Source organism: Coenobita brevimanus, chromosome 7 (assembly GCF_032717465.1).
Source record: "Coenobita brevimanus isolate Jiangsu-jjx chromosome 7, ASM3271746v2, whole genome shotgun sequence".
Lineage (NCBI taxonomy): Eukaryota > Metazoa > Arthropoda > Malacostraca > Decapoda > Coenobitidae > Coenobita > Coenobita brevimanus.
The window spans coordinates 25,014,246-25,086,334 of NC_136960.1; the positions used below are offsets into that span (position 1 = coordinate 25,014,246).

Genomic DNA, 72,089 nt, shown 5'->3' on the forward strand with positions numbered 1-72,089 from the left:
TTATGAATAGTAAAACGTTTATGCAAGCTAGGAGCTATATGGGAAATAAGCTTAATTATGGAGAAATGAAACAAGATTTACTCTACATTAAGCTCAAGAAATAGAACTGTTAAATTTATTAATCACAAAAAATAAATTTAACATTACATTTCAAATCAAATCAATGAGACGCACTCGCTCACTCACACAGAAGCTAAATACTTACGCCTAGGAAAAACACCTTAACTAAGCTCTTAAAACTACAAAATACACAAAAGAAATACCAGTCGATGAATGCTATGTATCACCCGAGGAGTGGGTGGGAATACCGGGATTAACTGTACTAATGGAGCTTGGGGTGCTAGCTGACCTCTCCACTTCTGAGCACAGACCCTTTCTCCGTCACAGCAAACACACGACTGAATTCAAATACATTGAATGGGCAGGACGCAAGGCGTGGCTAACGGTTGAGGGAAGCAGAGGCAAACGATAAAGAAATAATTGTATCGCTCAGTAGCGCACTTAGTGACGTGCATTAAATCGGTCACTTTTTGAAAACGGTGACGAATTATTTGAAAAGTATACCCCGAAATGGAGAGAGAAACGGTTAACTGAGCGATACACAGTGAGTTTTCCACTATTAGTTCGTGGCTTCTCACAAAAAAGGAAATGTCGCGAATTGATTCGTGACATTACGCCCCATGAAAATTAAATCTTTCTTCCTTCAGAAGAAAGATTTCAATATACATACATATAAATCCTAACTCAGTCACACAAGATTCACACTGTGGTGTGTGTGCTATCCTGCTACAGGAGAAAGTCGCAGTCGTCAGTGAGCGAAAAAACCTCGTATTTACGTTAATAGAAGCAAGCTTGAGGGAAAAACTCCGTGACGACGGTGAAAATCCTGTACTCAGGTCAAACTGAGCGAAAATTCGCTACATTTACACTGACAACTAATTGTTGTGTAGCGTGGTGTATGTAATACACAGTGTAGGTGTGACAGTTGTAGTGTAACTGTACCTACGTGTAAAATGACACAGTAAATAATAATATGGCGACGACGAAGGCAGAGGAGAAGAGGCGGCAGCGTGCGGCAGACGATCAGCTGGTCCGCACAGCAAAACTGCTACACCCATTGCTGGACCTGCAAAACCAATTAAGGTGGAGCATCAAAAGTGTCAATGAGACAAAATTCTTATTATGTTACAATTACTCTCTCTGGCTAGCAGTCAGTGCTACGACGTACATTCGAGGTCGCCATTAATTATAGCACACAATTATGGTCGGCGAGTTGAGAATCCTTGTGCAAACTTGGGTCTTCCATAGCCTCAAACCGCACACGGGTCCTCAACCTGTGCCTTAACCTACAGTACTTATATTAATATCGGAGAGCTGAGAAACCTTGTGCAAACTTGGGTCTTCCATAGCCTCAAGTCGCCTCTGCAGAGTTCTCACTTCCCCCTTAACCTACAATACAATACTTATATTAGTACCGAGAAGCTGAGAATCCTTGTGCAAACTTGGGTCTTCCATAGCCTCAAGTCGCCTCTGCGGAGTTCTCTCTCAAACTTCCCCCTTAACCTACAATACAATACTTATATTAGTACTGGAAAGCTGAGAATCCTCGTGCAAACTTGGGTCTTCCATAGCCTCAAGTCGCCTCTGCGGAGTTCTCTCTCCCCCTTAACCTACAATACAATACTTATATTAGTACCGGAAAGCTGAGAATCCTTGTGCAAACTTGGGTCTTCCATAGCCTCAAGTCGCCTCTGCGGAGTTCTCACTTCCCCCTTAACCTACAATACAATACTTATATTAGTACCGGAAAGCTGAGAATCCTTGTGCAAACTTGGGTCTTCCACAGCCTCAAGTCGCCTCTGCGGAGTTCTCTCTCGAACTTCCCCCTTAACCTACAATACTTATATTAGTATCGGGAAGCTGAGAATCCTTGTGCAAACTTGGGTCTTCCATAGCCTCAAGTCGCCACTGCGGAGTTCTCTCTCGAACTTCCCCCTTAACCTACAGTACTTCTATTAGTACCGGGAAGCTGAGAATCCTTGTGCAAACTTGGGTCTTCCATAGCCTCAAGTCGCCTCTGCGGAGTTCTCTCTCGAACTTCCCCCTTAACCTACAATACAATACTTATATTAGTACCGGGAAGCTGAGAATCCTTATGCAAACTTGGGTCTTCCATAGCCTCAAGTCGCCTCTCAACTTCCCCCTTAACTTACGGTACATAATATGTATGTACAGGCCCTGGACATAATGTGTCCTGTGGGGCCCATGGGCAAGACGTCAGGTCTGAACCCACTTCACCACTACCCTGTCTCTCAACTGACTCAGAGATTACAGGTGTAGTTACAAATGGCACAGGAAGGGCATGTCCCTGATTAGTGGTGATACTTTGGCACACACTGCAAGAACGGACAAAACTATCTATGTCCTGTCCCATCCCTGGCCAGAAAAAGTCAGCTCGGATACGGCCCTGGGTCTTCCTTTTGCCCATGTGACCTCCTGAGACTGAACAATGACCCCATTGTAACACTGCTAGGCGGTACTTGGCGGGAACGACAAACTGCAGTCGAACCTCGCCCTCGGGTGTTCGTGACTCACGGTAGAGCCGTCCTTGTTTGCGAAGGAACTTGGCTCGACCTCCCCGTGAATACTTAATCACTCGACCCTTTTGTTTGTTCCACACGGTAGCAAGTGTCGGGTCAGAATGTTGCTCTTGTACAACAAGTTGACTACACATCAGATCTTGCGGCGATTCAATGATCACTGGGGTGACACAGTCTGGAGCCTCAGTCATGGCTCGTGTTACCGCAGCAGCCGAAGTCTGAGTAGCGCCATCATCGGAGCAACTATCCTTGACTCCTTGAATATTGCCTACTATTAAGTCAAATAGAGGCTCTGGCATGACAACTGCAAGTGTCATACCAGTATAAAATGGAGATGCCACCTGGATACATGCCTCAGGGAACAATCTCACTGATCCATCAATAAGCTTTGCATGGATCTGTCGACCTGTATACTGCTCAGGCCGAACTAAACTCTGCTTAACAGAGCAACCTGAGGAACCATTGTCTCTCAGGACCTTCACAGGAATGTCTCCCACAAACCCTTGCTGAACAAGGAAGGTACTGTCACCTGTGGGAGGGCCTGTGGAGGAAGCAGCTAGCCACTCATGAGGCTGCTGAATTGATGTGGCAAACATTGTGCCTTGAGGGTTATATTGGGAAGATGGAACATTGGCCATCTGTGGAGGGGGGTTCACTGTCACTGTGGGACTAGTGAACTGTGGGGAAGTACCCACACTGGTAGGGACGTGACCACCAGGCTGCTGCTGAGGAATGAAGGCTGCATTCGCTTCCTGCCTCTTTTGAGTTGGTGGTGAAAAACTTTGTCCCGTCGGTCGGTTGCGTGGCTGATACTGCTGCTGGTTGGGGTGCTTGTTGTACCGCTTCCACTCAGGTTTCTGAGTGTTTTGCCCCTGGTCCTTCCACTGCGGTTTTGGACCTTGGCCATTATTCTGAGAACGGCCTTGGTGCTGGGATTCAGTCTGAGACGGCTTCCCAGACTTGGCAGTATCTTTTCTGCTCCAGGTGTTTTGCTTACGAGCTTGATACCCGTATGCAGTAAAGAATGCGTCAGCCTTCTCTGCCATTTGGCTGGCATCTTTCACCTGGCAGATCTTAAGCTGTGCTATGAGCTCAGCAGGCCACGACCCCTCTCTAGCTGTGTACGCAGCATAAGGTCAGTTATCCCCTCACGCGTGGAAGGAGTTTCATCTTTCTCCATCCACTCATTTAAGTAAGCTGTGAGACGATCAAGGAACTGAACAGCTGTCTCCTTGTCTTGGAGACGAGCTCGCATGAACTGAACTTTGGCGTCGTCTACTGTGAGACCATACGCCTTAATGAGTGCAGCTTTCATCATCTCATATGTGAGATTGTCTCCACGAATTCTGTGGAGAATATCGAGGGCAGGGCCCTCAAATAAACTAAGAAATTGGATCCGCTTAGCTGCCTCATCCAGTTGATACATGTCTGCCATGTCCTCAAAACGAGCTATGTACGGCTCGATTCGCTCGCTTTCCTTGTATGAAGGAAGCTTGATGCGTGGGGTCGCCAGGACATGTGCAGGAAGAACGCTCGTGGAGCTTGGACCAACTGCAGCAGACGTGTCTGAAGCCAAGGAATCTCGCTTGAGCTTCAGCACTTCAAGTTCATGTTTTTCGCGTGCCTCACGTTCGGCACGTTCGTGCTCTCGTTCTCTGTCTCGTTGTTCACGCTCGTATTCGCGCTGTTCTCGCTCGTACTCGCGCTGTTCTCGCTCGTACTCGCGCTGTTCTCGCTCGCATTCGCGCTGAATCTTACGCTCTTCACGGGCATCATTCTCGCGCTGCTGCTCCTGATTATGCCGTGAGAGTATATACTCTGTATTTTCTCTGGGTCTGTGAGACCAATATCTTTGGCTTCCTGTACATATACAGCTGTAGCCATGATGCTAGCTCAATTTACTAAGTAACCGAAATTGAGTACTGACTGCTTAGCGACGAATACTAATAAACACAAGTAAAGAATACAGACACAAGCTAGTGGTGACCAGTCTTATCTAGTTAACTGGCAAAGAATAAATCAAAAATGTAAATGACTGGGAAGACTCAATAATAAACACAATGGGTACGGCGACTTCCCAGGAGCGAATAAAATCGTCTGGCGTTACCAAGAATAAACTAGAGTTAAGTATTCTATTGATTAATAAAGCAAAATTCACTTGCTAAATTAAGGGTAAACACCAGTAAGCTTGTGCCTATAAACTTTAATGATAAATACCTAAATATGAATGAGTGAGCACTATCTCGTGAATAGCTTTAGAGCTAGGAGTTAATATCCTGGAATGAGGTCGCCAATTGTCACGGGGGTTTTTATAATATCACGGTAATTTTGATATAAATGGTTAAATATTATTTAATTTGATAATAATATTCAATAATATTGAAGAGCAAAGACAATGATTGTCTTGCTACATCAAGCAACGATTACTTTACGCTGACTTGCTAAGATTCTCAAGAACGAGAATTTATAAACTTTCTCAACAGTACACAGCAGAGACTAAATACTCACAATTGCTGAATTACTGTACTGTTAGCCTCTGGAGAAAGTTACATCACCCCTGACAATAAATAACTAATACTAATAATAATAACATCAGGTTCTTGCTGATGCATTAACTCCTGGCACAACGGATTTTAAATTAATACAAGACTGGTCTAAGTACCAGTTATGAATAGTAAAACGTTTATGCAAGCTAGGAGCTATATGGGAAATAAGCTTAATTATGGAGAAATGAAACAAGATTTACTCTACATTAAGCTCAAGAAATAGAACTGTTAAATTTATTAATCACAAAAAATAAATTTAACATTACATTTCAAATCAAATCAATGAGACGCACTCGCTCACTCACACAGAAGCTAAATACTTACGCCTAGGAAAAACACCTTAACTAAGCTCTTAAAACTACAAAATACACAAAAGAAATACCAGTCGATGAATGCTATGTATCACCCGAGGAGTGGGTGGGAATACCGGGATTAACTGTACTAATGGAGCTTGGGGTGCTAGCTGACCTCTCCACTTCTGAGCACAGACCCTTTCTCCGTCACAGCAAACACACGACTGAATTCAAATACATTGAATGGGCAGGACGCAAGGCGTGGCTAACGGTTGAGGGAAGCAGAGGCAAACGATAAAGAAATAATTGTATCGCTCAGTAGCGCACTTAGTGACGTGCATTAAATCGGTCACTTTTTGAAAACGGTGACGAATTATTTGAAAAGTATACCCCGAAATGGAGAGAGAAACGGTTAACTGAGCGATACACAGTGAGTTTTCCACTATTAGTTCGTGGCTTCTCACAAAAAGGAAATGTCGCGAATTGATTCGTGACATATATATATATATATATTCAGCCTCCCAGCTACATACCTAAAAAATATGTAGCAGCCTGCAAGAAGCAATGCAATTTGCCCAGTGATAATCAGTATTTAAGGACGCAAATTAATACCTTAACGCCGCCATTAATGAGCTTATTTGCCCACCTATCCAGATAATTACCTGATGAATACTGGCACTGAGCAAGGGTAACTTGGTTAGTTGGTTCACCCCCCTCCCCCCTCCTGGATCTACCACTGGGGGGAAATGTTGGCGGAGAGACAGATAGACAGACAGACAGGGAAGGGTGCCAGAGGATGATGAAGGTGAGTGAAGATGATGGAGAATGAGAATGATTATACAAAAAAGCTAATAATGAGAAGGGGAGATGGTATGGGAGAAAACGAGTGAGAATGGACTTGCATATGGAGAGCGAAAGAGGTGAAAAGGAAAAGTTACTGTGATGGAGAAATTAGAAAATGGCGTGTTGTGGGGGGAAGGAGCGAATAGAAGGAAGAGGGTATGAAGTAGAGGTAAATGAGACACAGTGAAGATGTACTACCTGAAAATGTAGAGATGCGAGAGAGTGTAATGAGAATAATTACTAGAGGGAAAGAGGTCATATGGTTAGCTCCCTCATTTGGATAACACATCAAGAGAGAGAGAGAGAGAGAGAGAGAGAGACAGAGACAGAGACAGAGAGAGACAGAGAGAGATGAACGTTGATTAAGGGTATGTGAGGGAGAAGCAAGTTAAAGGGAAAAGCTAGCAAAAGGTGAGAAGAATGGGAAGGAATAGGGGAATAGGATAAAGAGGTGAGGAGGAGAATTTCGGGAAACTCAGCGAGAAAGAAAGAATAAATAGGGAAAGGGCTGGAAGGCGATGATGTAGGCTGAGAGGGACAAACTACTGAGCCGAAAAAGCTAGTGTTGTTTGATGATGATTTGGCCGTTCTAGAGGTACTAGAGAAACATGCAGATAGATTTATTTACCTAGTGGTTGAAAGGTCACAGGCAATATATATAAATCAAGGAAAAAAAACGAATGATGAAGGCTAGAATTCATCTGATAAACAGTTCCTTGTTACGAAATGGTAAACTACAACATGTATAAGCAGTCCCACTGGAGCACCGCGGAAAACAGACTTGGCTTAACCATACCAGTCCATTTCGGTATTTTTATTATAGTTGATTTGAAATTGCTAAACATTAACACGACCCTGTTCCCTATTTATTCCTCGTTTTCGTTAGGCATGTGCAGTTGTTTTTCTTTCAGTATGACGGCAAACCAGAAAGTTTTTCCCTTCGACACGATCCTTTTCCAATATATCGAATAGCATCCTCCCAATTTTTCACCGTGACTGGGAATCGGCTTCGTTTATACATTAGCGCCATCTTTTATCCATTGCCTCCAGTGGAAGGGTTTCCCCGATATCAGATTTCATGCCGCTGTATTTATGTGAACGCATGAATTCCTCGCATCCCCCCCCCCCCAACCTTTCTCGCTCATGTACCCCCTAGCCTCCATCAGTCCCAGCACCAGCCACGTGCGCAGCATTCAGCCCAAATTTATCCACATCCTATCTGGCCCCCAAAGTCAGCCGACTTTATCTCAACGTATTTTTTTTTTTTTTTTTTTTTTTTTTTTTACCGGGATTGTCTGCTGCCCACCACCTTCAGCTTTTCCTTTTTTTTTTTCTTCTTGTTTTCCATTAGTTTTATTATCCTTGACGTTTTGTTAAAGCTGTTCCATTTTTCTGTGTATAATATCGTTTTTTCTTCGGTGCGTTTCGTTGATATTACACTTAAGCAGTTACTGTGTACTCAGCCCGCTGCTGAGTTGCTTTACGTTATGCAGTTCTATTTCCTTGACCAGTTTTTTTGTTGCTTTTGTTGAAATTGCTTTTCTCTCCCCCCCCCCCCGTTTTTTTCTTTTACCTTCCTCGGAGAAGTTTAAAAATATGATTTTTGGTCAATATTTGTAGTTACTATCCTCGATCTGTTTTTTTCTGGCATGTTCCTGGATGTGTGTGTGTGTGGGGGGGGGGGATGGGATGGGATGGATGTTTTATTTCATTCTTATTTTCTTGCTGATTCTCAACCATTCTTCATTCATATTTTACTTGTTTTGCTTGATCGTTATATGACGGATTTTTTTTTTTTTTTTTTTTACTAATTTCCGGACATCTCATCCCAGAGTTTCTCCTGCGATGGGTTAGCCAAAAAAAAAGAATATATATATATATATATATATATATATATATATATATATATATATATATATATATATATATATATATTCCCCCAAGCCACTCTATCGTAGTTCATCTGTGTGTGCCTGTGTGTGTGTCTGTGTGTGTGTGTGTGTGTGTGTGTGTGTGTGTGTGTGTGTGTGTGTGTGTGTGTGTGTCCATCTATCTACTGTATCTGTCTATCTACGTATCGATCTGACTGTTTGTCTGTCTGTGTATATATCTGTCTCTCTGCCTGTCTGTCAATCTAAATGTCTGTCTATCTATCAGTTCTATCTCTCTATCTGTCTGTCTGCCTGTCTGCCTGTCATTCTAAATGTCTATCTATCTGTCAATTCTGGCAATCTATCTATCTACCTGTGTCTTTTTTTTCAAGAAAGAAGGACTCAGAGGCTAGCAGCCAGTAAGAATACTCTTCCCCCCCCCCAAAAAAAAAATAATAATAATGAATTAATAACAAAATAACAAAGAGCCATGCAAGAGGGATGCAAGCAGATAGTTCAAAGGAGAGTGACTATTGACGTAGCAATAGAAAAGAGATAAAAATGAAATAGTGTGGCGAAGACACAGAGGTTGAGGGGAGCCAGCAAGAGGAGGAGAGATAATCAGACGAGAAGCCTTTCATTCCGCCTTCTTAAGAAGAGCTGAATGTGGTGACACTCCCCACACATGATGACGGAATTCAACACAGAGGTGTATAAATCCCTTGAATACAGTCAACAACTCTGTGAGAGCAAAGAATGCCCACACTTAAACTCTTGAAACTAGATTTTACAGGAGAGATAATATGATTTCTCCCAGATAAATCCCGAGAAAAAGAAACCTCATGTATGTTCAGAGAAGATGCAGGGTTGAATTGCGTACTATAAAAAAAATTAAAGGATACTCTTGTGGAAAATTTAGATGAGTCGAAAAATGTAAGAACAGAGTTTTTTTAATGCATTTATACCAGTAAGATTACTTTCACCCCAGTCAGAGATACGAACCAAGTCAGACATTAGGTGTGTCATATCCTCATCCCGTGTTTAGTGAACTATTTGATGATATGGATGCTGCAAGAAATGAATGGAAAAGAGATGCGTAGAGTTATCAGTTGATGAGTGGATACACTTGGATGTACAGGTTAAACGTCAGTGATGAATAGAAGGAAGAGAGCTAGTGATAGGGCAAAGCCCTGACGAACACAAGTATTGATAGCTCTAGCAGAAGAATGGTGGCTACCTACAACAGTAGCTACTGAATGACCACAAATGAAGTTAAAAATAAAGACAGATATAAGGATAGAAACCGTAAGAGGGAAGTTTGGTGTAGATTTATGCCAGACTCCATCGAAAGCCTCTCTGATGTCATGGTCAGTGAGAAAGCTTTCTGGATGCAGTGAAAGAGGATGACCAGGGGTCTGAAAGGAAGGTGAGAAGCTTGCTAGTGGAGTGTCTCTGGCAGAACCCAAGCTGGCAACTAGAATTAGGGTTGTGATAGGAAAGGTGCTTTTTTTCTTTAATAATACATCGAAAAAATTAGAAATACAGGATGTTAAACCGGCTGGGTGATAGCTACAGGTCTGGAATGGTCCCACTTCTTTGGAACAGGTTGAATGAGAAAAAACCTCGAGCAAGAAAGAATGGTTCAAGTCGACAGACAATGGTACAAGTGTTAACCTAGGCAGGATGTTAACAGAGAGGCCCAGTTCTTGAGGACAACAAGAGGGCCCCCGGCAGGCCCATGTACTGTACCTTGTTAGTACTGATACCAGAGCAGTGACCGTCTACAACAGCAGCTAGAAGACGACTAGAAAGGAAGCTAGAGAAAAGGCAGAGATTGAAGGATAGAAACCAAAAGAGGCCCATATACTGTACCTTGTTAGTACTGCGGCTATAATGGTTTTCCGTCTGCAACAGCAGCTATAGTACGACACAAGATGCAACAAACAAATAAGCCACTGTAGTGGTCTGCCAAGCTATGTTTCGAGCTCACGGATCACTCCATTTCTCATTCCAGTACTGACATTTGTCCCATCGCAGATGATAGCTTGGAACGAATCTGTTGAATCTGTTTCTGAAATGACAGACTTGACTTCCTTGGCAATATCTGCTGCTCTTCCACTTTCGAAACCGATGCAAACGATATCCTTCAAGTCATTTTTATGCCGTTACAATGTGACATCTCACCAGTATTTTCTCTGGCGGCGGAGTTTAGTGGGATCAACGTTATTTTCTTCACAAAGAATATTCATATCTTTCAGTGCTGCATTCACAGTGGAGCAGATGTCTCTATTGCTTACCTGACATTGATCAGCTACATGACTCACCTTAGGATAGATTACTCTGTTCTGACACTGTTGTGACTGTTTGCTTCCATCTACTTCCGCAGTATCATCATCAACATATTGATTATATTGTTCATCACAGGTATCACTTTTGTCAATACATGCTGTCATTATATATTTCAATATTTTGCTTAGTATCTCTAGTGTACTCTTCATAGAGCTTCCTTTTCATCACTCTATTTGCTGCACTTATTTTGTGCTGTCTTCTTCCTGTCTATTCCACCAAAATACACTTTTCTGCAACTGTTTTGGTCAGCCCAGAAAGGCCAGTCCTTAGGCGATATCTTATTTGCTCTAGTGCATTGACACTCAGACCTCTCACGTGCATTGAAGTTTTTGAAACATATGCAATGACTAATGTCAGATAAGTTGTCAAAGCTGGCGAGTTTCTCTGTGTAGATGCTGGAAGTACTTTTGCTCACTGGATATCTCCTAATCTCCTGTGCCTTTGCTATCAGGCATTTCACACGAATAACAACACTGGTGTAATCAATAGTTGAGATGAAAGCTCTCTTGTAAATTCCTGCTACTTCAAGTGCAACAGTTTCCGCATAGACTTGGGTGCTCAATGACGGATTTGTGGATATATGTTCCAAATATGCCCTAATGACATCACAGCTAGTAGGCAACTAATTTACCGGAAGACTGCATGATGAACCGATATCAGTATTTCGTACTTTCCCGTGTGCTGCAACTGGCCATGATTCCAGTAAAATACGCAAACTCATACAAAATTCAAAACTGTAAATCAGTACCAGTTCGTGTAGTTGATAACAGAATTGCACAACAATAGGTTATCATTATAGAGGTCCCAATCACTGGTAATCACTGAATGCTTGGAGCGTCACTGCCGTAAAAACTAAATTGAACGTTGCTGGAGTACCACTGACTCATTTGTAAAAATATAATTAGTTCATGTGACAACATACTATAGGTCATCAATATAGCCATATTTTGTCGAATTTTAATTTTTGACCCACCCTAAATATATATATATATATATATATATATATAAAGTGCTCATGGGCCCTTCAGGCCCCTCGCACTTACTCCTGCAGAGGGCTTTCGCGTTTATGTGCTGTTCTAGTGTAACGTTGTCACTTGGATTTTTTGCAGCTAACCAAGTGATCGTGTTATTTGCAGCATCGGGAATGGAACCCAAGTTGTCCAAACGCAAGTCCAAGGTACACACACAGACACATGGCTACTGCTACAGTTTATTTTAGTTCTACCTCTGGGCAAAAAATTCTATGGAGATCCTATGCTGGACACCAGGAGCAGCGTTTTTTGGTCAAAATGTGATCTCTCATTAAATATAGCAAAAGTTTTTCAATTGTGATGGGGCTAAGTTTTTTTACGTCAGTGATTTTTTTGCGATTTTTGTGCCAATTTTGGTGTAATTTGAATGTGTAGTTTCAGTTGCCCAAAATACACACACACACACACACACACACACACACACGGCTACTGCTATAGTATATTACAAGTGCTCGTGGGCCCTTCGGGCCCCTCCCACTTGCTCCTGCGGAGGGGTCTCGTGTTTATGTGCTGTTCTAGTGTAACGTTGCCACTTGGATTTTTTGCAGCTAATCAACTGATCGTGTTATTTGCAGCTTCGGGAATGGAACCCAAGTTGTCCAAACGCAAGTCCGAAATACTTTAGTTGTACCTGTGGGCAAATAATTCTACGGAGATCCTATGCCGGGTGCCAGGAGCGGCGTTTTTTTGGTCAAAATGTGATCGCTCATTAAATACAGTAAAAGTTTTTAAATTGTGATGGGACCAAGTATTTTCACATCAGCGAATCTTTTGCGATTTCTGTGCCAATTCGGTGCGATTTGAATGTGTAGTTTCGGCTGCCCAAAACACACACACACACACACACACACACACGCACACACACACACGCACACACACACACGCACACACACACGCACACACACACGGCTACTGCTATAGTATATTAGAAGCTAGGATGCTAGAGATGAAGGCACAGATTGAAGGAAGGAAATCAAAAGTGAGCAGTTTGGAAATTATAAATATAAACAAGACTCAATCGAAACCTTTGAGATTTGCAGTGAAATAGCAAAGCTTTCACCAAGAACTGAAATGAGGATGCCCAGAAATCTTAAAAGAAAGTAGGAAGATTACCAATGGGGCAATCGTAGCAGAACCAAGGCCAGGTATAGGAAAGTAGGTTGTGATGGAAATGGTGCATATTTTTTTGTTTGTTAAGAGTATCTTCAAAAACTTTAAAAAATACAGAATGTTAAAGCAATTGGACAGTAGTTAGATTGTAAGGAATGGTCCCCCTTTTTCGGTACAAGTTGAATGAGAGGAAACTTAAAAAAAAAAAAAAATGGTACAAGTTGACAAAGGTGAAAGAGTTTACCTAGATAATATGTAATCACCAGTATATAGTTCTTGAGGGCAATAGGAAGGACCCCATTAGGCCCATATGCGTTGTTAGTACTGAGGCCCACGAGTGCAGAAAGTACATCAAGTGAAGAAATTTCTATGTCAGTTATGAGGAAGTCAGAGGGGGTAGGGAAGAAATTGACGTACAGCACCGAAATAGTCAAAGGAGAAAACAGGAAGAGAAAGACTGAACAAAGAGTTCTACATTTTCTGTAGAAGAAACAGCTATGCAACCATCAGACAGGAAAAGGGGAGGGAAGGAGGATGTAGTAAAGTTATTAGAATGGTCTTTGGCAAGGTGCCAGAAGGAACAGGAAGAATTTAAGTCAGAGAGTTCAGATCACTTAGTACGAATGAAATTGTTAGCAGAACGAAGAACAGACTTAACACAAATCTGTACAAAGACATAATAGAGATGAGATACAGGGTGGCTGGCACCAGTACTTTTTGTAGGCCTTCTCCTTATTTTGGAGAGCATTAATACAAGCATGTACAAACCAATTTTTTTTTTTTTTTTGCTTTGATCACATGATAAGAGAAAGGAATGTTTGGTTCTATCCGATAATAAATAACTCCGTAATGTGTGAAGCACAAGCAGATTTTTTCAACCAGTAAAGCAATCATTCCTGGGAAAATCAAAAATTAAGGCCTGAAGACCTCCCAAATGGCAGCTTCAAAATGCCACAGCTGTCCATTCGTGGCTGGGTCCACACGCATTACTTGGATGATAAAATTAGTTAAGATGATAAGATAGTGCCTAGAGGATCCCAGCAGAGAGGAAAGATTAACAGAGTAAACAGTAGGCCTATAGATAAAAAATGAGATCAAGTACTTTATGACAGAACTCTCTCCTGGGTGGTCAGGGATATGGGTAATGTGCTGTACAAGCTGTCCAAGGTCATTAACCCCTTACCCGGGGGGATGGCTGGACCGCGCCCTGACACTCCTGTGGGGATAGCAGGAAATCTAGACAAAACACGATAAAGTAACTACTTCCAACTCAGTGGAAGTATCACTTAGCCTTTTCATTTTTTTTTTTATACATTTTTTAGTATGAGAATAGGTCATAAGGGATATTTTAATGGGTAATGAACAGGGAAAATTAGCGACCAAAAGCACGTGGGGTTTTGCCAGGTGATAAATTAGCTACTTCATGGCCAATGGCAGTATCAATTAACCTTTTCCCTTTTTTTTATATATTTTTTTGTATGAGAATAGGGCATAGGGCACATTTCAATGGAAAAAAAATGGCCGGGAGTTGCGTTTTCTTCCAAGCTGTAGCTAGGTCGGGCAGGGGGTAAGGGAGGGGTTGTGGGGAGGTGAGGCAAACACAGAAAAATGGCTAAATTGGTAACACTGAATGCAAGTACTAGCAGTATTAGCAGCACTGCCTATAGCTACACACTGGCAGTACTGATGGATGATACAAGACCGCACTTGAAAGCCCGGGCGATTTTAAATATCCCTGGATCACAGAAGTGATGCCCTGCGATATGGTGCTTATGTAACGAACGTCACGGTAATGACAGCCCATGGGTATGAGGTTAAGGATAGAAAAGATGTAAAATTGGTCATCAATTGGATCGGTGAAGTGAGAGGAGAGCCAAAGGTGGTGGTTGTATCGTGATTATCAGAAATCACGATATTTTTGTTCTACTATTCTATGGTGATTATTTAGATGCAATTTGTCTATCACAATTGTGGATGTATATGTGTAGGATTATTTATGTGTAAATACTGTATATACTGTATATTGTATGTATTAAGATTTCACTGATTGTTTATTGGAATAACGAGGAGTATGTTGATACCCTTGGGTGATTTGGTACTGTTAGTGATATAAGCTTAAGTTACATTTATGTATAATCATAGTGTACTGTTAATATTAGTTAATATCGGAATGTCTTGAAAATGTTGTATTTGCGAGGTTCAATGTTTTAACTGATACTTGTTTATGAATGGTTAAATTTAAGCTGTACGGTTAACGTGTGAAACAAGCCGAATGGCGGCAGTTTGTGATAAACTATTAGTAGCCTGTCACGTGGCCATATTTCAAGCCTGGCTCACAGCCGGACCGGGAGTCCTGGGGTCAGTTGGTACGAGGTTAAGGAGCTGAGCAGAGGGGCCCCGAGTTTAGGTCTGGCAGCTGTCCTGTGTGAAATTGTCTATACTGTATGTGGACTGATGTTATTCGGGTGGATGTTTGGAAGACAGTGCGGCCATGTTGTAAGTTTACTGCATTTTTTAAAGTTTCAAATTATGCTTAAGTTCATGAATAATTGTCCATTTTATTTTGCATATTTAGTATGGTCGGTCACATTGTATAGTGTGATATTATTATTTGATATCATACTAAGGTTCTTTGTAATTATATTTATGACGTGTGTTTGCGATTATTGCTGGGAAGTGAATCTGAGTTCATTCTTTTGTTGTTTATTATTTATGAAGCTGTATTTACCAGGTTGAATCATTAAACGGATCCGACACCGCAGAACTGCAGTGTTCATTCAAACCTGAATAACAATACAATTCAACAACTCGCAACCATGGATGAGCTCAAGAAAAACCGGACAGCAGCCAAGAGAAGGTTCACTAGGAAGGTCAACATCTTCAAGGAAGCCCACGGAAAGAAGTTATCATGTGAAGTGCTTCAACTAATGTATGAGGAGGTTAGTACGTGCTTCAAAGTGGTGGATGAAAGGAATGAGGAAATGATCGCTCTTTTAAAGGAATCTGAACCTTATGATGAGTATGAACAATACATAACTGAACTTGAAAATATAAAACATGAAGTTTATAATATTTTGATAACTGAGACTGGGAAGGTGAAACAGAAACCATCACTTGCCATAAAGAAACTGGAGCCTCCTAAATTTCGTGGTTCTGTCAGAGCATTTCCTACTTTTGTTAAGGATTATGAAAGGTTAGTTGTGTCTCAGCAAGGAATGGACCCGTACGTGCTGAGGAATTCCTTGGAAGGTGAACCTAGGAAATTAGTGGAAGATTTAGACGATTATAACCGAATGTGGGCTCGTCTGAAAGAGACTTATGGTGATCCAGCTAAAATGATAGATTCTATTTTTAGGAGATATCAGAGCAACTAAACCAGTGGTTGAAGGTGACAATAAAAGGCTTATTAACATGATTAATACTGTAGAGAAAGTGTGGTTGGATATTGATAATTTGGGTCAGTTACAGGAACTTGAAAACACTACTGTAATTACTCAAGTGGAGAGATTGTTGCCACCTACTTTGAAAAGAGAATGGGCAATAAAGGTACAGTCTATCGGTACTGACAGGTTTAAAAGCTTAGTAACATTCTTGACTGAACAGCGCAAAGTTATAGAGTATTTGCAAGATGAGTCAAGGATTGCAAGTGCTAGGGCGACAGTTCATGTGTGTGAAGAAGAGACTTCCAAGGACTCTGAACTTGCAGAGGCGATTAAGCAGTTAGCTACAGGTCAGGAAAAATTTCAAAATCAAATGTTCAAATGTTTATCTAACTTATCCTTTGCTAGTAATAAGTTTCAGGGAATGCCAAGCAGAAATGGGACAAATTTTGGACCAAAGGGAAATACCAAGAGATGTTGTGTGCATGAGTCTGATACTCATGATCTAAAAGATTGTGCAACCTTTAAACAGTGGCCTAAGGAGACAAAATTTGAATTTCTGAAATCTAAGGGTATATGTTATATGTGCTTGAAGGAAGGACATTTAGCAAGGAATTGCAGTCAAGGATATTCATGTAGAGTTCTGGTAGATGGGGAACGCTGTGGAAAATATCATCATTCTGCCCTTCATCCCATATTCATTAGCCATGGAAGTACTACTGTGGAAGCATCAAGTAGCCATGTGACAAGAGATGGAGTAATGCTCATGACGGGTTATGTGAACAGTGCTAATCAGGTAATACCCACCCTTTATGATCCAGGAAGTAATTTAAGTTTAATCACCAATAGGATGGCACGGAAACTGGGTCTTGTTGGGACTCCTGTGAGTTTAACTTTAACCAAGGTTGGTGCGCAAACAGAACAGGTAGAAAGTTACGTGTATAAAGTCTTGTTGAAAGATAAATTTGGGAGGGAAAAAATAATTGATGCCTGTGGTATAACTGAAATCACTGGTGTGTCAAGTGAGATAGACGTGACTCCATTTGCACATATGTTTGGGTTACAGGAATGGCAGTTAAAGAGACCCAGCGGACGTATTGAGTTATTGATTGGATCAGATTACTGTGCTCTTTTACCTCAAGTTGTAAAAACAGTGCACAGTGTTCAACTGTTGGCTAATGACTTTGGATTTTGCCTTAGAGGAAGTATAGATGGAGAAAGAAAGCAAAGCGTTAGCCTTAATGTTCAGGTGAATCATGTTGCATGTTCTAAGCCTGAAGAGTGGCTTCTTACATCTCGGCTAAACCCTTGTCAAGTAATTGAAGAATACTTTTTGACTGAAAGCTTAGGAACTTTGTGTACCCCAAGATGTGGGGGATGCAAGTGTGGAGGTTGTTCCATTAAAGGAAATTTAACTATAAAGGAAGAAAGGGAACTTAGACTTATTGAAGATGGATTGCACTATGATAGGGGAAATAAATGTTGGATTTCAGAATACCCTTGGATCTGTGACCCTTCTAAGTTACCTAATAACTTCCCCATGGCTTTGGCTCGATTAAGAGCTACAGAGAAAAGATTAAAAAAGATTGGAATGAAGTACTGTTTAAAGTATCAGGAACAAATTAATGACATGGTATCTAGAGGAGTTGCGCAGAAGTTGACCCAACAAGAATTGGAGAGTTATGAGGGCCCCACTTTTTACTTGCCACACCATGAAATCCATAAGCCAGAATCTCAGTCAACACCTCTAAGGATTGTGTTTAATTCAGCTGCATCATTCCAAGGAATGGCTCTAAATGATTTTCTTGCTAAAGGGCCTGATGTTCTAAATAATTTGTTGGGGATTCTTTTGCGTTTCAGACAAAATAGGATTGGCATAGTTGGCGATATCAAGAAAATGTACAACAGTGTTAAAATATCAGAGTTTGATATGCATACTCATAGATTTCTATGGAGAGATTTAGATGCAGAGAAAGTTCCTGATCATTATATACTGAAGACTGTGACATTTGGAGATAAACCAGGGGGGGCAATAGCTATGGTGGCATTGAGGAAGACTGCTCAAATGAATGAGGAATATCCTTTGGCTATAAAGACTATTATTGAAGATTCTTATGTGGATGATGTGTTAGGAAGCTTTGATAGTTCCGAAATAGCTGTTGAAAGGATGGGACAAGTGGAAGAAGTGTTGGAAGCAGGAGGATTTGTAATGAAACAGTGGATCATGTCTGGAGATGATGGATGCATCAGTGAGAAAGTTTTGGATACAAATCATGAAAAGGTTTTAGGTCTAGATTGGAAACCTAAGGAGGATATCTTTTTGTTCAAAGCCAAACTCAATTTTTCAAGGAAAACTCGTCAAGGAAGGTCTGAATCAGATGTTTTGTTAGGTGATCTAGAAAGGCGTTTGCCAAGCCAGTTGACGAAGCGCATGATTCTTAGTCAGATTGCAACCATGTATGATCCTCTTGGATTTATTACTCCATTTACCCTTAAAGCTAAGCTATTGATGAGAGATGTAGTTACAGACAGTGAGGGGGATCGACCAAGAGGGTGGGATGAACCAATTAATGAAATTTTGTATGAATAGGCAAAATCGCTGTTTGAGATGATGTTCATGTTAGAAGAGTTGGAATTTCCCAGATGTATAAAACCGATACCCACCGTAGGCCACCCAGAATTGGTTGTTTTCTCTGATGGTAGTAAGAAAGCATATGGGGCCGCTGCATATGTCAGATGGGAATTGTCTGATGGTTCAGTTAGATCATATCTATTGTGCTCCAAAAACAGAATTGCACCAACAAGACAGATCAGTATACCGAGATTAGAATTATGTGGTGCTGTTGTAGCTAGTCGTTTGAGATCTACAATTGAAAGGGAAATGCAGTTTAAGTTCCAAAGAGTTATTCATAACACAGACTCCTCTATAGTACGAGCTCAGATTCAAAAGGAATCCTTTAGATTTAATCCTTTTGTTGCAAATAGGGTGGCTGAAATCCAATCTAGGACAAAACCAACAGAATGGTATTGGGTGCCATCTGAAAATAATGCAGCAGACCTGACAACAAGGGAGTGTACCCCATCAGAATTAGGACCAGATTCTGTGTTGCAAAGAGGCCCAGAATTTCTCTACTTAGATCATGATCAATGGCCGGTGAAGCAGAGTTTTGAGGGAGATGTACCTGATACTGTGTTTGTGAAAGCAACTACCCATGCATGTGAGGCTAAGGAGGTAAAGACAGTGATAGATATTGGTAGGTTTAGCAGCTACAAGAAACTGCTTTCAGTCACAGCTCGGGTAATGCAAGTTGTCAAGGCAGAGTCATTGAAAGGATTGTGTGAAGAGCCTACCGCAGAATGCCTACAAGCAGCAGAGAATTACTGGATCAGACAAGTTCAAGTCACAATCCATCCAGATTGGAGGACTAGGTTCAAACGACTGGGGCCCACGCTAAATGATCAGAAAGTAGTAGTGGTAGGAACCAGAATATCGAAGTGGATGAAAGCTAATTGGAACCGTGATGAATTCATTCTTTTAACATCAGACCACCCATTCACAAAACTATACATTAGTCAGATACATCTGGAAAATCATGATGGTGTAGAGGCTTGTCTTGCTAAATTGCAGTTAAAATTTTGGGTGCCTGGTGCTAGAAGAGTTATTAAATCTGTGAAACGGCACTGTACCACCTGTCGTATGATTGACAAGAAAGTGACCTCTCAATGCATGGGCGAATTACCAAAAGAGAGACTTGAACCTTCACCACCATTTTTCAATGTATCACTTGATCTTTTTGGACCTTATTCTGTTTGTGATACTGTAAAACGAAGGGTGAAAAGGAAGGTATATGGAGTCATATTTAATTGTATGGCTACCAGAGCTGTGTATATAGATGTTGCAGAAGGCTATGATAATGGCAGCTTTCTTAAGGTATTTAAAAGATTCACATCTATTAGAGGTTTTCCAAGAAAGGTGTTCTCAGATAATGGTGCTCAGTTGGTGTCAGCAAACAAGGAGTTGAGAGACATGGTTTCTAAGTGGAATCTTAAGGAATTAACTGAATTTGGAAGATTTGAGGGTCTTTCTTGGGAGTTTAATAAGTCAGCAGATGCACCGTGGCAGAACGGATGCAGTGAGGCCTTGATTAGGTTGGTTAAGAGATCCCTGTGTAGAATAGTTGGGGACTGTGTCTTGTCATATGGCGAGTTACAAACAGTAATGTTTGAGGTAGCTAACCTTCTCAATGAAAGACCGATTGGATGTAACAAAGTATCTGATCTCGAAGATGTTTCTGTTGTTCGTCCTAATGATCTTCTTTTGGGTCGTTCTACAGTCACAGTGCCAAGTGGGATGTGGGATGAAAGTAGCAATTTTAGTAAGAGGCATGCATTCATGAACAAAATTATTGATTCATTCTGGAAGAAATGGATGCGAAACTACTTCCCTAGTCTGCTTATTAGGCAGAAATGGCATGTAGATGTACGGATTGTCCAGACTGGAGATAGTCTCGGTAAAGGATTCTAATGTATTGAAAGGGGAATGGAAAATGGCACAGGTCGTAAGTGCTCTCAGAAGTAAAGATGGAAAGGTCAGGGATGTGTCGCTCCGGTATAAAATTAATAAGCCAGGAGGCAAATATTCAGGCCAAACGGGATGTAAATGTAACCAGATCAGTTCATAGCTTAGTTGTACTTCTTCCGGTGGAGGAGCAGTAATCAAGATAGCTTAAATGTCAGGCGGGGAGTGTATCGTGATTATCAGAAATCACGATATTTTTGTACTACTATTCTATGGTGATTATTTAGATGCAATTTGTCTATCACAATTGTGGATGTATATGTGTAGGATTATTTATGTGTAAATACTGTATATACTGTATATTGTATGTATTAAGATTTCACTGATTGTTTATTGGAATAACGAGGAGTATGTTGATACCCTTGGGTGATTTGGTACTGTTAGTGATATAAGCTTAAGTTACATTTATGTATAATCATAGTGTACTGTTAATATTAGTTAATATCGGAATGTCTTGAAAATGTTGTATTTGCGAGGTTCAATGTTTTAACTGATACTTGTTTATGAATGGTTAAATTTAAGCTGTACGGTTAACGTGTGAAACAAGCCGAATGGCGGCAGTTTGTGATAAACTATTAGTAGCCAGTCACGTGGCCATATTTCAAGCCTGGCTCACAGCCGGACCGGGAGTCCTGGGGTCAGTTGGTACGAGGTTAAGGAGCTGAGCAGAGGGGCCCCGAGTTTAGGTCTGGCAGCTGTCCTGTGTGAAATTGTCTATACTGTATGTGGACTGATGTTATTCGGGTGGATGTTTGGAAGACAGTGCGGCCATGTTGTAAGTTTACTGCATTTTTTAAAGTTTCAAATTATGCTTAAGTTCATGAATAATTGTCCATTTTATTTTGCATATTTAGTATGGTCGGTCACATTGTATAGTGTGATATTATTATTTGATATCATACTAAGGTTCTTTGTAATTATATTTATGACGTGTGTTTGCGATTATTGCTGGGAAGTGAATCTGAGTTCATTCTTTTGTTGTTTATTTATGAAGCTGTATTTACCAGGTTGAATCATTAAACGGATCCGACACCGCAGAACTGCAGTGTTCATTCAAACCTGAATAACAATACAGTGGTGCACATGGAAAGTACCTACAATTGATATTTCAGAGGTAGAAGCTGTTCTGTTTTAGAAGTAAGAGCTGTTCTGTTTTAGAAGTAAGAGCTGTTCTGTTTTAAATGTAAGATAGTAAAAGAATTTTAAATAGTCTGTACAATATAAGGATAAGTTCACATTACATATATACTTAGTCAGAATATGACAGGATACCCTGTCACGAATCAAAGTCACGACATTTTCCTTTTGTGAGAAACCACTAACTATTAGTGGAAAACTCACTGTGTATCATTCAGTTAACTGATTCTCTCTCCATTTCGATGGTATACTTTTTTCAAAACATTCATCACTGTTTCAAAAGTGACCGTTCCAATGCACGTCATTAAGTGCTCTACTGAGCATTATTATTGTTTCTATATTGTTCGCCCCTGCTTGCCTCAACCGTTGGCCACGCCTTCTTCCGGCTGGCCTGGGCATCCTACCCCATACACCGTATTTGAATCAGTCCTTTATATGTCGCGACGGAGTGTGGTTCTGTGCTCCAGTAGTGAGAGTGAGAGAGGTCTTCTAGTACTCAGACTCCACTAGACTACAGTTCTCCAGACTCCCACCCTTCCTTGGTGATATGCTACATTGACCAGTATTTTCTTTTTGTTTTCCTAGACTTAAGAGTTTAGTTAAGTGTGCTGTTCCCTCACATGCTGGCCGGCTGTGCCGCATGTTGTTTTCCTTGGTTTAAGAATTTAGCTTTTGAGTGAGAGAGTGCGATCTCTTTATTTGAATTCACTTTGAAATGTAACGTTAAATTAATTCATTTGTAATCAATATTTTTAACAGTTCTTTTTCTTTGAGCTTAATGTAATGTAAACTCGTGTTTCATTTCTCCATAATTAAGCTTATTCTAGTTATAGCTCCTAGCTTGCATAAACGCATTGCTATTCATAACTGGTACTTGGGCCAGTCTTGTATTAAATTTAAAATCCATTGTGCCTTCTAGGAGTTAACGCATCAGCAAGAACCTGATCTCATTAATACTATTAGTTATTTATTGTCAGGGGTGAAGCCACTTTCTCCAGAGGCTTACAGTACCAATAAACAGCAATTGCGAGGAATTAGTCTCTGCTGTGTACTGTTGAGAAAGTTTATAAATTCTCGTTCTTAGAGAATCGAGCGAAGCAAGTCAGCATAAAGTAATCATTGCTTGATTTTAGCAAGACATTTCCTTGTCCCTGCTCTTCAGTATTATTGAGAATTATCCTTTAATATTGCATTTATTTTAAAAACCCCGTGACAATTGGCGACCTCATTCGAGGATATTAACTCCTAGCTCTAAAGCTATTCACGAGATAATACTCACTCGTTCATACTTAGGTATTTATCATTAAAGTCTTTAGGCACTACCTTACTGGTGATTATTGATTCATTTTTATTAATTTACATAATAGTTTGACAGTCAGTTGTTTGTTTAATTTTCTTTCTTTACCAGTTTGATTAGATAAAACTGGTCACCACTAACCTGTGCCTATATTCTTTATTTTTGATTATTGGCATTTTGCAAAAAAAAAAAAAAAAAAACGCAGTCAGTACTGAGTCGCTAGTTTATTAGATTGAGTTAGCATCATGTCGACCAGCGTCTATGTACAGGAAGCCAAAGATATGGGTCTTACGGACCCAACTGAAATTAAGGAGTTCGTCCTCCCTCGGTTTAATTACGAACAGCAGCACAAGTGTGATGCTCGTGAAGAGCGTTGAATTCAGGGTGAGGAACGCGAAAAGGAGCGCGAATACGAGCGAGAACAGCGCGAACACGAGCAGAAACAGCGCAAACACGAGCAGAAACAACGCGAACTCAAGTTAGAACAAGAGCGACAACAACGCGAACACGAGCAAAAACAACGCGAACTCGAGCTAGTACAAGAGCGAGAACAACGCGAATACGAGCGTGAATAGCGAGACAGAGAACGAGAACACGAACGTGCCGAGCGAGAAGCACACGAAAAACATGAACTTGAAGTGCTGAAGCTCAAGCGAGATTCCTTGGCTTCAGACACATCTGGTGCAGTTGGTCCAAGCTCCATGAGCGTTCTCCCTGCACATGTTATGGCGAACCCACGCATCAAGCTTCCTTCATGCAAGGAAGACGAGCGAATCGAGCCGTACATAGCTCATTTTGAGGACATGGCAGACATGTATCAACTGGATGAGGCAGCTAAGTGGCTCCAATTTCTTAGTTTATTTGAGGGCCCTGCCCTCGATATTCTCCACAGAATTCGTGGAGACAATCTCAGGTATGAGATGATGAAAGCTGCACTCATTAAGGCATATGGTCTCACAGTAGACGACGCCAAAGTTCAGTTCATGCGAGCTCGTCTCCAAGACAAGGAGACAGCTGTTCAGTTCCTCGACCATCTCACTGCTTACTTAAATGAGTGGATGGAGAAAAATGAAACTCCTTCCACGCGTGAGGGGATACTTGACCTTATGCTGCGTACACAGCTAGAGAGGTCGTGGCCTGCTGAGCTCATAGCATAGCTTAAGATCTGCCAGGTGAAAGATGCCAGCCAAATGGTGGAAAAGGCTGACACATATTTCACTGCTTACGGATACCAAACTCGTAAGCAAAACACCTGGAACAGCAGAAAAGATACTGCCAAGTCTGGGAAGCCGTCTCAGACTGAATCCCAGCACCAAGGCCGTTCTCAGAGTAATGGCCAAGGTCCAAAACCACAGAGGAAGGACCAAGGGCAAAACACTCAGAAACCTGAGTGGAAGCGGTACAACAAGTACCCTAACCAGCAGCAGTGTCAGCCACGCAACCGACCGACGGGACTGTCCTTTTCACCACCAGCTCAAGTGAATAGGAGGCAGGAAGCAAACACAGCCTTCATTCCTCAGCAGCAGCACGGTGGTCACGTCCCTACCAGTACGGGTACTCCCCCCACAGTTCACTAGTCACACAGTGACAGTGAACCCCCCTCCACAGATGGCCAATGTTCCATCTCCACAGGCAGTGAGTACGACCCCTCAAGTATCTAATTCTCAAGGCACCATGTTTGCTGCATCAATTATTCAGCAGCCTCATGAGTGGCTAGCTGCTTCCTCCACAGGCCCTCCCACAGGTGACAGTGCCTTCCTTATTCAGCCAGGGTTTGTGGGAGCCATCCCTGTGAAGGTCCTGAGAGATAATGGATCCTCAGGTTGCTCTGTCAAGCAGAGTTTAGTTCGGCCTGAGCAGTACACAGGTCGACAGATCCATGCAAACCTTATTGATGGATCAGTGAGATTGTTCCCTGAGGCATGTATCCAGGTGGCATCTCCATTTTATACTGGTACGACACTCGCAGTTGTCATGCCAGAACCTTTATTTGACCTTATTATAGGCAATATTCCCGGTGTCAAGGATGGTTGCACCGAAGATGACGCTACTCAGACTTCGGCTACAGTAACACGAGCCATGGTTGAGGCTCCAGACTGTGTCACCCCAGTGACCATTGAATCGCTGCAAGATCTGATGTGTAGCCAAATTGTTGTTCAAGAACAACATTCTGACCCGACACTTGCTGCTGTGTGAAAGAAACAAAAGGGTCGAGTGATTAAGTATTCACGGGGATGTCGAGCCAAGTTCCTTCGCAAACAAGGACTGCTCTACCGTGAGTCACGAACACCCGAGGGCGAGGTTCGACTGCAGTTTGTCGTTCCCGCCAAGTACTGCCTAGCAGTATTACAATGGGGTCATTGCTCAGCCTCAGGAGGTCACATGGGCAAAAGGAAGACCCAAGGCCGTATCCGAGCTGACTTTTTCTGGCCAGGGATGGGATGAGACATAGATAGTTTTGTGCATTCCTGCAATGTGTGTCCACGTAACACCATTCAGGGACATGTCCTTCCTGTGCTGTTTGAAACCACACCCGTAATCTCTGAGTCGGTTGAGAGACGGGGTAGTGGTGAAGTGGGTGCAGACCTGACGTCTCGCCCATTGGCCCCACAGGACACAGTATGTCCAGGGCCTGTACATACATGTATACCGTAGTTTAAAGGGAGCGTAGTAATGGAATCTGCAGGGAGTCTCATAGCACCCCTTTGCATGCACCTTTGTCATATTATAGTAACCTTGTGCAAAGAAAACTGTGTAAATTTTAAGGACCCTATGGTGTGTGTGATGGGAATTTTAATTTAATGATAAAAACATCGTGTAAACAAAAAGGAGCACATAATATTTCTATCGTTTTAAAAGACTTCACCACTTCTCCAGAGATGGTTAATTTACAAGACGAAAATGAACATGAGATACTGTATCCACTTCCATTATATTTTTTTCAGTATTTCTACCAAGCTGTTTATTAGATATGGTGCATGATACTTTTATAAATAGTTTGATTAGTTCGAGAAATGATTCCTACAGAAAAGAATGGCCGCGTACAACCTAAACAAACGTATCATGCACAGCCAATTACTTTGAAATACGAAGTCTCGTGTTTGAGTTTATTAAAATTTTACAAGTCCATATTATTTTGTTTTGGCTTGGCAGTATATTTATCTTGTGTATTTTGTGTAATTTGAACAACTTCGACCTTTATTTTCGGTGTTTTTGATCAGTTTTCACTTTCGGGGTTGTGGGTGGGAAAAATGGCTAAAACAAGCATTTGGAGCAGAAATACAATCAAAATCGGTGTGGCCAGCCAAGGTGTATTTGTACGGTTATAACAGACCGCATGAACCACTTTGAAGCTATATCTGTCACTGAAATTTCCCCATGGTACAGGTATGGTATACATACTCATACAGAGTATTCAAGAACAAATGCTAGTCTTTAATAATAACATAGGTAAGAATTGCTAACATTAAGAGCTTATATTGCATATGAACCTTAGAAACTCATTTTCTTTTCGGTATTTTAAATTTACAACTAATCAGTATTACCAACTGTTTGCTGTGCCTACCCACGTGAAGATGTGCACTCTCACTCTTTCAAGATTACCACTTACATTGAAGGTGTTAGCTTCTTTCTAGAGCCGGGTGTGAGAAGGGTAACCCTGGCCCTCAGCTTCAAGACTACGGGCGAAAGATATTTCGGACACCCTACTTCTCAACTACTCTGCCATACAAGAAAAATAACAAAACGTTAGTGAGACACTTCATGGTCCTAGAAGTTTTGTCTGACCTTAACCATATATGAATCCTTCTTTGGTGGCAGCTTGACTTTTTTTTTTTTTTTAAGTTAATACAAAAAAAAAAAAAAAAAAAAAAATTCGAGCAATATTCTCATAGGTGGAGATATGTAACTTTCTCTGAAAGTTAAGTCTCCTAGTTATTGTTATTAGTATTTTAGTTATTATTAATAGTAGTAGTAGTAGTACAGAGGAGGGCGCCCACCACCATTCACTTGATACGGGTGAATTTGCACCGAGTGACGAGGCACATCGTTTCTTGAAGTCCAGGAATCATTGCCACGTTGTGTGGTAGCCACTCAGCCAAATAAACCCATGATGATCTGGTGGATTAAGACGCCCCAGCCGGATGTGGTCTATAAAACTCTATAGAAATGGTTTGAATTTACTGCTCACTGCTACCCAGGGAGGAGCAACTATTAATTTTCCTCAGATGTCTAGACTAACTAGCCTCTTCCTGGGGCCCTATGCTCCTGTTAGTACAGTGCTTGGTGATTAAGAGTTAAATTTATAGATTAGTACAGAAATTGATTTGGAGAGTCTAATATGTATTTCCTTATCATAGCTATGGTTTTCATCATCGTTTCCTCGTTATAATAATGTTTTTACCATCATTTTGTCACTAGCATTAATATCAGCATAATTAGCATCACCATTCATCCTCATCTTCAACATCGTTGTCATTATTATCCTTACCTTTTATTCCATCAAATTAATTAGACGAATTCATACCATCATCATCATCATCATCATGACCATCGTCATCTTCATCATCATCATCTTCCCAGTTTTTCAAAAGAGGTGAACATAAACTCGAAAAGGGCAACTGAAAGCATCAATTTATACTTTAGCTACGAAGAGCGTGGGCACACAAATGTCGATGAGAATATAATGAAACGCAGGCGATTATAATTCTGAGCTTCATGAAGCATTTCTTAGTTAGCTCTATAATTTCTCTGCAGCTCGGCCCGTTAGCACATGGTTCACAACTTTTTTTTTTTTTAAGTAAATCGTGAATGTTTTCATTCTTTTAACTTTTTTTGTGTAAATGAGAAAAATATGCAGTTGATTTTGCAGAAAACACTGTACGGGAAAAAAAAAAAAAAAAAAAAAACGTACGGACAAACTGAAAGAACATCATAAGTCAATTGGGCATTAAAAAAAAGAAAAAGCCTGTATTATTGTCTTTCGGCACCTTTGATGCAAAATATGGGAGAAGCGGGAGTATAAATTAAAAACTACGCATAGGAGAGAGGAATGACATGTAAATTTATATAATAATAACAGCAATATCACTCGTTTTTTAATCAATTTTGTAAATAAGAAAAATGGAAGGACGTGCCGGTGTAATTTTCAAGTACAAACGTAGGATGTGCGAATTTGGTGAGGGAAAGGAAAAAGAAAGCAAAATATATGCCATGGATATGTTCTTCGACTGACTATTTTTTAATGTAGGAGAAAACCTGACAGTGTAAATTAAAAAGATAACTGAACACACGAAAAATAATCTGATGTCAGGTGTAAAAAAATGAATTGCTTCCACAAAAAAAAAAAAACAGAGTTTAGTGGATGAATTTCATAACTACAGAATTGCTAGGAGTCCTCCCAGCTTTAAAAAAATGTCTGAAACAGAATTAAATACCTAGGCGCGTCAGTCGTAGCGAAAAGCTTATTATAGATATGTATAGGATTCCTGGATTCTCTCAGCTAAATAAGGAATATGTACAGTTTCTTCCTGTGCATTCGAAGAAGACATGGAAATTGCATTTCCTGTGCTGCTATAGTTATGCCGATTTCATTAATATCCAGGTGCTGACTTTCCCCTGCTTCTGATTTTTTGGGGGGAGGGGAGGGGAGCTGACCTCTCCTAAGAATCGTTGGGTGGTCAACTACCCAAATCTGCATTACAGATGAAAATTCATTGTACAACATCAATGAAGGTATCAAAGTAATATTTTTCCTCTTTTCATTATTTCTAAGAATTATATAATTGGATAAACGGGCTGACCCCCAAAAAATCATAACTGGAAAATTGTATATAACAGATGAGTTTAAGAGTAACCAGGCGAACTCATCTGGGAAGTCTCATTCAAATCTTTCTCCTGTTTCTGATCATATTCATTCTTGGAAGGGGGTTGACCCGCCTCCATGAATCACTGGGTGGTTCATGCTCCCCAAATACTGTAATACGGATGAGAGTCCATTGCACAATGTGTACTAAGATATCTGGGCCGTATCTGTCCTCTATTTAACCGTATCTGAGAATTTTTAATTTGGTGACCGGGGCTGACCCCATTAAAATCATGCTTGAAAATGTGTATATACTGGAAGACCTTTCCCGTAACCACACGAACTCACGTGAAAGTTTTATTCAAATCCATCAAACAGCCTAGGAGGAGTTAGAGCACCCACAGATACACAGACATGGTTGTACCTCTCACAGAGGAATAGGGCGAAGTCCCGAAAATTATATTATCCTGCTTTGCAGGATTGACAATTACATTAATTAGAAAAAAAGCCATCTTGCAGTAATTTCCACAAAATAACACCTGGTTGGCGTTGAAAGAATTAAGGGATTGATCAAAGTGAATTTTTAAGTACTTGACTTTTTATATATATATATATATATATATATATATATATATATATATATATATATATATATATCAATGAGGTGATAAGATTAGCCTAACCAATGTTTTTTTCTTCTTCTTTTTTTTAAATTTGTCTGTTAGGTGTCCATTTAGATGAATGAAGTTGTCTTGCGTTATTAGATTAAGCAAAGGGGTTTTTAAGAAGTAGAAAGTGCCCCCAGCTAGCTCTTTCTGAACGATGTCATTCTTTTATCTTACAGCAACATTAGTTCATTTTGTCTAGGGGAGCTGTTTCCTAGTCACAACCCCTAAATCACAGGGTTGTTTTTGCTTGACTTGCGTGTCTCGCGGGCATTTTCGCGCTCCGACAGACTCTCTAAAAATATTTGCAAAAAATCAGTTATTAGTCCTAGAATACTGAAATTACATATGCATATGGCACATACCTTCAGCTTTCTCCTGGGATGTTTTTTGAGCCTTCGTCGAGTACGTAGGACTTTTGAAGACCTCTGAAGTTGGGTAACGAAGTCTCCACTGTACACTTCCCGACAACCCGTAATATGATTACCACAGCCTGATATTATCACTAGAAACACTATCCTATGATTCTCAAATAGTTTGGAATCCATACCCCCCCAAAAAAAAAAAAACACTGTGAAAGCAATGAAAATTACGAGAGCATATGTCCTTCCCACTTGTGCTTGTTCGCCGCTGGTGTTCTGTCATTTATTATAAAAAAAACAACACACGCTTTATATTTCTATTACTATATAACACTTACATATATCTACAATCTTTATCAATAAGTTTCCTTCAGTAATAGTAGTTTATTGTCATTGTAGGCATTCAATTTCTCTTTCAGTAAAATACATAGCATTCACTTTCTCGTCCTGTATACTAGCGTTGAGAGTGAATCTGTCACCTTCACTTCCACTTTCATAACTCATAGTATTCATACATGCTTGTGAAACTTTCACTGTCACTACTCCTAGTATATATACTCGTATTCTTATATTACTACTCATTTACATTTCTATTTACATTCTCCATTTTATTTACATTATTTACATTTCTATTTAATTACATTGCATTATGCACTGTCACTTGCAGTAACTTATAAAACTATTTTCCACTGTTCACTTATATTTACATTCATTGCTTTCACTTGCTGTTTACACATTATTTACACGTTATTTATATTTCCACTTGCACTGTTTTACTCACCAGAAAGATCATAGTCACTGTCTATCATTTTCATTGACAAATTAGCCAGTTGACGTTCCACAGCAGTCACTTAGCCCTTTACCCCTTTCCACACGAGGTTTAGTAGGGGGTAGAGGTCACAGGGCCCTTTGCATGGGGCTAAAAAGCAGCGGACTTGGACACAAGCGAATCCGACGTGGTTTCACCTTGAAAGATGACAGTAAACTGAATACAGTGTGGCGGTCTAGGGGGAGTGCAATGCTGCCAATGTCAGAGTGGTGACAGCTGCTAATATATACGCTATCAAATGATTGGCAGGAAATCTAAACAATACATAATAAATTAGGTAGCTCCAGGTGAATGTAAATATCACTTAGGCTTCTCCCTTCCTTTCTTATATATTTTTTTATTACGATAATAGATTATACGGCATATTTCAAGAGGAAATAAATAGCGAAAATTAGCGAACGAGTGCACGTGATATTTGTCAGGTGATAATTAGCCAATTCCAGTTTTATGGCACTATCACTTACTTTATTTCTTTTTTGTATATATTATTTGGTATAAGAATAGAGCATAGGGCTTATTTCAATGGATGAAATCAGTGGAAAATTCCAGGGAAGATTTACCTAGTGTAGCACGGCCGGGCAGGCAAGAGGAGAGGGTAATGAAAGGGAAATAGGGAGGGGAGTCAAGAACGGGGAGAAATGGTTATATTGTCAACAATGGATTGGAGTACAGATGAGATTAGGAGTGTTGACTAGTGTTGGACATTGGCAGTACTGATAGATGATACAAGCCACCACTTGAAAGCCCGGGCGAATTCAAAATAACACAGAATCACAAAAGTGACGCCCCGCGGTATGATCCCTTGCTCCCAAGCATCACGAAAGTGACGCCTCGCGGTTGAGAGGTTAAGGCCACTCGACTGTAACCAGTTCAGTTTAATACCACCTTTTAATATTTGGTACCGCCTAACTTGCAATAGGAGAGAAACTTTTCATATTCAAGAGGTTATCGTTTTCAACTCGAAAGGCTCCTAGGTCCCGCATTTCCTGAATAGTATCGCCTGCCGCCAATAAAAAATATATTAGAGCTGAGATCACTTGACAGAAGGGTTGCAGACTTAGATATTTCAATATGGTTTCTTTTTCACCGCCAATGGATCTTCATTCTTAAAAATAAAATGGAAGTGTATATCATGTCCTTGTCCCTTCCTCCTCCCCTAGCCCTACTCCCCTCCTCCTTCCATCATTTCTCTTCCCTCTTTATTATCTGTCCCCACTCCTCTGCCTCACCTACCGCTGCAAACTTCTATTCCTTCCTTCCCTCCCTTATTACTCTCACTTCTATTTTTTTCCGTCCCCACTCCCTCCTTTCCGTCATACCTCCCTCTTCATTTACTTGTCCTTTTTCTCAGTCTCTCCCCCATCCCCCCATATTTATCTCTCGCACTCCCATCCTTCTAGTCCTCCCCCCATATCCCATATTTCACCCTGCCACTAAGAAAGTATTAAATAAGAGATGTAAGTTTTCTGGAGATCTCCCACAATTCCCCGATCTCACTGGCACTGGGCAATACCTCAGTAAGGACGGCAAGAACAAGAAAATGGGGAGCAAGAAGGAAATAAGATCAAGAAGGAGAACGTGGAGTAGTAATAAGGCATAATTTGTCTCTCTTTCATCATCCCTTTTTCCCCTTTCTACCTTCCCTCCCACTACAGATACCAGCCACATTACAGATGGTGACAAAGAAATGCATATTATATGATCAGAGACGTCTTATCAGTGATTAAAAGTGAAAACACAGCCAAGAGCTCCTTCTGGCACCTTGCCAAAAACCTTCCTAACAACTTTACCTCATCATCCTTCCCCCATCTTTTCTTCTGTGATGGTTCTGTAGCTATTTCTTCTACTGATAAAGCAAATCTCTTCACTCAGACTTTCTCCTTCAATTCCACCTTAGTTGATTCCGGTGCTATTCCTTCATCACTTCCCCCCTCTGACTTCCTCATGGCTGACATTAAAATTTCTTCAGCTGATGTATTCTCTGCTATGACAGGCCTCAATAATAATAAGGCATATGGGCCTGATGGAGTCCCTCCTGTTATCCTCAGGAACTGTGCTTCTGTTCTTACACCCCACCTAGGTAAACTCTTATGCCTTCTTCTATCAACCTGTACCTTTCCATCTTGCCGGAAGTTTTCCCTCATTCAGCCAGTCCCAAAGAAGGGTGACCATTGCCAACCCTCTGACTATCGTCCAATTCCCTTAACATCCTGTGTCTCAAAAATTTTCTAGTCAATTCATAATAGAAAAATGTTAAAGCATCTTTCCTATCACAACCTTCTTTCTGATTGTCAGTATGGGTTCCGTCAGGGACGCCCCACTGGCGATCTTCTCACCTTCTTTTCAGACTCCTGGTCATCCTCCTTTCGGGAATTTGGCGAAAGCTTTGCCATTTCACTTGACATTTCAAAGACTTTCGATCGAGTCTGGCATAAATCTTTAATTTCCAAACTGCCCTCTTACGGTTTCTATCCTTCTATCTGTGTTTTCATCTATAGTTTCCTTTCGTTCTATAGCCCCTGTTGTAGACGGCCATCGTTCTCCTAGATCTATCAACAGTTGTGTTCCTCAGGGCTCTGTCCTATCACCAACTCTCTACCTTTTATTCATCAATGACCTAAGTTGTACAATTGGAGAAATTTCCGCGCGGGACGCTGTGTAGATGGCAGCAGCAGCGACATACAGAAATGATCTGATAACAGTGCTGGGGATGAAACAGGGGTGGGAGTTGCGGGGAAGGTGAGTGATGGGGGAGAGGAGGGATGGTGGTGGGGGTAGGTGAGTGTTAGGGAGAGGTTAAGTAGCCATTAATTGTGTCAATAAACTCTGCATAATCAATCCAATACGATTTTTCTATTAATAATAAAAGGTAGTGGCAACAAGCTGCTAATGATGGTTCAGTACCTAAGTAAACAGGTATCGCCAATTCGTAACATTATCCTACACCACCGTCATTCCGTCCCGTCATCGGAAAACTTTCTATTTTGGACAGAGAATTTACAAATCTTTAAACTGATTTCAGCTGCTTCTCATGCAAGTTGGCTAACAAAGATACTGTAACTTTCATAGCAACTTGTATTGAATACCGAATTTAATATCCTGTCATAGTTAATTTTATATTTGTATAAGTCAACTACTGTTATCTTAAGACCGAACACTGGCAGAATAAGGAAAATACATCCTTTAGACTGATGGCGTAATTTGGTATCCTTTCATAGTTGTATAAGCATTTACCCTGCCTACGGATGGATGAGCTATAGGCACTTACCCTGCTTACGGATGGATAAGCCTAGCCTTCATACCAGACTATAAATTTAAGCATTCTCCAGTCAACACTTTCTTCGGGCCAATCCCTCTTATCTTAATAAGCGTATATAACTTTATGCCTATGTGCATACGTGTGTGATTATACGAGTATTAATCGTGCATAATCTCTCTCTCTCTCTCTCTCTCTCTCTCTGATACACACAGTAGATTACTTTACACACAGTCACTCTGGTAAGTTTTCGGTTGGCAGGAATAAGATACAATCAGTCTATTTTTCAGTTGACATTTAAAGTGAATATGGACATAATGTCACCTTTAAAGATGGTGTTATATTTGACAAAATACACATGACACACAAAATTACCAGCACTAAGTAACACTTGTATTACTACAAACTCCGCATGCACCAAACGTTTTGCGAAATCTTCGCAGTGTAATATCTACAAATGTGTTGGCAGTCGCCCCATCCACACAGATGTTCTAACCAGCCTCCACACACACACACACACACACACACACACACACACACACACACACACACACACACACAAACTGGAACAGTGATAATGCTTTCGCCTGCCAGCTAGTAGGGTGGGGGTTCGCACTGGATAAGGTGCGAAAAGTTTCACGAAGTGGGAGGTTACTGTTCCTCTTGAGGGAGGAAATAGTTGTGTGCGTGTGTGAAGGTCACAGGGTTGCCCTAGATCGGACTATATGAGCTCTCAGCTCTCTTACTGGAGAGTAATGAGTTGACGATCACTCCAATCACGTTATGCTGACCGACCCGGTGAGTTACACACACTTAACCAAACGCATTAAATTTTGGCAGGCAGTTCTCCTCTCCGTTCACTCCTTCCACTCACATTAAGAGATAATTTTATATACTTATTGTCTCATACAACTCATAGTTGAGGAGAATATAGCTGAATAATAATTCTTTTCATGAATTAGGTCGAAGGAAGGACTTATTTGTCCCATTTAAACATGAAGTGTTTCTCAGCTATTCTATTCTACTGGGTTTCTGATAAACTTCATGCATCAGTCTAGTAGTATGCGTTCTAACATTTGTCTGGATAAACAAATATTAACTGAACCAAGAGCCAAAAAACGCCACTGATAGAATGTGTCAGTACCAATGACTATGTTGGGTTAGCTCTCGGTTGGCGATGTTCTTGTAAACCAGTACTTTCCAAACTGGGGAGCATGCCCCCCTTTGGGGCGTGTGAGGTAGATGGAGGAATGACCTGGAGCCATCTTCCAAAAATTGCTGTTATATTGCTGTATGCCACATAAGCCTGGGCGTTGATGAAGAATGAAGAGAAACAGCTGGAAAGGACAAACATGAGAATGCTGCAATGACTGATGGAAGTGTCACAGAGAAAGGAGGAGGAATGATGACATCAGGGCAGAGGCACGAGTTGTGTCAGTTGTGGAGAAGGCAAGAAGGGTACGTTTGAGGTGGTATGGGTATGTGACCAGGAAGGAGGAAGTTGATCCTGTGAAGGTGGCGTGGAGGAGTCATGTGGAAGGGACGAGAACGAAAGGAAGACAAAGGAATAGATGGAGAGATGGAACTGGGAAAGAAATGAGGCAGTTAGGCCTGGAGGAAGAGGATGCAGAGAACAGAAGTTTCTGATAACAACATATAAGAGCGGCCGACCCCACCAGGAACTAAGGCAACGATTTTATATATATATACCCCACAGTGCGGCCAGATTGTGTCCCCCTCGTGGTGGCGGGAAAACAATCTGGCCGCAATATGGGGTGGTACTACTACTATGCAGCCAGGTTGTGTTAGGAAGAATACTGCCACCGTATTCCCTGCGTGTCGTAAAAGGAGACTAAAAGGGGCGGCATGAAGGGACTAGGGACCCCCTCCACTGTTTATTAGTTCCTAAAACGAGACAGGCCAGAGAAAGGGATGGGGGACTGAGTTATCCCCGTATCCTGAAGATTGGGTCTATTAATGTGCGTGGATGTAGTACGATTGAGGCTAAAAGGGAGGAGATTGGGAGAATGTTTGTGAGAAGAAAGTTGGTTGTGTTGGCTTTGAGTGAAACGAAGATAAAAGGGAAGGGTGAGGTTATGTTTGGAAGTGTGAATGAAAGATTGTCAGTTGTTGATAGAGGAAGGGCAAGAGAAGGTGTGGCCTTGTTAGTGAGTCCTGAAGTACAGCAGTGTCTGATTGAATGGAAGGTGTCATCGAGACTGTTGTGGGTGAAACAGACATTTGAATGTGAGTTGTGGGTGTTTGTGAGTGCATATGGGCCTGGCAGTGAAAAGGATGAAGAAGAGAGGAAGTCTTTCTGGAATGATGTTGATGAGTGTCTGCAGAGTTTTGGAGCAAATGTGACTGTAGTAATGATGGGAGATCTGAATGCTAGAGTGGGAAATGTAGCAGTTGAAGGTGTAGTTGGTATGCATGGTGTGCCTGAAAGAAATGAAAATGGGGGACGAATGATGGGGATGTGCGTTGAGTGAGAGATGGTGATCGGAAATACCCTGTTTGAAAAGAAAGATATTTATAAGTATACTTGGGTGAGACAGGAGGGTGGAAGGGTTGTTGATAGAGCATTGATGGACTATGTGGCTGTGTCCAGGAATGTAATAGGAAGATTGTTGGATGTGAGAGTTCTGAGAGGGGAGGATGGAGGTATGTCTGACCACTACCTGGTGGAGAGGAAGTTAAGAGTAGGTAAGAGATGGGTGGGAGCAAAGAGAGTTAGGTGTGGCAGGAAGGTTTTGAAAGTGAGTTGGATAAAAGAGAGAAAATGATAGAGTATCAGGAGAAATTGAAAGATGAGTGGAATGCAGTGAAAGATCAGGAAAATGGCAGTGTAGAGGAGGAATGGCAGTTGTTTGTCAGTGCTGTGGTGGGGCATGTGGAAGAGGTGTGTGATGTGAGACGTGTGGGTAGTGGTGTAAGTAAAGGAAGTGAATGGTGGTGCGAGGAAGTAAGTATGGCTGTGGCTGAGAAGAGACGTGCATATTAAGTGTGGCTGCAGAGGAAAGATGAGGTGTCATATGAGAGGTATAAGGAAATGAGGAATATGGGGAGAAGGGCTGTTCGTGATGCTAAAGTGGCAGCAGATGAAAGGTGGAGTAGGCGGTTGACTGAGAATATTCAACAGAATAAGAAAATGTTTTGGAAGGAGGTGAAAAGGGTGCGAAAGGGAGAGTCTGGGAAGGAAGAGCGAGTAAAAGCAGAGGATGGAAGGTTGTTAATTGAGTTGGATGCAGTAAGGAAGAGATGGGTAGAGTATTTTGAAGGATTGTTAAATGTAGAGGAGGAAAGGGGGGCTGAGATTGTGGCGGATGGAAGGGTGCAAGGAAAAAATGTGTTGGGGAAGTTGAATAATTCTTTGATCACGAAGGAGGAAGTGCAGGAGGCAGTAAAGGAGATGAAAAAAGGGAAAGCTGCAGGTATGGATGGGTGTGTTGTGCAATGCCTGAAGGGTGGTGGAGTGACTATTGTTGACTGGTTAGAAAGATTGTTGAATGTGTGCTTTGTGAAAGGTATGGTGCCAGTTGACTGGGCAAGTGCTTGTGTGGTTCCGTTGTATAAAGGCAAGGGTGATAAGTATGAATGTACTAGCTTTAGAGGTATAAGTCTGTTGAGTGTTGTAGGTAAGGTGTATGGTAGAGTGTTAAGAGAGTTAGAGAGGGTACAGAGGGAGTAATTGGAGATGAGCAGTGTGGCTTTAGGAGAGGGATGGGATGCGTGGATCAGGTGTTTGCTGTGAGACAAGTGTGTGAAAAGCATTTAGCAAAAGGCAAGGATGTTTTTTTGGGCATTCATGGATTTAGAGAAAGTGTATGATAAAATCGATAGGAGTCTTAGTGGACTATTTTGAGATTTTATTGACTTGATGGTAGATTACTAAAAGGGGTGAAAAGTTTTCATGTCAATAGTAAAGCATGTGTAAGAGTCGGAAGTACTGTGAGTGATTGGTTTCCTATGATAGTGGAGCTGTGGCAGGGATGTGTGATGTTGCCTTGGTTGTTTAATATTTATGTGGATGGTGTTGTAAGGGAGGTGAATGCAAGAGCTTTAGTTGGAGGTCTGAGTCTGGTGAATGTTGATGGTAGAGAATGGAATCTGAAGCAGCTGCTGTTTGCAGATGATACTGCACTGGTGGATGATTCAGAGGATAGATTGAGACAGTTGGTAGAGGAGTTTGAAAGGGTGTTTGAAAGGAGGAAATTGAAAGTAAATGAGAATAAGAGTAAAGTGATGAAGTGTATGAGATCGGTAGATGGTAGGAGGATGAATACAGTTTTGAATGGTCAGTTGCTTGAGGGGGTAAAATGTTTTAAGTATTTAGGGTCACATGTAGCTGTGGATGGAAGAATAGTTACAGAAGTGAAGTTTAGAATGAATGAAGTAGGAAAGGTGCTGGGAGGAATGAAAAAAGTGTTTAGATGTCGTTCGCTTAGAATGGATGTAAAGAGAAGACTGTATGAGGGTGTTGTGGTACCGACTGCATTATATGGGGCTGAAACATGGAGTATGGGTGCACCAGTGAGAAAAAATTTGAATATAATGGCCTTGAGGCAGGCTGGTTCAACCCACCACCTACAGCCCTATGTGTCTTCTCACCTCACCATCACTCCACCAACCCTCCACCAGTGCCTTACACCACACACACACACACACTGACACACACACACACACACACACACACACACACACACACACACGGCCTTGAGGCAGGCTGGTTCAGCCCACCACCTACAGCCCTATGTGTCTTCTCACCTCACCTTCACTCCACCAACCCTCCACCAGTGCCTTACACCACACACACACACACACACTGACACACACACACACACACACACACACACACAGATGTATGTTTAGCTTGTATTGTCACTCGATTCTAGCACTGCTATGTCACTAGAAGTCTGGGTATTGCTACAATTACTCCAACTACAACTACTGCTACTACTGCTACTACCACTACTATTACTATTACTGCTATTACTACTACTACTACATAAAAATTAAATAATAATATTGTGAACAAAATAGTTATCCACGTACTATCCATAATCCACTGTATTTTCCACTACAACAGAATTTTCTTTTTCCTGTGATTTGTACTTTTTCATAACAAATATGTAAACACACAAAAACTTTCAATAAAAATTAAGGCACTGATTTCATCATGAAACACTTTCTGCTTCCATTATTCGCATAAATATACACAGCACAGATCCGAAGTTTGCCCTACCGTGCTTCCTCCTCCCTCCCTCCTCTGCTGCCTCGCTTTCCCCACTCCACTCTATTTTCCACTGTAACAGATTTTGTTTTTCTCCTGCTATTTGTACTTTTTCATCATAACAATATATACACACACAAAAACTTTTAATAAAAAATAAGACACTGATTACATCAGGAAACAAACTATCTGCTTCTATTATTCACATAAATATTCACAACACAGATGCGAGGCTGGGCCTACCATGCTTCTTCCTCCCTCTCTCCTCCACCTCTTGCCTTTCTCCACTCCATTATATTTTCAACTATAACAGATTTTTATTCCTGTGATTTGTTCTTTTTCTTCAGAACAAATATCCACACGTAAAAACTTTCAGTAAAAAATAAGGCACTGATTTCACCATGAAACATACTTTCTGCTTCCATTATTCACATAAATAGACACAGCACTGCTGCGAGGCTTGCCACACCGCATTTCGTCCTCCCTCCCTCCTCCACTTCCTCCATTTCTCTACTCTCTATGTCCTTTTTCATCTCCTCATCCGTGCCAGTATCCCCCTCTCCAGGATCGTCAATACCCTCTGAACCATTCCCATCATCAGAAATAGCAGATAAAGTACATAGGGAAATGTTGGGCGCACAGTGGAAGACTCGGGTGATCCATTCTCCTCATGCGACACATAAATATTGACATTCACCATTGCAGTCACTTTCCTCAGAGGAAGAGTCACTTTCTCCACTCACAATTGGCGATGATATCACCTCAAGTTCTTTCCCTATCACACTATCACTAAAGCCTTTTCTTTTTGAGCCTTTGGACTTTGTTGGTGTTGAAGTCGGCAGCTATGGGCACTAATATCAGGATCCACACAGGGAAAATGTTTTGCATAGATTGATCCATTATGCAAGTATGCAGGTAACTGCAGTGTGACTCAGATGCATGTACGATGGTTGCCTCTGGCTGCGTGTGGTCAAAATGACCCACTGAATATTCAAATAATGCTGCAAAACACTAGGTCAGGTATACGTGCCACCCGGACCTCTCTGGGTCGTCACATATACATGTCACCTAGAAGAGATGGGTTAACCCAAGGCATCCCGTCTAGGTATGGGTACATTGCAACATTATGTAACTGCCAGTCCCGACGACGTACTGGTACATCGCGCAATTGCAAGGTTCATAATTTGTACAATTTTAAATTTTTGTGTGTGATTTTTGGTACGTATACACGGGACACCTTCCTCTATTCCTCAATAAGACGCCAGGCAGTGATAATGCCTTACATCGCATAACCCCCCCCCCGCACGCCATTGTCTTGGCAATTCACCTGTTACCAGTGACCTGGCCAATAAAGACATTCAGGGCCATAGTGATTCCCCAATTGATGACAATGTGGAGGACAAAGTTTACATAGCATTAGAGGAAGAAACAGTCAGAAATGATGATCAGGTAATGTCGCCAAAAATTGGTCATGTATGTTGATGAGTTAGTGAGTGAAACAATGCTTATAATGCCTATATTACTGCTTGAAAACCAATATACTCTCGTACTACATATAAATTCATACCAAATAAATTAATACATACTGTTTATGAGTGGTGTGGAATAGTTACCCTCCCATAGAACTCGTTTTCTTTGGAGCCAGCCTGATAGAAAACCCAGTTAGATAAGGAGGTACTGCTACCTGTATGGAGTATTTTAAACCTCAGGTGAGCGGTTTCTCTATGAATTTTCGATGTGTCTCACCAAAAGTGGAGGTTTTAGCCAAAAAAATTTTTTTCCAAAGTAGTTTGGGATTGGGGGGTATCGGAGGTGCGAAATCGGTCAGGACATGACAGGTTAAAGGAACTGGAGTTAGAGGGTTGGGAATGGTCACCATTCTTTGGGACAGGCTGAACGAGAGCAAACTTCCAGCAAGAAGGAAAGGTACATGTTGATAGACAAAGCCAAACAAGTTTACCTAGGCAGGATGCAAGCACAGAAGCACACCCCTTGAGGACATGACCCATAATCGTTGTTAGTGTTGAAGCCGATGATGGCAAAAAAATACATCAACTGAAGAAATTTTAATGTCAGCCATGAGGAATTCAGAGCGGGGAACTGATGGAGGAGCAGCACGGAATCATTTAATGTGGAACTGAAGGAGAAAGTCTGAGAGAAGTGTTCTGCTTTATCAGCAAAAGAAATAGCTACAGAGTCATAATAATGGAAAAGAGGTGAGAAGGATGATGAGGTAAAGTTTTTAGAAATGTTACGGCAAGGTGCCTGAAGGAGCAGGAAGAGTTTAAGTTTAGAGTGTTTAGTATCGTTTTGTTTTGTTTTGTCTTTGAAGGCTCCACCATGCTTGCATGTGTCGGCTTTGGTCACCTAATGGTGGCTCTCCATTCCGCATGATCCATGGCAGCCTCATTGTTCAGTCCCTTAACCCGAGGCATCCCACCGATGTATGAGTATGTTGCAACATTTTGCATTTGCCAGTCCCGTCAATGTACTGGTACGTTGCGCAATTGCAAGGTGAATAATTTGCACAATTTTCAAAATTCGCGCCTAATTTTTGGTACGTAGGGTTGCTCGACCTTCCCCTACCTGCCACTAGGCAGGGACACTCGGCGACCCAGCGCAACCCGCACTCACCCCCTGCTCGGTCACTCACCTGTTAGCAACGGTCCTGCTCAGACATGGCACATAAAGGTCTCTCAGAGGAGGAAATCCAAGCCGCCCTGGACGCCTTTACAGGCGACTGTGATTCCCTACAGGATGACAAGGCTGTGGACAAGGATTATGTCCAACCAGAGGAGGTGGAAAGCAGCAGCAGTGATGAGGAAGTCCCGTCCCCCAGGAAGCGGCACTACGTGACTTATCGTGCTGCTAGAGAGGGCCAGCCTGCACAAAAACAACGTGCAACATCCTCTCAGCAGCCCCAACGTGATGTGGAGCCGGATTTTGAGGATGAGGACGAGGACAGAGCCATGGGACGTGCTGCCACGTGGTACGGCCGAAAAATTATTACCCATCGTGGTTCCGAGAGCACACCACATCGTACGAGCAGGTATGGGTCTAGTTTTTTGTTTGGGGAGGTCGGAAATGGTGTGGAGGGAGTGGGAAGTGAAAGGGAAAGTGCAGGGAGGAGTAATGAAAGTAGGAGTGGCGGGGGTGAATCATCGCTCTCCCGTGGAGGTATGAGGCTGCGGGAAGTATCACATGGGCGAGCGAGGGTGCGTGCTGAATCACGTGGGGTTGTGATGGAGGGGAAAGGTGGGGAGGAACCACTCCCCAACACGTCTTATGCTCCTGAATATACCCAGACACGTGGGAGAGTGAAGGTGCTTGCTGAATCACGTGGTGTTGTCATGGAGGGGAAAGATGGGGAGGAACCACTTCCCAGCATGTTTTATGCTCCCCAATATTCACAGACTTTCCTAAGGGAAAGGGAAAGGGTAAAGGCCGAGGGAAGAGGAGTGTGAGTGGGGAAGCCCTCTGCACTCCTCCTCCCTAACCTCCCCCACCAGCATCTCCTCCCCACCCAGACGAAGGCGACGATGAGGATGATGGGGCCGAAGGTTTTGTCAGTTGGAATTGGGAGGATGGGGGTGATTTTTCTCCCATCATTCACCCCTTCATGTGCTGGCTGTACTGCTTCCGTTATTCACCCAAATTCCACCAGGCTGGATTTTTTCCACATTTTTTTCAGTGAGGCTTTTGTGGAGGAAATAGTGGACCAGACAAACCGTTTCGCTGGCAGCCAGCAACGTGAAAGTGAAAGACTTGGCACAAGGAGCAGGCATTCTATCAAGTATGATTACCCAGTCTCCCTTTCAGAAATGTTTTTACTTTTTGCCCTGGTACTTTTGATGGGTATTGTACGAAAGAACAGAATTCCGGCATACTGGACAAGGGACCCTGTAATGCTGACACCAATATTTGGCCAAGTCATGAGCCATAATCGCTTCCAGCAGATTCTAAGTCACCTCCACTTTTACGATGCTGATGATCCTGCAAATGCGAATGACACAGATAAGATGAGGCGAATTAGGTTGGTCTTTGATCACCTGAGGCAAACATTTTGTTCCTTATTTTATCCCTACAGAGACCTCATCATAGACGAGAGTCTCGTGTTGTGGAGAGGCAATATTTCATTTCGGCAGTACATACCGAGCAAAAGGCACCGTTTTGGGTTCAAGATCTTTGTTATGTGTGACTGCAGGACTGGTTATGTGCAAGACATAGTCTTGTACACCGGTGCACAGACAGACATAATAGAAGATCGGTGTATTGGACTGTCTGGAGCAGCGGTAAAGACAATGATAGAAAACTACCTTCATCGTGGTCACGTCCTTTACCTGGACAACTGGTACACTAGCCCTCTTCTCGTTCGTTATCTACACAGGCATGACACGGGAATCTGTGGTGCCGTCAAGGTGAACCAGCATCATATGGTCAAGGTGGGGTGCAAACTTAACAGAAATGAGGCTGTCTTTTTCCAGGCCAACAATATACTTGCAACAGTGTGGAACCATAATCGAGAAGTTAGCCTCTTGTCCACGGTTCACCGCCCCTTGATGCACCGTACAGAGTCCGCGGATTACCGGAGCGAGAACAGGTGCCACATATGGAAATCTGAGTGTGTCCTCGATTACAACATCAACATGCGCCTTGTGGACCAGCCAGACTCCATGATATCCACTGTCGAGTGTGGCAAGACAACGATGAAGTGGTACAAGAAGCTCTTCTTTCACTTGCTAGATATAACTGCCCTGAATTGCCACCACCTGCACGCCATGACAACAGGAGTTCAGGAAACCTTTGAAGGGTTTGTGAGGGAGCTAACACATGAGATTTTTTCCCGGTATGCGGTTGAAAGGCCCCAACACCGCACACGCACTGCCCCTACCGTGCAAACTCGACTGAGAATATCTGCCCGCCATTTCACCACTCCTATATCTCCCCAGCCAAATAGAACTAGGCCCTAACGCAGGTGTCACGTGTGAAGTAATTCCCGGCTGAGACCCACCACTCAGAGAAAAGACACCCGCTACAAGTGCGTAGAGTGTGACGTGGGTCTCTGCATTCACCCTTGTTTTAGTGAGTATCACACCTTGATCCACTTCTGATGTGGTGTGAATGCGATATGATGCTGATACTCAGAAATAAATGCGACAAACAGATGCCCAGTGTAATTATAAGGCCCATAGATCTGTAAATAGTAGTATGTGAGTAGAAACGGGTGTAATATAAGTGGAAAATTATTATGTAAGTGTATAAATATGATTTAAGTGGAAACATACCTAGCGAGGGTATTTGATGCGATAGTCTGACACTCAGTGTAATAAATAAGGCCCATAAATATGTAAATATTAATATGAAAAATGCAGACAGGTGTAATGCAGACAGGTGTAATTTTTGTAAGTTGTAATTTTATAGCAAGTGCATATAAGTGCGATTTTCTGATGCTCATTGGAATAAATAAGGCCCGTATATATGTAAATAGGAGTATACAACTGGAAACGGGTATAATATAAGTGGGAAATTAGTATGCAAGTGTATGAGTATTATCTTTCTCGAAACATTCATTGTGAGGGTATTTTGGTGCGATATTCTGACGCTCAGTTGAATAAATAAGGCCCGTGAATATATATTGTGCAGTATTGGGTGTAAACGGGTGTAATTTAAGTGGGGAAATATATCTGGAACTGACGAAATAAAGTAGAAGTTGAAACACGAGTGGTAGAGATCGTGTTTGCTACGTGAATATGCTCTAGCATTTCGCTAAATGCCCTCGTAGTGAATGTAAATACTTGAAAACATTTACAGTGGTGGAGGAAAGGTTCAATGTAAAGAAAAAAAATACTATGAAAGTGATAAAACAATATGGTATGTGAAAATACAAGTCATAGCGAGTTCGCTGAGTAAGCAGATGTGCGCTCTAGTTGTGCTACATGTCATCGTAATGAATGAAAACAACAGAAAACATTTACAAACAGTACAAAATGGTAAAATGGCATTGAAACAGTTGTATACAAGTAGAAAAAAATGATATGTTGACGGAAACAAGAAACTTAGCACATAGCGTGTTACCACTCTGACCCAACTCGCTATGCTCGCACGAAGGAACAATGGTTATTTTTCATATATATGTCAATGAAAACCATTATATTGTTATTCTTATTGTTTATTAGTTCAAATTCTATAAATGTAGAGGTGTTGTTTGTGGTTTCTCAAAAAATTACCTACCATAGAAAACGTGAGCGACTCACACGTCAATGATAAAATACGATACCAGGTGAGGGGGACCTCACCTGTTCCAACCACTTATGGACCACGGTAAGCCCTTTCTTGGTGATTTTCCTTTGTTTCTCAACAAAAGCGGAAGATTTAGCCAAAATTTTTTTTTTCCAAAATAGCTCAGGATTGGGGGGTGTCAGAGGTGCGTAAAAGCTCTGGACGTGATGGGTTAACCCGCTGTGTCCTGGAAGATTTTTCATCACTGCCCCCCCCCCCATCCCAGCAGATTTTCGAAAAAAATTTTTTTTTGGCTAAAACCTCCCCCTTTTATGAGAAACATCGAAAATTAAGAGAGAAAGTGCTCAGTTGAGTTTAAAAATACCAAATACACGTAAAAGTACCCTCATCTTGGTTCCATGTTCTCTCAGGCCAGGCTCCAGAGAAGACGTTTTCTTGGGAGGGGTAACTATTCCAAACCACTCATTATATGTAAATATTTATTTATTTGGTACGAATTTATATGTAGTACAAGAATGTATTGGTTTTCACACAATAATATTATAGGCGATATAAGCATTGTTCACCCACCAGAAACATCAACATATAGCACCTTCCTTTATGATTTTTTTTTTTTTTTTTTTTATGTGACCGACTCTGGGCATAGGCTTCACAGCCTGCTTTCAAGGCCCAGTAGTCCTCCTACGTACCGCACACCTCTACATGTCACCACTTCGGCGCTAACACCCACCTTCCATATTGAATACATGCTAGGGCTGTCTCATACAGGACTGGTGTATTGGTATTAGCGGGGGTATTTTTACGACATGTCGGCGGGTCTTCTGGTAGAACAGTAAAGTCTGATTTTATGAAATTCAAATCCTTAAACTGTTCCCTGCACCAGCGGGATTTGAACCCGGGTCCATTAGGACTGCAGGCCAACTCTCTACCGATTGAGCCACCGCCTCATCACTTCTGCTTGTTTCTTCCTCTGGCTGCTTCTCTCTTCCTTTGTCCTCCACCTCGGGAATCACCATCACCTTGAATTTCATCACTGGAGAGACTGTGGTGCAACATGTCTTTACTGCCCAGGTCACTGATAACAGGTGAGTTGCCGAGAAAATGACATGCGGGGGGAGGGGGGGTCTTGTGGGGCCAGGCATTATCCCCTCCTGGCGTTGGGTAGAGGAAGGTCTCCTACATAAGCCTATCAAAAATCACCCATGAAACTTGAAAAATGTGCACATGAGAGACCTCGCAATTTCAAAATGTATGGATACTTTATCGGGAGTCGCTGTGACAAAACGTGGCAACGTATCCATATGTTGTCAGGACACCTCGGTTTAACCCTGAGGTCACACTTAATCACGTCGTCCCACGTCTTTGTCTACCCCTCGCAATCCCAACCCCAATATTAACACTTCTCACCTTCTGCACCCAATTATCATCCCCCATCCTCTCCACATGCCCAAACCATCTCAATCTACCTCTCCTTATCTCAACACCAGTACACTCCAGTCCTATCCTACCTCTCAACTCTTCCATCGTAAACCCAGCCCCCCCAGGCCTTGCATGCAGGGATGCACTGCACATCCACCTAATCGTTGTCAATTCTGTACATTTGAGCCTGCTAATATCCTCTTCCTTTACTGCCTAGGTCTCACTACCATACAGCATCACACTCCTAACACTTGCTGCATATAAAGACCCCTTAGCACATAGGGAGAGTCCTTTCATTGTCAGGAGAGGCAACAGCTCCCCAAACATCTTCCAACCACCTCTCACCCTACCCACAGAGCTAGCTCCAGCCCCACCTCCAGCACATAACATGTCTCCCAAATAACAAAACTCTTCCACATACTCAAGAGACTCACCAGCAAGTTCAATCCGTTCACGCCTGACAATCTCCATGTGCTCTCCCCGACAAGGTTCACACATATAATCAGTATTATCTCGCAGGCTACCTATAATACCATTACATCTCTTGTGTACCAAACACAAACTCTACACAGGGTGGAATTGCTTCCCACGCCCTTATGGCAAACTGCACATGGCCACTCTTCCTCTTCTTTGACTGTACCGCCACCAACCCTAGATATCATCACTTTTGTTTTATCTGCATTTACCCTTATGCCCTGATGCCCCATACCATCTCTTCACTTCCTAAATCTTTCGTCCACTTCCCTATCATTCTCTGCAATCAACACCAAATTATCAGCATACAACATCTCCTATGAGAGTCCATTTCTGAAGTCACGTGAGAGGGCTTCAAATACCATGATAAACAACATGGGACTCAGAAGTGACCCGTGATGCACACCAACATTCATGGAGAACTCATCACTCGAATCTCCATTTACTCTTACCTGGGTGCGAGCACCCATATACATGGCCATAACCACCCTTACCAGCCACTCCTCCAAGCCAAGCTATCTCCCTGCCCACTTCACCATCTCTCTAGGGACTCTGTCAAAGGTTTTTTCCAAATCAATAAAAACAAAATACAGATCCCTTTTCTTCCCAATATATTTTTCCTGAAGGTGTCGAACAATGAATATGGCATCAGTGGTCCCCCTGCCTGGCATTAAAAAACTGCATGTCATTAATATTCCCTCTTTCTCTAATCATACCTTCTAGAACTCTCTCCATTACTTTCATAATGTGATCTAAAAGCTTTATACCTCTATAATTTCCTCTTTCCCGGGCATCACCCTTCCCTTTTACACATTTACAATTACACCCATCAACCAATCATCTGGGACAACACACTCATATATAATCATATCAGGTCAGTGACTAACCTCAACACCTATATCTACTGTGGCCTTCAAGATTTCGGCAGTCAACCCAGACACACCTGCTGCCTTCCCAGTCTGCATCCCGCCTGTTGCTTCACTCACAGTAGCAGCATCAATCAAGGGCCAAGGGCCAAACTCTGGATCTGCTGGCTCCAAGCATTCCCTCTCCCAGTCAAACTCCTCATAGAACAACTGGCTATGATGCTCTCTCCATGCATCTTTAATATCCCCACTGTTCACCATTACCCTTCGTTCATCATTCTTCACCCATTGCTCGCCTATATTATCCCGATTATACCACTTCATCTGATTTGCCACCTTAAATATCATATTTTTCCTTTCCCCATGATTTAGGCTAATAAGTAAAAGTCTTTGTGACTCAGGCTTCTCACTGTATACCCCTTTTCTTATCCATATGCTTGGCAGCCAAGTATTCCTCTTTGCTACCATCCATTTTCCATTCCAAGAAAATCCTTTTCTCCTGAACTGCTGCTTCTACACCCTCTTCCCACCACCAAATTACTTTATGTCTTGGTGGGCCTCTTGTCCAACCGCATATTACATTAGTATCTCTCAAAAGGTTGTTCTTGAGGGCTCTGTACTGTTCATTTATGCCTCTGTCTACAGCTCCCTGTTCAGCCACCACTCTCCTCATCTCGCTATAGAAGGCATCCCTTACTGCTTGGTTTTCCAGCTTCCACATTTTCCTCCTAGCTACATAAGTCCTCTTTTTCATCACTCGTTCTTGAAGCACCATATCACAAATCAATAGTTTATGCTGCTGCACACACTCCTCACTTCCTATAACTTTAACATCTCTCACTAACCTCCTATCAGCCCCCCTGACCAGAAAATAATCTATCAGTGTGCTATCTCCCCCAGACTCATACGTAATTAACCTACTCACTGTTTTCCTGAAATGTGTGTTGCACACAATCATGTCTGTTGCCTCCCTAAACTCGAGTATTCTTTCCCCTTCCCCATTTCTTATCCCATATGCACATCCCCCATGTACACTTTCATAACCTTGAGTTGCTTCACCTACTTGACTATTTAACCTCCTCGTGCAAGACGATGCAATGAGAGTCATAATCCTTGTAATGCAAAGAGTAACCGATGATGCAACATGACGCAACTTCTCTATAAATGGTCGTAGAAACTTTACCTGTGGATCGATTTGCATCAAACTTGGTTGAGTCAAAGCTAAGGGTTGCCAGGTCTAGGGTAAATGTATGGCAACAGCCGGGAGCTTATCGGAAGGGCAAGCAGCCCATACTTAGCTCAGTATTTTTTCGTCAGGCAGGCGGGGGGGGGGGGGAGTGCAAGCGCGCAGCCGGGCAATTAAACCCGCTTTTGGCTACTACTGCACCATCCATACCTTACGTGTGTATAGTAATATTGTGTTGTATATAGTGCAGTGTGCTTGTGAATAACGTTTATAAGTGTTTCTTATATAATTTCAGAGAAAGCCAGATTTGAAAATTTCAAACTGACTTTACCATTTCCTTGCTGTTCAAACCAGAAAAATGTCTCACAAGGGCCTGTCGGAGGCAAATTATATGAAATACTTATTCAGTGGAAGTGAGAGTGAAGAAATCAGTGAGAGTGAAAGTGAAAAGAAAAGTGAACATGCTGAGAAGAAAGTGAGGAACAGGAAAGCGAGGGTGAAATCTGACCCTGCGGGTGATAAGGGCAAACCCTGGTCAGAGCTACTGTGATAACCACTATAGAGAGTTGTAGTAGCACCATCACTTCCACAATTCCTTTCACCACTGCCACCACTAGTCCTTTCACCACTGCCACCGCTGATCCTTTCAACACTGCCACGACTGGTGCTACTACCACTCCTACTGCCATCACTCAGATGACATCTATCACCTTCCCAGAGACCACCACCAACCCAGCCATCATTCCCATCCTTCCCGACATCACTGCCTTCACCGCCACCACTCTTGCCACCATTGGTGTCAGGCCTGCCACCAATGAAAGCATCCCGACTCTAGAGACTGAGCCGCATTATCGCCACTTAGCATTCACCCTCCCATTGCAAACACTGACCCCTTTTCCTCCACAGTCACCCTACACTCTCACCACGCTTCAACCCGCCTGCATCTCACCACCCATCCAAGATATTTCCATATCATCTTCCCCAGCTAAATCTGGAAAGTCACTGTCCCCTTCAGATTTCATTCCCCCTAAATATAAGCAAGCATCATCAGCAGCAGCAGCACCACCACCACAACCATCTTCACCACAACCATCACCACCACAACATCTTCATCACAACCATCACCACAAACATCTCCATCACCAGGATCAAATGAACCTTCATCTACCCAGCTATCATCAACACAATCATCATCACCATCTCCCTCCCCACCAACAAGACAAGGGCGGCGTGGGCCTAGACAAGGTAGTGGTGGGCGACCGAGAGGTAGTCGTTTGTCTCGGAGTCGTGTGCGCCACACACGTACACAGCCAAGCATTTCCCCAGGTGGTGACTGTCAGGAGGAAGCTTGGAGTTCTGGGTCATTTACACCCAGTTCTGGCCCCTTCACTGAAACCCCAGATTTGAGAATGGCAACACCTACCAAACCACTCCAATACTTCCAACTTTTTCTTACCAGGGAGTTACTCACCTACCTGGCGGTTGAGACAAACAAATATGCCACATTTCTGGGGACTATACTAGATGTTTTGTACCTCTGCAATGAAGAGGAAATGGCTCGGTTCCTTGGCTTGTACTTTCTTTATGGAGGTTGTGAACTGCCAACCATAGGACACTATTGGCGTTCATCAGAGGTTCATGATTATCCCATATTTCGGTGAGCTATGAGTGGAAAGCATTTCAGGGTCATCCTAAAGCACTTTCATGCTTTAAGTAGTCTCACCATACACGAGGGCAATCAGGACCAGCTGATAAGGATTCACACAGTGATGGAGTATCTCCTTCAGAGGTTCAAGGATGTTTACATCCTGGGTGAACATCTTAGCTTGGATGAGGGATCTCTGGGTTGGAAGGGGCTGCTCTCCTTCCGTGTATATAACCCTATGAAGCTCCGAAAGTATGCCATAAAACTATACATCTTGGTTGAGGCAAGGGGTGGTTACATTTGGAATTTTGAAGTATACACGGGGGAGAAGAAGTCTCTGGAGAACACAGTGTGGGGCCTCATTGAACCTTTGAAGGGCAAAGGATACAAGTTGTATATGGACAATTATTACAACTCTGTATCACTATGTAAATGCCTCTTTGCAGAGGGTGTGTATGTGTGTGGCACAGTACGACTGGCAAGGGGAGCACCACGGGAGCTGAAGGACAACAGCAGTGCTACATGCCTTCCTGATGATGGAGTGGAAGCTAGACACAAGGGAACTGTAATGGTGTTGTTCTGGAGGGACAAACGTATCGTAAGTATGGTGACCACCTTCCACAGCCATACCACTATCCATAAGCAGGTGCTTGGGAAGGTCAAGGGTCCAGACGGGAGATTCCACCACATTCAGAAAACAGTGACTAAGCCCTTCATGGTGGACTATATTAGGCACATCGGCGGGGTGGATCATTTCGATCAAATGATCCAATACTACCCAGCCAAAGGAGAACGGTCAAGTGGACAAAGAAAATGACTTCTTATTTCATTCACATGGCCCTATTCAATGCCTACACCCTCTACAAGATGAACACCCAGGGACCTATGACTCTCCTGGAATTCCAGGAGCACATATGTCACAAACTCCCGACATTGTGAGAGAAGGAGTGGCCGGCATTGGGTCATGCCCTTCACCATGCCCCAGACCTTCCCTTGTGCCAACGACCACATGTACCTGCAACAACCACAGCATCAACTGCAACAATCGCTCCACCTCCTGCAACAATCACTCTACTTTCTGCAACAATCACTCCACCTCCTGCAACAATCACTCCACCTCCTGCAACAATCGCTCCACCTCCTGCAACAATCGCTCCACCTCCTGCAACAATCACTCTACTTTCTGCAACAATCGCTCCACCTCCTGCAACAATCACTCCACCTCCTGCAACAATCTCTCCACCTCCTGCAGTAGCCGGCCAGTCAGGAGTAGCTCTGCCAGTTACTGCCACGACTGCTCCACCTCCCGCAGTAGCTGGCCCATCAGGAGTTACTTGGCCAACTGCTGCCACTGCATCTCCAGCAGGAGTACGGAGGTGAGGAGATGGAGGAGCACCACCGTCCAAGTGCCGTCGATATATCGATTATAGAACACACTTAGACTCCACTCTGCACCACACCCTGGAGAGAATCCCCAACAGGAAAAGGCTGCAATGTGTGTTGTGCCACTTCAACAAGAGGAGGAGGGACACCAGCTATATATGTCCTATTTGCAATGTGCTGCTCTGCACAGGAGTGTGCTTGCATCAGTATCATACTGATGAAAGCATACAGCAGTAAATCACAGCAGTAAATCACATCACACACACACACACACACACACACACACACACACACACACACACACACACACACACACACACACACACACACACACACACACACACACACACACACACACACACAACAATCACAAATACTCACACTCACACTCAAGCTGTGATCGTACTTGTCCTCCTCTCTGCAACTCCATCTCCTCTCAAGAAACACTACAACACTGTTAAAGGACGTGGGTAATTAGCTTATTTGTCTAGTTTTTATACTATTGAATTGTAAGGTATCATTGCTATACTCTCAGCCATTTTACTCGTAAAGTATAGGTCACATCAAAAATCTGAAAAAAGCTTGATCAAGCTGATGATTTCCTATGCATACTTTTGTAAAACAAAGTAACATATGTGTGAAAATAAATGGGTAAAAGTTATGAAAGATGACCATACTCAGCCTACAGGCCTGATCATACCAGCTGTCACAGCGCGCAAGCCATACACAACCCATCGTAACTTTTCAAAATTCATTTTCTCCATAACAATAAGGGTTATAACATTGTGAGTTATATCATGGGCTTCCTTAACCTTCGGGCTACAAAACTGGATAGAATTTACATTTATGTTTTTTACGGTGTCACCTACAACATACGAAATAACAAATCAGACTTTTTCAGGCGATTTTCTTAGTTTTTTTCCGATTTACTAGAAAACTATTGGACGTATCTACTTCAAAATTTCTTAGATGAAAGATCGTGAAATTCTGCATATAGGCATGTCTTTTTTAGCTGAGCATCACAGGAAAATATTTTCATTGTGATGTTGGGAAGTTATCAGAAGCTAATTTTCATGTAAATAAGGTTTATTCAGGCTTCATTTATGGACATTTATTCATCTGTTTTATGTTTTTTTCTTATCTGATAGTATAAATACCAACAAAGATGATGGGAAGCGACTTATAACAATACAAGCACTTTCCGAGGGTAAAATGGGCCATAGAACTTTTTCCTCGTCGAACGAGAGACGCCGTCCTGAGCGAGATTTTGGTTCTGTGAGTGAAATGAAAACTTTTTGGAAACTTATCGTGCACAAGAGGGCCCTTCCAAAACCACTATTTCATCATCCTGCATACCACCTACTTCACTTATTAAGTCATCCCAAATTCTATCCTTCTTTACCTCATCCAAGCCTGCCTGTGGAGCATATGCCGATATAATTGCAGTCATCATTCCACCGAAAAAAAATTTCAATACCACTAACGTTTTGCTTACTCTCATAATATTCATAACATATTCCACCCATTTCTCTGTAACCAACACACTCACACCCCCATATCCATCTGTCCCTTCCTGTCAAAACAACTTAAAGTAGCAATCCTTCCCAACAATTTTTCTGGCTGATCCACTCCTGTACCGGACTTCCTGCAAACATGCTACATCCACCCACCTCCTACTGAATGCCTCAACGACTTCCCATACTCTTCCCCTCAAACTTCCCACATTCCATGAACCCTCTCTCATCCCCCTGGGCAATTTTAATGTCCTCAGGCTTGATTTTAAGCTTATTCTTGTATTTAGTCATAGTCAGGTAATAATAAAGGGGGTAGACATACCACAGGCCCCAACCACTTCACAGTCCCAGGGACACCTAGCCCATCAGCTTACCAGTGGCTGTGGTAGTGGCCTTGGGGCATCCTGCCAGGACAGCTGCAAGGACACCCTCCAAGCGCACCTTGGCACTGCAACTGTCCTGCCATTATACACCCACAGATAGGGCAGCCTCTTGGGGCACTACTCCCAGGAAGTGGCAGCCTGGGAATTGCAATGCCCTGTACCCCCTAGCACAGGTTCGAGCTCCATCTTGCCCCGGACCCACGATCTATGTCGGCGGAAACCCCATCACCCCCACCCCAAAAAAGAAGTCCGCCACTAGGTAGCGGGGGCAAAGTTTTCTGGCTACATGCCCTTGCTGGCGCCAACCCCTGTAACGTAGTTAGATACGTTGCGTGAAATGTAAAGCACATGTGGTGTAGTGTAAAAGACAAAGGAAATGTTTGGAAGAGTATGCTGGTCTATTCTCCATGAATGAATGCAATTATTTTTTACAGAGTGAGGAACAGATTTAGCACGATTCCAGGCAGAAACATAAAAGAGAGGAGATTCAGGGATGGGTTGGCTGTGGTACCTTTTGTAGGCCTTTATCTTGTTGTCGACAGCAGTAGAACAAATGTGCTTTAATTCTTTTTTTTTTTTTGGCATTAGTCATAGGGTATGAGAAAGGAATAAATGTTTTTCTACCTGAAAAAATTACTAATGCTCAAGGCACACTCAGATGGCTCTTGACCATGGGAGCAATAATTGTTCCAGGGAAAATCAAAGAAATGTAAGTACCTGGGGACCTTCCAATCAGCAGCTCTAAAGTGCCACTGCCTACACTTCTTGGGAGCGTCCACAGGCCTTACTGGAGTGCTAGGACAGGTTAAGGCGATGAGGTTGTGATTGGAGGAGCCTAATGGATAGGAAAGATTAACACTGAAAGCAGAAGGATTAGTTGTAAAGAAGGAGTCAGGTATGTTGGAACTCTCTCCAAGGCACTCAGAGATACAGGTAGGATGCTGTACAAGCTGCTCTAGTTCACTGAGGATAGAAAAAATGTAGGCTTGTTCACCATGTGAATCTGTGAAAGGAGAGGAGAGCCAAATGTGGTGGTGAACATTGAAATCTACTAGAATGGAGATTTCAAAGAAAGGTGACATTGATAGGATGTGTTCCAGCTTAGAAGTAAGACGGTCAGAGTATATTTCATAGTCAGTAGAATTAGGGGAAAAGTAGACAAGCCAGATATATTTAGTTAGAGAATGGCAGGACAGCCGAAGCCAGAGCACAGAGAATTCATAACACTCAAGCTCTTGAACATGAAAGTAATATATGCTGTTGCCTAGCAACCAAAACTTTGTGGACACATCTAGGTCATAGGCTGGCCCTCTTTTCCTAGTTTGGTCAAAATTGGTTCATTCTCATAGAAGTGCCTGCCACAATTAACCCACCGGGTCCCATTGATGTACATATGCACCCGAACGTTTTGTTGCTGTGACTCCCGCTGACGTTTATAAATGTGCTGCAATTGCAAGGTCCATCATTTGCCCATTTTTCATTTTTTGCGCATGATTTTTGGTATGTATAAGCAAGACACCTTCCTCTACCCGAGACCAGGTGGGGACAATGACTTACCCCATGTGACCCCCCCCCCCGCATGCCATTGTCTTAGCAACTCACCCGTTACCAGTGACCTGGCCAGTAAAGACATGTCACGCCACAGTTCGAAATTCAAGGCAAGAGTGATTCCCCAATCAATGACAATGTGGAGGACAAAGTTTACATGGTGTTAGAGTAAGAAATGTGCATTAGTGATGAGGAGGTAATGTTGCCAAAGAGGGTGCAGTATGTTGATATGTTTGGTGAGTGAAACAACGCTTATATCACCTAGATTACTGTGTGAAAACCAATGTACTCTTGTACTACATATAAATTCGTATGAAATAAATAAATATCTACCTATTCTGAGTGGTTTGGAATAGTTACCCCTTCCATAGAAAACGTCTTCTCAGGAGCCTGGCTCGAGAGAACACAGTACCAGGTGAAGGTACTGTCACCTGTGCTGGGCATTTCTAAACTCAGGCGAGCACTTTCTCTCTGATTTTTCGATGTTTCTCATAAAAAGTGAAGGTATTAGAAAAAAAATATCGAAAATCTGCCGGGATTGGGGGACATCATTGGTGAAAAATGTACTGGGATGCAGCAGGTTAAATGAGAAAGAGAGACCAGTAAAAAGAAACCAAATAAGAAAATGCCACAAACAAGGGCAGCATGAGCTGCCCAAAAAACTACAAGAAGGATGGAAGAAACAGGAATGGAGGAGGGTAGACACAGATAAAGAATGATAACAAGTGGAGGAGGAAGTGGGAAGCAAAACATCAGGTGAGTGGGTGATGGGTGCAGCCTGTACTCTAACTTCGATAATTTATTGTCAGTATTTATTATCTTTGAGATGTTAGCTCTCTCTGCCATATTTATTATTATTATTATTATTAGTAGTAGTAGTAGTAGTAGTAGTAGTAGTAATAGTAGTAAGTGTCGGAGGTGGTAGTAGTATTGCTGCTGTTGTTTTTTTTTATTTGATTTATTATAATTAATTGCTCTGTCCAGGTAGTTATTAGTGGGCTTACGAGGGACTTCTTGAACTGCAGTGTTAGCTGTAGGTTTCATTAACTCCCTTCGGTTTAATGAGCTTTTCCGAAACCAAATGTAAGCGTCTCCAGATGGCAAGAATAAACGACAAACATGCGTTATGGGTCTGAAGGGGTTGAGACTTTTTATAGTTTGGAATGGTTATGCCGCAAATTCTTGAACGATCGTAAAAGGAATCGTCTCCGTTTATGGGTCGTAAAATCGCTAACTTATTGCGAAAACTTTCGAAATATAAAATTCGTTAAGCTTAAATTGGAACTTCTCTATTATGATTAGTTCATAAGAGATTGGAAATTCGGTTAGTAATCTTAGTTCATAAGATTATTTCATATTGTAAGTTTAATTTGTAAGTATATTTAATCTGCTTAATTCGTAGGTTAAAGAAGCTTGCTTTGCCCCTCATTCCAGAAGCAGTTTGTAATATTCATTGACAAGGAAATTTTGTAAGTTTGTCTAGTTTTTTTTTTTTTTTTTTTTTCGTAAGCGTATTTCATGACAAGAGATCGAGCTGGTTGGATGAATTTTGGGAGGAGAAGTGCATGATCAGGGATTTGGCACCCTATTTAACGTGGCAGCATCCAGATTTACTCAACTGGATACTTTTATGTGAAGCTACAGAACGTGGTGAATGTTTTTGGCATATCCGATGGAACCAAGATTCTGGTGGTTTGAATGGTGAGCGAATGGAAACTTGGCCCACTGGACTGGGCAAATTTGGGCTGTCTGGACATTGCTGCTCCTCACCCTGCCCTAGGGTGGGAGAGGAGGTCTGGATGATGATTTCATGATTTTGATTAGCAAGTGGTGCTTTGTAATTTAGTCGAGAGCATAATTTCTCTCTCTCTCTCTCTCTCTCTCTCTCTCTCTCATTACCTACGCCAAGGAGGTTATGATTAGGCCTCCTTGGCTTGTTTGTTTGTTTGTCTGTCTGTTAGCAGGTTTACTTAAGTTATGAACGGATTTTGATGAATTTTGTTGGAATGGTGGTCTATGTGCCGAAGAAGAAGTTGTTTTATTTTATGGCGAATCTAGATCCGGATCCGGAGTATCCCGCACATTATCTCGAAAAGCTATCCATAAATTTCAAGGAAATTTTGTGGAAAGTTGCGTCATGGACGAAGAAAAATTTGATTAAATATTGGGACAGACCCGGATCATTTATGGTGGCAGTGACATTGGCGGAGGTATGCGCTCTGTGAGCGTTTTCTACTTTTCACTACCACTGTTTTTTGTTCTTTTTTTACACTAGTGGGTTATGCATTGATATTTTTTTCTAGTTACCCATCATGTTTTCCATTTTTTTATTCATCTTCTAAACTTTTTTGTACTTTTTTTCAGCTGTTTGTGCTATTTCATTGTGTGTCACTTCTATATTCGGTGGCTTATTTATGGTATTTATCTCTTACTCATGATTTCTCACTTAGCTTACAGTATCATGTTTTCATTGTATTTATATTTATTTACCTTGGTTTTCCATAAAAAAATAATAACTTACGGTACACGTCATGTCAGTCGTAGGTTGATTATCTTCATCGTCATCCTTAACCATCAATCATCAATCATCAGTCACCAATCATCTTCATCATCATCATTATCAATCATCAATCATCATCATCATTATCAATCATACTCACCACCATCATCATCATCGTCAGCAACAGTCAATCATCACCATCATCATCATCATCATTATCATCATCATCATCATCAGCAGCAGCAGCAGCAGCAGCTTCCATCAATCATCATTCATCAGCCATCATCATCTCCAACATCATCATCAATTATCAGGCATCGTCATCACTATCCTCATCATCATCATCACCATCATCATCACATTCATTATTATCATCATCAGTCATCCTGATCACCATCATCATCGGCAATAGCAGCAACCATCATCATCATCATCAATCATCATGATCAATCATCTTCAGCATCAGCATCAATCATTATCATCAGCATCAGCATCCAACATCATCATCATCATCATCATCATGCATTTTCATTGTCTGTCAAAGAGACTGCCAGGATATAAATGGAGAACATAAGCCTCGGAGAAGTATTCAACAATGTGGACAGCAAATTGGACACGCATGAATTCACTATTATTCTATTGTTCAGAAATCAGTATTTGTACATATATATAAATATTTGCATACTATAAGCAAACAAGAAGGAGTGTGCAAACACATTCCCGGCAGTCATTTTAGTGCTGACGTAACACAACAGGATACCTAGTCAAAGATGTCACATATCAGATTTGGAGTAAATCAGGTGAAATAAACGATTTTATGCCCATTTGAAATTTATGGTCTTACTCACATGACATTGACCCTCCTACCACTAACTGTTGGATAACCCCTTTGATATAATAAGGCATGTTATTTGATGCAGATTTGAAAGATGCACCTTTAGGTTTTGATTTCATATCGATTTGACAAATTTGAAGGGAATTAGGTCGAAAAAACAATTGAAAAAAAATTATTTACATTTTGGGGGCCTACAGCCCGAGCCGTGGCCCAATTATGCCCAGAATTTAATCAGGTGATCAGAAGATCATAGCCCATCACCCCTATAATTTTAGTCAAAATCACACCAGCAGTTTTCAAGTAAAGTTGTTAACTGACAGGGAGACTGACAAACTGGGTGAAAACAATACCTGTCCCCGAGCCCCTCAGGGGCGGGGATGGGTAATAATATTTGTATTCTTTCCCTTAAAGTAAGCATTTGATTATCAAGGTATCTAATCCAGTGAACAACAAAACTAGGAAAGTGCGCTTTGTGAGCGTGTCACGAGCGAGAGAGCGTTTGTACATACACTGATCATATTTTCATCTTGGTGAAAATTTTCATTTCTGCTGAGGTAGTTGAACAATAAACAGACAAACACACACACACACACACACATACACACACACACACACACACACACACACACACGTGGGCGAGCACATGTGCAGTCAACATATGATAGTGAAAAACAACTCATATCTCGCATGTGTCACTTTCATAGTGAGTTAAATCGTTTTCATAGCGAAGTATGTCAGTTCAAGCCCTCGATACATTCCCTTGAAAAGCTGGGATTCAAAAGGGTTTCTTTGGTCCCATGAGTAAATATATTTCTAAAAACTCAATTCATTGAATGTATCTGCTACCATCTGAAAGAATGTCTTCTCTATCCCAAAGAGTAGACAAGCAATTAGCCTCTGAAAACGATCGTGGTCGGGCTGGGTCGTGTCGTGCCGCTCATTTCTCAGCTGAACGTAGAGTAAACATCGCTCTGCTACGCTCGCTCGCTTGCTAGTAATAATCAAGTCTAAGATTACTCCTCCTTAATGTAATGCCTGCTACCAACATTCCTTACCCACCCTTTCCTTTTATCCCACATCTGTCTCCAGTCTCTAATTGTAAATCCCATCCATTTCTACGAACCCCCTCTTACTCCCAGTTTTTTCACGAATCTCTCCCTTGACTGATTTTTTGTCAAAGTTAATAATGAAATACTTCCCATACTTGATTCATCACTCCTCATCCCCGCTTCCTTCTCCTATCCCTCCCCAATGACCATCATCCCTCTTATCCCCTCCAGCTTCCATGTCATTCCACTTCCATCCCATTCCCCTTCTCCCTCATATTCGTACCTTCCTCTCTTCCCTTTCATCCTAATTTCATCCCACCTTTCTTCCTCAACCACGCTTCCCTACCCTCCTTTCTTCTCCCCATTCTTCACTCATCCGTCCCAGTCTCCCTACATCTCCCATCATCCTTCCCCCATTCTCCCCTTTATCCTCCTTGCACTGTTTTCCATTCCATCTTATCACCCTCCTCCTTCTCCCATTCTCCCTCCTCTCCCTCTTCTATCCCTCAGCCCTCTTTCTATTAGTCTAATTCCCCACCCTTCCTACCATCTCCCTATCCCCTCAGTGAGTCTCCCTTCCCTGTGACCCAGTCCTCTCCCCATCTATCTCATTCTCCATCTCTACTCCATCTCCCCATGCCTCCCCAGATCTCCGCAACCCACCAGCTTCCCTCATCTCCCATTCTGTCCCTCGGCCCTCTCCCAATCAGTCTCATCCCCCATCTCCCCAAAGATCGCATCTCCTCATGTCTAGCCACAGGTAGCCCCTAAACACAGACTCTATATATATACCTATATATATATATATATATATATATATATATATATATATATATATATATATATATATATATATATATATATATATATTCGTTATTTTCCCCCAGTATTATACGTTATGTCTATATTTGGAAAAGTGGTTCTAATACGATGTCGGAAGTCTCCTCTCACACTCGCTATCTCACACGAACTTCTCAAATCCTCGCTCTGGTTTCGACTTATGTTGGGTTTTACCTGTATATTGTTTCCCATTATCGTTGGTTTCCATTGTGTTCCTCCTTATCTCTTATTTTTTCTTATCTGTTGTTTGTGCATATCTTTTCCCTGTCTGCTTTTCGTTTTTTGCCTTCTCATATAGGCATTGATATATAGACACTGAAATGTCATATCACAATGTGTAGTATGTAGTGTCTGGTGGAGGCATGCACAGCTTCTTACTAGGTATGTCAGTCTACATAATGTATATCAACAACGCTATTGCAGTCTGCCAGGACTGACGATGCTGGTCTAGAGTGCAAAGTGTTTGCAGAATCGTTTAATCTCACGCAGTTGGTAATGCAACCAACGAGAATACCAGATAATCCTGACCATAATGCCCATCTCTTGGATCTATTCCTGACAAACATCCAGAGCAGTAGAGGATAGAAGTACTGTCACCACTTGGATCCTCTGACCACAGTCTCATCAAAGCCTCATTAGTCAGCCCCCCCCCCAAAAAAACCACCTCGTTCCAAACCTATCAGGGTGACCAGATGGCACTTTGATAGGGCAAACTGGGATGGATATAGAAATTATCTTGCTGACATACCATGGCAGTCTTTCTTCTATAGTGAAGTCAGTTCTACCCAGTTCCACGTTGACTTAATACTAGCTGGTATGCATTTATTCAACCAAGCCAACAGTTCACTCAAAGATCGAACTCTCCAAAATGGTTTGATAGCCACTGTGACAGAGCAACAGCCCAAAAGTCATTAGCATATAATCCGTACTTAGAAAAAAAAATCTGAATTACTCTGTTAATAAAAAAAATGCTAGAAACCATGCAAAAGTTGTAATAAATCTTGCTAAATCAAACATTCCTCAAAATCAAGCATCAGAACCACATAACCCTAATGGCAATAGAATATTCTGCCCAACTCTCATTTCTTTCAATAATTACTTTAACAAGTCATCACACATTCCCCCACAAATCTTCATATGGCAACATTACAAATGGCCCACGTGGAAAAGCAAATATCTTTGCCAGTACATTTGCTAGAAATTCTACCATATAGGAAGTCAGCCAGAATGTCCCAGTACTAGAACTTTGACACTCCCGAAATTGTTCCACATAAAATACAGACTCGGTACGTAAAATCCATCCTAGACAATTTACCAACCAACAAAGCTCCAGGCCCAGATGGAATTCCTCCAACTGTATTGAAAAAATGTTCCCCAGAACTTGCCTCTGTTCTAACTAAACTATTCGGACTATGCAGACAGACTTCTTCATTCCCAAATTCATGGAAAGAAGCTAATATCCATCCAGTTCCAAAGAAAGGAAGTTCCTCTGACCCCTCTGGTTACATACTAAATGCTATCACATCTTCTCTTGGTAAAGTATTTGAAAATGTAATCAATTAGCACATAGTTAAACATTTTGAATCCAACAACTTAATTAGTGATAGACTATATGTTTTTCTCCACTAAAGATTCACCACTGACATAGTCTCCTGCCTCATACCATTCATCAATCAGTTGACCAACACGGAGAAACTGATGCAGTAGCCCTTGATATTTCTAAAGCTTTTGACACAACATGGCACCGTTCCATGCTATCCAAACTCCTTTGTTATGGACTAACGTTTTTTATTTTTTTTCCATGGTTTCCGCATATCTCAGCAACAGAAAAATACAAGTAGATGATGTATATTCCAATATCCACTCAATTAACACTGGCGTGCCACAGGGATCAGTTCTGGCACCAAACCTATTCCTAGTTCATATTAATGATCTCTTATCTGTCACTCACAGTCCCATCCATATATATGCAGATGAGTCAACACTTCACATTTCATTCACACTCAGACATCCATTTACAAAATTTAATATCTCTAACTACCAACTCAGTATAGCCATCACCATAAATCAAGACTTTTCTAAGATCAATGAATGGGAACAAAATATCCTTGTCTCAGTCAATGCTGGTAAAACCAGCACTTACCAATGCCCTCAGCTGGACCTCTAAGGTCAGATCATTTGCTAAAACTGCCTGAAAAAAACTTGGATTATTGTACAGTGTATTTATTTCACTGACGAGTAGTTAGCTATAAATAGAGTCATGTGCGCTCTTAACTTGCATATTGCTCGCCCTTGTGGAATGGATGTGGAGAGGTTGCACTAAAACAACTGGACAAAATTCAGAACAAAGCTGTTGGAATTATTTATAACCCTGCTATTATAAATAAACTACCTCCCCAACAAGTAAGAAGGAATGTTCCCTCCCTTGCATTATTTTACAGATACTTTTATGGCTAATGCTCAGACGAAGTTGCATCCATTGTGCCACATATCCATGCCTTCTCTTGTGCTACACAGGCATCTGATAATGCTCATGCTTGGAATGTCACACAGCCATACTGCAAAACTTCTGCCTATCAGAATTCCTTTATTTCCCGAAGTGCATCTCTCTGGAACTCGCTTCCCTGGAGTTGTTTCTCCCCAGACTTCAACCTATTGCTGTTCAAGTCCAACTATTATACATATTATACAAATGGAGGACGCCAGTAATCTGGTGTATGGATTTTTTTTTTTTTTTTCATTTGATTTTCCGTCCTCTGCTCTGTTATTAAAAAAAAATCCCGTTACCCCAGACCATCAAGAATTTTGTGACGTATTCAAACACGTGGGGTAATCATCTCTAATCGGTTAGTACACGTGAATGGAAACACACACACACACACACACACACACACACACACACACACACACACACACACACAAGAACCGAGTTGTATATATTCCCCCAAAAGCAGCTGCATGAGTCAGAGAGCCAGAGGGAACGACATAAGGCAGAAGGAAGCTAAGAGATTGGGTAGTCAGAAGGTTCGCCGTCACGCTCCATTATTCTGTCTATCACATCACTATATAACTGTGTCACAATAAACCCCGTAATCCAAGAGTGTCTATAACCCACTCTACCAATGATACAAGATAGATAAAGGAGCCAGTGAGACAGAGCAACACCTGCCTCAAGATAAAACCCCAGAATGACCTATCTAACTCCTCACGTCTTTATATTGGTAACAACGATTCTCCTCACTATCGACACTAGTGGCACACCTACATAGCTACTCACCTACCTCCCTACCTTATCTTTATTAACAGTCTTTGTTTTCCTGGTGTGTAGTGATTCCATATCAATTAGTTTGCCTTATAAATGCTTTCCATTCTTATGTCTTCCATTTTCTATTGTTTTCACTAGGCTTCGTTTTCAGTTACCTTTTGTATCTGCTCTTTCTTTTTTTCAATTGGTTTCCTTTCCGTTCTTTTTTTTTTTCTCGTATTTCTTTTACTCTGCTGTTTTCGTAGTGTCAGTCCGACCGTGATTTAGGACCTATATTTCCTTCACCAAACATGAAATGTCCCCTGAGTTAAATACAATCAACTGGCAGTTGCAAGAATTTAGTGAAAATTAGTAGGCTACACTTTAAGTCAACTCCATTAGTCAAAAAAGATTATATTTCACTCTTTCTAATACTAGACGATTTTGCTAGCATTGATAGAGCGCCCAAAGAGTGAAAGGGATATTGAAGGCTTATATATATATATATATATATATATATATATATATATATATATATATATATATATATATATATATATATATATATATATAAACTTTTTGAGAACCTCCAAGTAGTGAGCAAATTAATGCCAGTTTGAATAGTTTATCGCAAGCTGGCTGATACCATGTGAAAAAAATTAAATATAACATCATAATCATTTTCATTAATATTTGAAGAACGTAAATGCCTGCCGTTTTCATCAAAACTCCACGAAAGAGAAACTTGGTATGATTTATAATGCATACTCTCCATTAAAATTATTTGGCCAAAAAAAAAAAAAAAAACACCAACTGTAGATATTGTCAAACCATCGACTACTTTGTTGAAAATTTTTGCATTGACTGTACTCACAGAAGAAAAAAAAAAAACTTTACACAGATAACGGGTCTGATAATTACTGAACATTCCAACTAAAACAGTGCAATTGATAGAGGTGAACGTGTGCCAAAGGCCATCCAGAACTGCTGTTGAATTATTAGGAGTAAAATTACCTGATAAAGCAAAGATAAATTTATTTCATGTACGGGATTCGTCATGGGCGTTTCATCAAAACGTTCGTTCACTGTGTCTGTGTTGTGTAGAAGTTATGACTTGCAATACTGTGTATATTTGCTTTACTGTAGGTACGTGTCTCTGCCATATTTGGTAGCAAACATAATGGCATGTTTAAGTAGTAGTATTGAAGGAGATATACAATTACTTTCTGCAAATAAAAGCTTTCCTACATATACCGTAATCAAACCCTGAATAAAGGACAGTGAACAAGCGTTACGTTAACACTATACTCATGTGTCAACTTTACAGATTCGTTTGTGAATTGTCTCAGGCTGTCAAGAATGACTGATGATTATGAACAAAACTGCACCTATCTATATCTACTTCTTTATTTTCTTATTTGATTATGTATCTAAGCATATGTTTGTGTGTGTGTGTGTGTGTGTGTGTGTGTGTGTGTGTGTGTGTCTATTTCGCATAAACTTAAAAATCGTCCTTATACTTTGATAACTCTCTCTGGGCAGGGTTGATAACACAGGTCTGCAAAAAAAAATAAATAAATAAGAATAAATAAATTCTGAGTTTAAATTTTATTGCCCTTATGAACACAATAAAAAATTCTTGTAGAATGTTTCCATCACATCACATTTTAATACAAAATATAAGAGAAATTTAATACATAGCAAATAAGTGGGGCAGTTGAGTCCGGATTATCTTTTTTTTCTTTTTTCAGTAAAATGTCAATAAAACCCAACCTATACAGTGGATCACTTGAATAGGAGAGGTAGGTGGAGCTTTGGAGAACATGCCACAATAATTTGATGAAAAACAGTGAAACATAAATCTAAGTTAAAAAATGCTGAATAAGTGGTATAAATTACCCCAGGCGTGGGGTAGTTAAGACCACAACTAAATAAACTTCTGTTTGAAGTAAAATGGAGGTACCTTACATCATCATATTTGCTGTACTGTACTATAGCCTAAACATTTAAACTTAGCAAATACAAGTCTACAACTTGGACACAATAAGTCCACCCCTGATCTCACATTAAGCCTACCACCTAAATAACAATAAAGAACTTCCTTGTCAAATGAAATTAAATGTCTTTTCATCATCATATTTGCTGTGTTGTACTGTATTATTCACTTAACCAAGTGCACATTAAGTCCATCACTTAGCCCACAAAACTTAGCACACAGTAAGTCCCTGAAATGTATAATTTATTACTTTATTCTTTATCTCATCATGAATTTTTACCCTCTGCACAATTCTGTTGACATGTATAACATCCTCGTCTTCAGTCTTTGGCAACTTGAAGGCCACTCAACCTGGTTTACACTTATTTGTATTAGCGTTGTCTTAAGTTTGTCTCATCATAACTGATGATATTGGCCGGAGGTACTCCACTGCCAGGCTTCCCACTTTGCCAGTCTGTGATTTTCCCAGATAGATGTGAAAATTTCCCTAGATTGGTCACAATTTCCCCAAAACTATACAGTACTACCTTTATGTCTACTGGCACTTTTTAATTACTATCCCAGTTGCTACTTATCATTAAATGCATAAAATTGTATATGAAAACTTTTTTTTTTATAACGAGACCGACTAATAATACTGGAAATACATATAAGTTTGCTAAAAAATGTAAAGTTTTATTTTCGTTAGATCATCATTGCAACTGTCTATGACCATAACTTTCTATCAATTATATGAAAATATATGCTGTGTACTTCTGATAAACAGTTGGCAAGAATCATACAGTAGCCCTACCGCATTTTCTGAGGAAACTCCCCATCTTAAATGGGTTTGCAAAAGAATATGTCTTTCAATCACTGTTATAATACATCCAAATAAAATAGCATAACTTTCATTCATCCGTAAAGATACATAAAACCGATATCTATTCGTCATAGAAAAAGAAAGTAAAACCAAAGATAGTAACTTACAATGAAGTGGAACCATGAATACGTACTTTTAATAAGCATGTTATTCTGTTAATGAAGACGAGTTCTCAGGGAGAAAATAAGAAAAAAGAGGGAAAAAAAAGGTGACGTACAGTACAGGTGTATCGTATGTAGGACTACTGGGCCTTGGGAGCAGGCTGTGAAGCCTATGCTCTGAGTCGGACACACACACAAGAAAACAAAAATCAAAATCATATACACTTTGTAGAAATATAAAAACAGAATATATATTGAAAAAAAATATTTGCCTACAGTATTTTGGACACTAGATTAGGCATTTCTATGTCTAAATTGACAAGAAAGAAGTGAGAAATATATAAGCACTTTATAATTACACATTATTTAGAATTCCACTGAAATGTTTGGTATTATGCTTTGGTAAAAAAAGAAAAAAAATACTGTGGCCTTCTTTCCACTAAACATCCATCACAGAACGGTTTTACAGGTAGATTAACGCTTTGACGATGCTAATGACAGTATGACACTTGTTATATTATTTGAGTAACCCTAGACGGTTTTACTGAGCAGAAATGAAGCTACAGGCTCTGAAAGAGTTTGACTGCTGTACTTGATCACCCCTTTTGATGACAGTGGTGTCATGGATTCCAGATATTTTGACTTTTTTCTCATACCGACCCAAGATTTCCCTAGATTTCCCTAAATTTTTCCATTTCCCTAGATTTGTCACTAAAATCATTCGAATTTCCCAATCTAGTGAAATTTCCCTAAAAAGTGGGAGCCCCGCCACCGACATGTTCCAGATTACAAAAGTATTTTTAAACTTCATATTCTGAGACAGCTACACGTTTTCTGCTTATATTCTGACACATCCGGTGCGTAAGAATATTTGATTGCCTGCTAAGAAACTTGCGTGCCCAGTCTTCTCCCGGTAAACTGTTCTTAAACTGTTCTACATGTTTGTGTTGACGATCCAAGTGGACTTTTACAAATTTCCGTAGGTGGAACATATCGAACGCAAGACCAAAATCTCCAAGGGCAGCAGTATTTTGAGCAATAGACTCCTCTTCAAACTGCAGCAGGGATGTCTTCTGTACTACCCTCCCAGGTTCCTTAGATCTCCCTGACACGACTTGTTGTAATGATGCCTTGGGGATACAAAGCTTCTTGGCTGCCTGACGCTGGCTCATTCCATCCCTTACTGCAGCAACAGCCCTTGTCGTGGCCTCAGAAGTGTATTGGACCGTGGGGGATGTCATTTTTTTTCTTATAATGACGCACCATTCAGAAATAAACAGAAAGTACATAAGTTAAGCAGTGGTCTCAGTTTCCCCAGTATGGTGGTCTCAATTACCCTATGTTATATAAACATTAATACAGAGTAAACATTAGTGTCGATCATTACCAAATTGGCTGTACACATACATGGGATATAAGGCTACAAATTACTTGAATATCAACTGGCTGAGGGATACGGCTTGGCTACAACACACCTTAGCATTCACAGTTGAAATTTCCTGTCATGTTAATACAAAAACATAATTAGGATTTAGGGGTACTTCTGGGATCAGTGGAATAATGTACTTTACATATATTAATAGTACATACCATACCTATATAACCATACCAACAGCATCTTCTTAAATATATTCGTTCTCTCCAGGACTCATATTAAGTAAAACAGTCTTAAGATGGTCTCAGTTGCCCCTGGTGGTCTCAATCACCCCCTCTATACGGTACCTCCCCAGCATTGTTCTAATTTTACTGAAAATGAGAACCGGTGCCAAAGCACAGCAAACTCGGCCCTGGCAGTCGTTTTAAAGCTACGTATAAACACAACAGGATATCTAATAAAAGATGTCACATCAAATCTGGAGTAAATCAGGTGAAAACTGATTATTTATGCCCATTTAAAATTTTAGCCCCAACCCACCTGACACTGACCCCTCTACTGCTAACTGGGGGATGACCCCCCTGATGTAATGAGGCATGTTATAGGCCAGAATAGGACTTGGCCCAATTTGGTTCAAAATCCAATCAGGTGATCAGGTTATAGTCCATCATCCCTGTAATTTTAGTCAATATCGTACCAGTAATTTTTGCGTAATTTCATTGATAGACAGGCAGAGAGACAAACAAACAAACAAAGACACAGATAAACCAAGTGAAAACAATACCCATACCCGAGCCCCCCCGGGGTAGAGGCACATTTTTTGGTGCATCCCTATATATCATCCAGCATTTGTTCACCATCATACTGACATCCCAACGTCCCTCATACCGTCTTCCCATGTCTTTGATATCCTGATGGAATCTTTCACCTTGTTCTTCACTCACAGGTCAAAGATATTCAGGGAAATATTCCGAATGTGAATCCAGAAAGTGAGCTTTGAGGCTTATGTTGCAAACCAACTCATTAAACTTGACCAACAAATTTCTCATAATTTCCTAGTATTTTGGATCCTTAGTGTTACCTGAAAACATACAATTTACATATCCTCTCATTCCAGGTTGCTCAACCCACCATCGAATTCTGCATCAAAAATTAGTTTTCTAATATCAGGCTTGGTAAATACTAATTTGGCTTCAGATAAACAAGGAAACTTTTGTACAGATACACAGAACAGGCTCCATCTATTGTTAGGGCTTTGACAAACTGCTTCATTAATCCAAGCTTAATATGAAGTGGTGGTAGCGGCACTTTATCTGGATTCACCAAGCTAGGTTTGATGATATTTTTGGCACCAAACTGCAGATTTTTTCTATTTGGCCATTCCCTCTAACCCAATGGAAATCCTTGGCTCTTGGGCCATTCCCTGCTAACTCCAGCGCAGATTCCTTGGCTCTGCTGTCCCACTCATAGATTAAAATTTGAAATTTTGTATACCTCGGCTGCTGACCCAATAATATACAGATCTATCAGGTCCCCACATATGATCCAACGGTGTTCATTGTAGCTGTCTTTCTCGAGATTTGCCAAATTCTGGTCCATTGTTTCATTTAACCGTTTTGCGCGCAGATAAGTTAATAAGTTTTCTGGGACATGACGTGATGGCTTTTCTCCCCTCCCCCACACCCGCTACACGCTCCAAAAATGTGTATTTCTCAGGCTAATTTTCACCACCACCCAAACATATTTATTTTGCCACAAAACCCATATATTCCTATTCGTCGATGTTTGTTCTACACGATGAGCAAAAAAACACACAAAAAAACACACTATACGTACGTTAGGAGCCCCGAGAACTAAACATTTGCGAACAAACATCTCACTTCCTATCATCATAAGTCAAATGTTTATTAATCAATCTCTACATGTTATACCATCATTGGAAAGAGAATTTTATTAGCTTTTAAATGCCAGAGGTCCCAGTTTGATATGAGGTATGGTGTTCGAGTAATAAGCAAAAAAGTAAAACCCATTTCTGACAGACAACAGATTTTTTATTCGGGTAGTTGTAGCGAAAAACTTTTCTTGCCACTGTTATGTTTTTATTTCATCATCCTATGCAGAATTTCATTGTCCTTCATTTGAGCCAAAATAGGTGATTCTAGGCCTCATAGTTTTTTTTAGAAAAATGCAAAAAACTACGGTGTATTTTCCTGCGCCCTGAACCGCCATAAGCCACACTCACATATGTTATTTTCCCGTACGCACTAACATTTTTATGCTTGCTAGCTACACTTTCTTTGGTTTTATACCAACAACTATTTTATATAATTACTTCTGTTTTCTTTTCAGTCCTCTCAGAAACCACAATGAACACTAAACCTGTTGCTAGAGACCGAAACTGAAGCTGTACTTCTTTCCTGTCATTTGTATTAGAGGTAAATAATACTATATATATGTATGTGTAAATATAGTGAGCATAAAGATAGGTAAATAGATAAATGAAAAAAGAATATCACGCATTTCTCCCAACTGGTGATGAACTTTCCTGCAGGACCAGATGGGTTGGAGATGAGTTTTGCACTGTGTGTGTGTGTGTGTGTGTGTGTGTGTGTGTGTGTGTGTGTGTGTGTGTGTGTGCGCGGCGTGCTCCACTAGTGAAGGTATTGCTCGGTATGGTACCGGTCGAAACAATCACCCATGCAAAGCATGCAAAGCGGCACATACCTACATACAAGACACATGTTCTTTGTGTCCTTCCTCACCCCCAGCTTCAAGCACAAGGTACACCTGAGCCTTTTCTTGTTGAGGATCCCTGCCCAGTGGTGGCCTACAGTGCGATACAACCTCACGTCATCGTCCAATCACCCGGCAACGTGCTTGCTTGGATACCCTCGTGCTCTGTGATCCTGTCGTGCGGGAGCCGCAGGCCCAGACACGCAGGTTCTCCCTGAAAGGCCAGCAACTGAAGGTGGTGGTGATGCTAGCACCCCTGATGGGCCTCCTGCAGGCGGTCCTGATGGCGACAGTGGCACCTGTAATGGGCCTGCTGCAGGTGGTGCTTGTGGTATTGGTGATGGGGCCCGTGCTGATTGTCCTGCAGGCAGTACTGGTGCTGGTTGTGGCTGGGCCCATGCCCTGGCGCTGGTGCTTGTGCCTCCCGGGTGCCAGGTGTTGCTGGTACAGGGCCACCAGTTTGGGTAGGTCTGGGGCATGGTGGAGTATGTGTCCAGACACAGGTCAGTCCTCTTTATGGAAATGCAGAAGATCGTAGATGATCTGCTCCACAAATTCAAGGAGAGTTACTGTCTCACGTCTGTACTTTTGTACAAGGGAAACCGTTCAAGAGTGCCATTTGAACGAAGTAGAATGTGATCACTTTATGTGATACACTGTATATTTCACCAACAAAAAAATAAATGCAACGTCTTCCGTAGGTGTAACCGAT

At 41.5% G+C, this 72,089-nt stretch overlaps 1 protein-coding gene across 1 annotated transcript; it reads left to right on the top strand.

Moving 5' to 3' along the window:
- The first annotated feature begins 15,459 nt into the window (after positions 1 to 15,459).
- Positions 15,460 to 51,831, top strand: LOC145404630 (uncharacterized). Its single transcript, XM_080276155.1, is given in 5 exon segments — positions 15,460 to 15,993; positions 15,995 to 18,576; positions 19,009 to 19,255; positions 51,157 to 51,214; positions 51,461 to 51,831. Coding segments are annotated over 5 exon segments (3,792 nt in total).
- Positions 51,832 to 72,089: the final 20,258 nt, after the last annotated feature.